Genomic DNA, 72,089 nt, shown 5'->3' on the forward strand with positions numbered 1-72,089 from the left:
GGCAGAATAACACGATTCGATCTCCGTACACCTCCTGCATCTGCTATCTGTTCTGGATCTGTCACAGTAGATGGTTGGTTATATAGAGGATTCAGATGTCTCTCTGTCAATACTGTACGTTCCACATCATCATCTAACTCACTATCTTCATCTGTATCAACTACCCCGTCCTCATTAGACTCAAGATTACCTTGAACACTTTGTGGACTTGGTTGCACGCTAGAAACCGGATTCTGAACCTGCGTAGGAATAGTGATAACATTTTCTGAAGAATTCCGAGAATCAAACAATATCTGAGTCAGAAGTTCTTCCTCTGTAGCACCTGGTGGAAGATTGAATGAATAAAAAAGCTTATCATACTCAAACTGCCATGCATAACCTTTACTGACACGAGGCGGTGCATTGCGCTGAATATCAACTTCAAACTGTTCTTCCAGACGTTTTGTCTCATTGTTGTACACCCGCTTGTTCGGATTCCCGTAACCCAAGAAGATACCAGAAACAACCTTTGAATTAAATTTTCCTCCAGCATCACGTACCAAAATAGTACAAGGTGCGCCAAAGGGTTCGAAATGTTTAATATTAGGTTTTCTCTTATGCAGCAGCTCGTAACAAGTTTTACCATGACGCTTCACCACAAGAACTCTGTTCATAACATAACACGCTGTACTCACTGCTTCACCCCAGAAGGCAATCGGAAGACATGAATCAGCTAACATTGTTCTTGCGGTCTCAATCAAAGTCCTGTTCTTTCTCTCAGCAACACCATTTGACTGTGGTGTATAAGCAGGACTGAACTGCTGTTGTATCCCCTTTTCGTTACAAAACTGCAGCATCTGATTGTTCTTAAACTCCGTACCATTATCAGTACGAATCTTTCTCACTTTCAATTTATATAAACTTTCGAGCTTTAGAATCAGCACCTTAATATGCTCAAAAGTATCCGACTTATTCTTCAACATCACCACCCAAGAAAAACGTGAATATTCATCAGTAACTACCAAGCAATAGGATTCTCCTGTGAGAGTTTTACAGTTGACTGGACCAAAGAGATCCATATGCAACAGCTCCAAAGGAATGTTAACAGAATGATGCTTTTTGGTAGCATGTGACTTTTTCGTTTGTTTCCCCTGTTTACATGGAAGACACACATCAGGAATATGAAAACTTTTAAGATTAACACCATCAACTAATCCATTGTGGACTAGATTGTTCATCTTCCTCAGACTCAAATGACCCATACGCTTGTGCCATATGATAGACTCTTGTTCAGTAGCTTTAGAAACGAAAGCCTGATGGCCAGTAGCTTCCTTTACATGAGCCTTACGCATGTCAAGGATATAGAGATCCTTGCATCTGGGGGCAGTCATCAGAATCATGTCTTCCGGAATAACAAATTCTTTCTTCAAAATATAGCATTGTTTATCATCAAATGCTACTGTATACTTCTTGTCAGCAACCTGAGAGACTGAAAGCAGATTGTTTGACATCTGCTCCACAAAATTAACCTTATCAAAGCTGACATTTTCATTCGCGATTACACCTTGAGCAGTAATAAACCCTCCTTCACTACCAGCAAAAGAAACCGGTCCACCATCCACTGTTTTCACATTAGAAAGTAAGGACAAGTTCCCTGTCATGTGCCTGGACGCCCCACTATCAACAATCCATGTACTGCAGCATGGATTGTAGGCGACCTGCACATTAAAGTAAGAGGATTAGTTAGAAAGGGCAACCCATGCCCTAATGGCAGTGGGTTTCCCGTCAATGCCAACAACTGGCAATTCCACCCATTGTCCCTTGGATCCCGAAGGACCTACAGGACGTTGAACACCCTTCACCTCATATTTTGGTCTCCAAACTGTATTTTTAGGCAATGGTTTTCTATAATAATCGTTAGTTTGAAAAACCTTTGAATCAATTACTTTCACATTTGAATTGTGCACAGGAGAAGATGATCTTCTATAAAAAGAACGATTTGGACTGAGACCAATCTTCCTGCGGGGTGTCTGTCTAATGGGTCCACAATCCACAGCCCTGTGTCCCAGCCTCCCACATTTGAAACAGTTAACATTATCAAAATCATTAACGTTAAACAACCTGCGTCTAATCGGTGAAAACTGTCTCCTAGGCTGTTCAGTACGTTGTCTAATCGTAGGGGGTGTCAAAACCTGTTTTTCAACAGTCTGACGCCGACTAGGCGGAACATACTTGGACACTATCTCAGAATTAGAACTCCCACCTTTAGGTGGTTGTTCTACCTTAGGAACACTAACCTGCTGTTTTCCTGAATTATTTTCTTTAACAAACTTAATAGGAGTAGACAAAGTGGTCTTTTTCTTACTCTGTTTGGGCCTTTCTACACTCTTTGTCGGCTTCTTAAGACTCTCACTCCTATTCTCACTGTGTTTTGGATTCTTAAGAATCGTAACTGGCTTAGTCACTGGTACAAATGGTTTGCTATCTTTCTCAGTGTCTATGTCAGTATCAGACTCAGTCTCATAAACAACCTCTGTAGGGTTCTTAGAATCAACAACCTTACTAGCACTAACCACTGGGGTCTCCTTAGGTTTACCATATGGTGGTTCCACCACTGGTTCCTTAAACTTCTCTACGGGCTTATTAACATACTCACCCATAAGAGGTGGTGCAACCTCAGAATATCCCAGACCCTCCAGATTAGAATGATTAAAAGTCTGAGTCACATACGACATCCTCTGCCAGTTATCTATTCTAGCTTTCTCAGACTCATATTTTAACTTAAAAGAATCCTTTTCAGCCTTAAGAGTCTCTATTTGCCCCCAAATACATTGTGATCACCTTTTCATCATCTCTAATCGTTGATTTCATGTGACCTATTTGGTTTTCTAGAGACTTAATCACCTCAACATATTCTTTCTGTTTGTTAAGGTAGAAAAGGGCATCTTCATAGTTCTTCTTGTTGGTCTGATTTTCTAAGCTTAGGTTCTTAAGGTCAGTCCTAAGTTTAGGGCAGGTCTCACAAGTAACAGGTATTTCACTTAGCTTAGAAATAACGCATTCAAGTCTTTCAATTTCCTGTTCATAACCAAAACAATAAGCACATTTAGAAATTGAATCAGTACATACCTTATCGTTACTGGAAGTATTAGCCATAAAAGCATAGTTATTCCTTCCATCCTGTGATTCTGCATCTGACTCTGATTCGTACTCCGAACTTGTGCTGTCCGAATAATCAGCTTCATAACCTTCCTTACCCTCACTATTATCTGAACTAACTTGACTTTGAACCGTCACAACTTTCTTATCACCACTCACAAAATCACGGTTGAGCAAATGACCCAACTCTTCTCTGAACCAAGTACCCTCATGACAACTTTTACCTTCTTCTTCATCGGATGGATCAGTAGTAAACTCAATGTCTGACAAATCCTTGGCTTTCCGGAACTTATCATACAGCTGTTCCTTAACCCTCTTTCTGAAACACCATTTCATAAGCTCCTCAGCTCTCTTTAACCTTGCATCACACTTGCACACGTAGCATGTGCAGTTTGGATTATCTTTACCCTTACAACCTGCTCTTCTTCGAACTACTCTTTCTTCCTCAATTTCAGCCGGACTCTTTCCCACAAATACAACATTAGCTTTCTGAGCATCAACTGGAATAGACCAGTCACAAACTTCATCAGGATATATTGTGAAACCAGTTAAGGCTTTAGGTTGAGCAGAACCAGATGATTCCTTCTCAACAATGACGTGTTGGGGAGTCACTGAGATGGTTGTACTAAGAAAAGGATCATGATAACCAGCCTTTGGTGGTCTAGTACAAGTCTTCTTGAAGTGACCAAGTTCATCACAGTTATAACATCTAACCTTCGCCATGTCAAAACCAAACTTAGAATCCCTGTTTAAACTCAAAGATCGTTGACCAGTTCTCTTTAAATACTTCCTTGCATGCCTAAAAATGCTACCCATACAGTACAGAATGTCCATCCTCTCTAGCTCATCTTCATCGATCTGATCATAATCTTCATTCTCGAGATGATTGTTAAGAACCTGTCCACTAATCATATCGTTGTAAGAGTTAACAACGATAGCAGCTAAAGCCATGTCCTCCTGAATGGACTCAATAGATCTTTTCCTGATATTGTCAGTTTGAAACATAGGACTCTGAGTCTGAGTCTGAGGTGGAATCTGAGTCTGCTGAGTTGGAACGTCCTCAATCATCTTAATTGTAGAGTTCTGTATTTTGGCATTAAAGTAACCAGATTGTGACTTTGGTGCAGATATCTGATTTGCATTTGCTGTGATGTACGCTGTCTGCAATGGAGCATGACCAGAAGAAGAAGCACTAGATGTGACATTGGCTGCTACAGTACCAAGCCTTTTCCTTTTGGCCTCAACCTGAATATCCTTCTCCATTAACTTTGAAGTAAATGCAGTCAATGTTAAAGGACGTGCAGAAGCAACATATAGGTTTTGGATCTTCTCTACTTCATAATCCCACTTCTCAGGAAGACCAAGTGCCAACACTTTTATTGCCTTATCATCTTTTACCTCAATCCCATAATCCGTCATCTCGGCAACCAATAACCTGTACCTTTCTAAGGTCTGGCTCAAAGTTTCTGTTGGAAGGGCTGCAAACACCTTCCACTCATCCTTCAACACTTTACCTTTAGTTGCTTTATAAGTAGCAGTACCCTCAGTTGCGGACACAATAGCCTGCCAAAGAGTATAGCACGTCTTATAACGGTTCTTAAACTGACCGAAGATTTCCTTAGACAAGGCTTGCGTTAACTGAGCATAACACTGACACTCAAGATTATACCCTTCGCGTTCTGCGGGATCAAAATCATGAGTTTCTTTAGGTTCACCGTCAGCCCCTGATGGCCAAACAAAAGGAGTCTCAATACACTCCCAAAGTCGAGAATCTTGTCCATTAAGGTAAATCACAAACCTAACTTTCCATTCTAAAAAGTCTTTTAAGTTTTCAAGCCTTGGAACTTTATTGTTAGATCCTGATTCACTTTCGCTTAATAATAGTCGTTGAATTCCGGGTGCAATAACAAGTGCACTGTATTCGTTTGTTAATTTCTCGTTTGTATCAGACATCATTAACTGATTAAGTGATTAATTATGGATTAATTAAATTATTCTGGATTAAAAGAGGATCGGCCGATGGACTGAGACGATCGGTCGGAGGACTGAGACAATCGGTCGATGGTCTAAGGACGAACGGTCGATGGTCTAGACAAACGGTTCAAGGTTATCACAAACTGTCCTCCGGTTCAACTTAAGACGGTCGGTCGAGTGTGAGTGACTATCGGTCGAAGGTCAAGACACTCGGTCGATGGTCAATGACGACCGGCCGAGGGTAGTTCTTACGTATCTGGGCAGAAAAAAACTAGGGTTTTTGGCCAAAACTCAAATTTTGATTGATTCTAACGTTCTGGACTCAAACAAAACCGATGAAAACTTCACAAAAACACCTTTGAACACAAAAACACTCGAAAACACTGGATTTAAACGTAAAAGTTCCAACCTTTTAATTGAAACCCGTTTTGACACAAACCCTAATCACAAAAATCAAAAATTCGACTCAAATAACGTATGGATCAGCAACACAACGCTCTGATACCACTTTGAAGATGTAATTCGGACCTTAGATCATACGTTGTATCTAGATTAATGGCGGAAACACTAATTAGAATGAGTCGAATACGTATTAGACTAACGGGATCAAATTAACCAATGAATAATTGATAGAATTGATGCCTAAGACTGTGTATTCGGTTGGTAAGGGTTTTGGGACGATTAGCAGCAAGTAATACGACGGCCTAAGGGTTTATGGTGTGTAACCTAACACAAAACCACGAAACCCGTATTTATACTAAATACAGTGACCATCGGCCGGTGGTCGGGGACCTTCGGCCGATGGTGACAGTCCCTCGACCGATGGTCCCTACCATCGGTCGATGGTCTTGAGCAGCCAACCGACTGCTTGACCTATTCACGACATTATACTAAGCATCATAAACACAAAGTATAAATGTCCACGTACATATATGACTGAAATATCAAGTACATAACAAATAGAACAATAAACGTAATAGAACTCGGGATTTATGCACCAACAGTTCTTCAGCTCAGGCCTGCTAGCCAATGGCACAGAGGGAATTTGCGCGTGTTAGACGCATGGAAGCTTTTCACTAGTTCCCTATCCCAAGATACCCTTTTTAAAAAAAAAAATACAACGGATAGTTTGGTTGGCAACGGATATTAATCATTAATTTTTTTACTTGTTAACATCGGTGGGATCATTGCCTTCGTGTTTAGAAGATCAGGACAGTAAAATAAGCCCAGTTCGAGAGTGTAAGATAACCTACTCTGATGAGCAAATTTATATAAAATTTGATTTAATTCACATGAACACTTCATATAAAGATATATATAACCCTATGATTTTTTAGTAACGTTATACATAGTTATCCCCGTGAAATTCACATGGCTTTCATCCTCTTTGTTTGTTATGAACAGAAAAACACCAGCTCACTTTCTCATATGGGAAATTGGTCAAAATGCCCATTTCCGTAAGTATTTAACAATATGTTTTCAGACCACGCACCACACACGGTGCGTGATGGCCTGCACTTGGTGCGTGTTATCGAGATAATCATCGAGACAATCTATTATTCTCGAAACACACATCAAGCACCACACACCGTGCATGGTGCTTGTGTTGTGCCGGAAATGAGAACTTTGAATGGTCTTATCTTTGATTTTTTACTCTGATTTTGTCACCATTTTTTCGAAATCGTGTATTTTCTCGAGATCAATCCGTTGAAAAGATGCTAAAGTACTACAAATAATTTTGAAATTGACCTCATATTGTGGTTTACGTCAACGTAGGAAATGTCCGCTTTGTGAAATGTGTTGTTTATTCAAATTGATTGAGGTCTTTCGTCTACTTTTAGTCAACATTGGTGATAAGTTTAACGAATTATAAATTAGAATATTTTATAGAAAATTATGAGCGGTCAAAATATGTTTAAAAATCAAAATCAACAAAAATGTCAAAATTTAAAAATATAATTAAATGTGGGCTGAAAAGAAGTTGGGTCATTTCATGAGAAGCCTACCTAGAGATATTTTCAAGGCATGTGGGTTGAGGTTATAAGATGGACATTTGAATTTTACACTTCGTAATCTTGGGCTCTAATTAATTACATTCTTAAACCTAATCTTTGGCCACAAGTAAATTTGGTTATATAAATATAATTGACAAGCAACAAAGGAAAGTTGGTACGGCCGTCAGGGCAATTTGCGGCAGAGAGGGAACCTCTTTTGGGGTTGGCGACGTCAGACACAAGTAACAAAGAGGAATTGTGGTTTTTTCTGTCAATTGTTACAATTGGTGCAGATCAATTTATCTTTCTCAATAAGTATTAGCATATTATCTGGATTAAATCGTGTTTTATTTCACGTGGAAGTTATTAGTATATTATCTGGTCTAATTCGTGTTTACGTGAGTTGAGGTTAAGGTTAAACACAAAAAAACAAACAAGTAAGTTGACTTAAATTATATTCATATATCATGTTAAATTTGAAAAATTATGATTAGTCGTGCATTGTTGTTTTCGTTCATGACATGTAATTAACCATTATAGTTTAGCAATCTTTTTTACTTAATTAATCTTTAAACGTTAGAATTACAACACTTTGTATTAAGCAATGTTGTCTAGAAGATCAAGACGGTAAAATAAGCCGAGCAAGATATCCTACTCTTATGAGCAAATTTTATATAAAGTTTGATTCAATTTACGTGAACATTTAGTATAAAGATATATAAGTATCGAACTATTAATGATTTTTTTTTTAAGTTAAGTCGTAAAAAGTTATCTCGATAATTTCTTTTTTATAATTACTGCGTAAAAAATATGAATACAATGAAAAGCAAAAACACCAAGAAAAACATCGAAAATCCATAGCCTACAAAACACCAAGAAACACATAGATAGATAATCCTATGATATGATCTTACATTCTATCTTATTAAAATTACCTTTTCATAATGACCCGCACAGTGTTATAATTTGTATAGTAGCCTAGTAGGATGGTAGGATCGTACGATTTTATGATCTTAGTAGGTACACAATAGCGGAGCCAGGGAGGGGACAGGGGGAGGCTCAGCCTCCCCCAATAGGCCTAATTGCAGTGATAAATTAATAGGTTATGATTAGTTATTCTTCTTAAGCCTCCCTCAATTGAAGCCCAAATAATATTTAATCAAAATACATGGACAACTTAATTATCTATTATTTGTATGTGCCAATCAGTTTACCCAACAAAGTGTATACATCTCTAGAATTATTAAATACTGTACTAACCGACTAAATACTATAACCGACTAAATACTATGTGACGAAGTCTAAAGCAAATATTTGAAATTTCTCAAATTACAAGATGCTTAAATTTTTGAAATTTAACATCTTGCCGATATTGGAGAGCTTCAGAGTGATAAAGGAGCTAATCAACTTCAAAGTTTGCAAAGACCTGGAGATACAAGATGGAGCTCACATACCAATCAATCTGTAGCTTGTTGAGATTGTATGGTCCTGCCATAATAGTATTATGAGACATTGCTATTAATGGCTCTACTTCTTCTCAAAAAGGTGATGCTTCTTTTGCTCTCACACACTTAATATCATTTGATTTTGTTATTGTTATGCACTTGATGAAGAAAATAATGATGAAAACCGATAAGCTTTGTCAAGCTTTTCAACGTAAATCTCAAGATATCGTTAATGCTTGGTCTTTGGTTGCCACTACAAAGACATTAATTCATAATCTAAGAGATCAAGGATGGGAATCACTTCTAAATAAAGTTGTTTCTTTTTGTGAGTGTAATAATATTAGAGTCCCTAAAATGTCTTGAAGTTACAAAGACGTAATTCGTTCTCGTTCTAAAGAAGACAATGTGACTGTTGAGCATCATTATCGAGTTGAGGAATTCTTTGCTGCTATTGATAGTCAATTGCAAGAGTTGAACTCTAGATTCAATGAGTCTGTGACTGAAATTCTTCGACTCAGTGTTGCTCTAGACCCTAAAAAGCCCTTCAATAAATATGATATTTGCAATCTAGCAAAAAAAAAAAATTATCCTTTGGACTTTACAGAGCAAGAAAATATTCAGATGAAACATGAGTTGCAACATTATGAGCTAGATGTTCCTAATCATCCACAGTTAAAAAATGCTCGTACGATTGCAGAGTTGTGTAAAGGCCTACAAGAAACTGGGAAGAACGAAATCTATCCGCTGCTTGACAGGTTGATCCGTCTTATATTTACTCTTCCAGTTTCAACTTCAACAAGTGAAAGTGGTTTCTCGGTAATGAAAATTGTGAAAACTAGTCTTCGTTGTAGCATGGGTGATGACTTTCTGAAAAGTTGTTTGCTACTATATATTGAAAAAGACATTGTAGATATCTTTACTACAGATGAGATAATTGATGCTTTTGCTTCTCAAAAACGTCGACGTGTCCAACTTATACCACATAAGGTACAATTCCTTTAATATACTACTCCCTCCGTCCCTAATCTATTGTCATGTTTTGAATTTATAGGTCTTTTATTCTCAACTTTGACCTTAAATTATTTTCTAAGTGTTACTACCTCCGTCTCATTCCAATAGTCCAGTATTCCATTTTGAGCTGTCCCAAATTAATAGTCCACTTCCATAAATAGAAAGGAAAGAAGATATTTCATTGGTGGATCTGTAGAGAGAAGATATTTCATTGGTGGAGAAATGAAGTTAGTGGAATTTTCTAAAACTGCGTGTTTTTTGTCTGTGGACTATTGGAATGAGACGGAGGGAGTATATAATACTTGATCAGTGTTATACCGTTAAAAAGTATATTCAATAATCAATACATTGATATAAACTTCATCGAATAATATATAATACAAACGAAAATATTTAAAGTCAAAGTTAGAAGAATAAGACCTCTTAAGTCAAAACACGGCAATAGATTTGGGACGGAGGGAGTATATTTTACCATATATTTATTAATATTTAACTAATTTCGACTTTGTAACTATTATTATTGACAGATTATTTCGTGAAAAATATGGCTTGGCGTGAGCAATATTTGTTTAGTTTTTGCATATTGTTTTTGACATCACTTATGTATTTGGTTTAACTTGTACGTTTTTTTATATGTATAAAATGGTTATCGTTGTTTACTTATCTCAATATGACAATATGATACTTTATTATTGTGATTATAATTTAATTTTCGAGTAAGCCACCCTTGTTGTCAAATCCTGGCTCCGCCCCTGTAGGTACATCCGGTAAAAGTGTTAAGTTGATCGTGTCTATTCTTTCCGTTCCCCTCATCTATGATCAAAACATGCGGCCTTAAATACATTTCCAAAATATTTCTTCCTACTTTATTAAAAAATCAGGTCCAAAATAAATTTAAGTAACTCATCTTCAGCTTAAATTATTCTTCTTTTCTTCCGGACATACATTTAAAAGTATAGAGTTTTTTCATAGTGGTTAAAGTGCATTTTAACACATTGACGTCAAGGTTACGAGGACCACAAGGTTACTGGATATCTCTAACAACCTTTAGCAATCAATCTTATGAGGAAGACAGGGTTATTGTGATGTTCAATTCTAAGAATCACAATATTGATATAAATGGAGTATTTCTCCAATGAGTTAAATTATACTTTAACCACAATGAAAAAACTGTGCTAGATGTAACTGGAAGAAAAGAAGTGGAAAAAATTAACACTTTTGGATAAACTGTTGTGGGCCTGCAGCCCTGCACCCACTTTTGGATCTTAGAGAGAGAAGGGGGGATTGCGATGGTGATGATCTAGAGAGAGAAATGACCAAAATTTGAAGGAAATCAAGTGCATAAAAATCTCTTAGTGTTATTTTACAAAAAGAAAGAAGATACTCTGTTTCTTTTCATCTTAATCATCTACGAAACCTCAATTTTGGTAAGAACCCTAATTGCAATTTTATGCAAAAGTTAGGGTTTAGTGTCATTATTATGATGGGGTGTTTGTATAATTAATAAAGAGCATTTTATCATATATTTAGTGTCAAATGCTGGAATTATAATGAGTTATGTAAATTGAGGTTTAAAGGATTAAATGGGTAATTGCATGACTTATCTTAATGATTATAATCATTGTTAAAGTCTAAAAGCCGAAATTCTGGGGTGTTTTACTTATATAAGCTTATCTAGCTAGTATATTAAAGTGTATGTTAACAAGCTTATCTTAGCGATTGTAATTTGGAGTGATGATGAGTTTTGGTGTCTCAATGGGTCAGAGCTTCAAAAAGAAGGGGGTCCTTCGGGCAAGAGTATATTGGGTTGGAATGAATTATGAAAGTGTGTTTGTGTAAGACTCGTTTATTTGTTGTGTACATAAGTGTAATTAACATACTTGAAGTGGGGTTTTTGTTGTACATCTTAAAAAGGGGACAAATTCTGATCTGGGGGATCTGTGCGCCGCGCAAGTATATGGCACGCCGCGCCAGTAGCCTGTGACAGATTCCCTTCTCTTTTTAAATTAGATATTTTGAGGGCTTTTTGGTAATTATACATGGGGGCCCGAATTAAAGGCTCTAGATCAGTTTTGGAGCCCCATTTACTCCATTTCCATCTACCTTATCACTTTCCATTAAATCCTAGAGAGAGAGGAAGTTCTAGAGTGAGAGAGCTCCATTAAAGGAAGAAGGAGGTTGAATCGGGTCTTAGTGCGAGTTCTAAAGTTGTTCATCTAGTCGCTGGCTACGTGGTGATTGTGTTGGTAAGTTATAAAACCCAATTTCTTACTTTAATTGTATTAAGGGTTAGGGTTTGGATTAGTGTTGCACATAAAACCCATTTTACTAGTGATTTGGGGGTTTAGGGTAAATTTGGGTCATGTAGACTCAAAGATGACTAACTAGGATTTCCAAAGTATCAATTTATGTTTATGAGCCTAAATTGGTTAGTGAAATTATTAGCACACTTATACATATGTAAATGGGTGTTAAGTGGGTTAGTGGATGACCCGAAATGGGTGTGTTGACCTTAATTTGGTCAAATGGGTCAAAATGGACCTAAGTTAGTTAATGTTGTTGTGTAATGCATAAACCTTGTGTTGAAATGCGTTTTAAACCTAACTTGGCTAATGATTAGGGTTTTGGGGATGTTAACCCAAATATTAGGGTTAAGGGTGTAAATGGGTCGAAATTGCACCATGGGTCAAGATAACACTAGAATGGAGTTTTAGTTGGTTGACCAACTTGAGTTTGTGATTGATATTATGTATAATGTAATAGGTACGTTACATTGAAGATTTCCGAGCTTGATTATCTTTCACAAGAGATTTTGAGGTGAGTGGAGTAATTATACGTATGTGTATATGACGCGTTTATTTGTGGGTGTTATGGTATGAACCATCGAGCCGGTAGTGCCATAACATGTGTGCGATAAGATGTGAACCACGAGCCGGTAGCATCGAGTGTGAACCACGAGCCGGTAGCACTATAAACTAGATGTGAACCACGAGCCGGTAGCATCGAGTGTGAACCACGAGCCGGTAGCACTATAAACTAGATGTGAACCACGAGCCGGTAGCATCGAGTGTGAACCACGAGCCGGTAGCACTATAAAATAAGATGTGAACCACGAGCCGGTAGCATCGAGTGTGAACCACGAGCCGGTAGAACTATAAAAGAGTATGACTCAATTGCGTATGGTGTGAACCACGATCCGGTAGCACCATAGCATTTATGGTTAACCATATTGAGATTGTCGATTATTTAGCATATTGTTTATATATATATACATTGCGTTGAGTATAAGCTAATGCAGTTTTGTGTTAATGTACGACTTGTTAAGTGTTTTGGGTACGATGACATGCTAATTGAGTTACAAGTTCGTATGAGGTATTTGGTGAATGTGATTACAAATAGATGAGTTATATATATGTATGTGTAATTATTGCATTCACTAAGCTTTGCTTACCCTCTCGTTGTTTACCTTTTTATAGGTTCGGTTGTGGACAAGGGTAAGGGCATCATCTTGGATTAAAGATCCCGTCGTTGTTAGAGAATGCTTTTGGGATATTAGCTTTTGGAGTTTGACCGAGACTTGGGTAGTTTAATCCCAAACACCATGCTCGTAGTGTAGTTTGGTACTTAAACTTTTTGGTGGTCGAAACTCATATTTAGTATTAAACTCGTAAAACGGCCGATGTGGGCCCCGCTTTGTAAAACTTATTTTATGTTTGAATAGTGTTAGTTTTACATATTTGAATATGTTGTTAAAAGCGTTTTGTCTAATTATGTCGGGAAGTGGCCAATCTTTTTCGCATTTCAAGGCTTTTTGGACAGACCAAATCGGCGCGCCGCGCCATTAGTTGAACAAACAAAAAAAAATTTTTGATATTTTCCGCGGGTTCGATGGTGGTCTGGTTTGGGTTGTTACAAGTGGTATCAGAGCATGGTCTAAGGGATTTATGTGACTTGAGATAGGCGCCTAGACTTAGACTTTTTGTGTGCGCATTATGCGGGACTTGTAGGACTTTGGGTCGAATCGGGTTTTGGTTAGTACATAGGTTTATGTGAACTAATCATGCGCTATTGTTTTGTGTGGTATTTGAAATCGTCAAGCGAGATAGATGTGGTACTAGTGAGTTAATGCGATGTGCTCGCGTAACAATGATTAGCTACCATTGTTACGGGTTCAAATCGTGTCAAACAAGCGATGTACGACGATTGTTGAGCAAGATGGGGTAGTGTGGTGTATATGTATATACATATGTGTTAGGTCCTTTCGTTTTGTTGCTTAATTTACTTCGTTTTATAGAATGAAGATGAGAAATGGGCACGACACCAATGACGGAAGTACGAGTGAGGACGTTGAACTCACGGTCAAGGTTGAGGCCATCTTTAAAAGGCTAAAGAAGGATTTTCTTGACGATGTCCGAAAGGTCTTCCAAGAGTCGGTCGATGGAAAAGTGACCGAAATGATCAATGATCGAATGAAAGCCACAATAGAGGAGGCTTTAGAGGCTAGAAAAATTTATCCTCGAGGCGAAGGGGGTGAAGGTAATGGTGGGGGTGGAAGGCGGGACTTCCACTACAAAAATTTCATGGATACTCAACCTCCGATGTTTAATGGGGTGAGGGATCCATTGAAAAGCACTTGTTGGATTTCCGATATCGAGGGAGCGTTCCGTACCACGGAGTGTCCTCCCGAGAAGAAGACGAGGTATGGGTCTAGCATGTTGCGCGAAGAGGGCAAGTTGTGGTGGGACTATAAAATCAAATTATATGGTGAAGAGCAATGCATGTGCTTGACATGGGAGGAGTTTAAGAAGGAATTTTTCCAAGAATACCGAACTTCTTCCGATCTTGATAAAATCCGGGACGAGTTGCACCATTTGTGTCAAGGTTCAATGGACTTGGTTACTCTCAAGTCTACCTTCTTGGCAAAGACTCGTTTTTGTCCGGAGTACGTTGGTGATGATCACAAGTTGATGCTAGATTTCTACCGTACTTTAAGTGATGAGTTGAAGGGTAAGATTAGTCGGGGAATGGCTAAGTCATTTAAAGATTTATACGAATTGGCTAGGGGTTTTGAGCCGGAGGTTCTAAGGAAAAGCGATTTCACTTTTTCGAAGAGAAAGTTTGAAGGTTCGAGCTATTCGAACTTTTCAAATAAAAAGAACAAGAAAGGCTCTGAAAGCGTTAATAGTGTGAAGAAGGGTGCTTCCGGATGTTTCGGACCACGTGTTATAATTGTAATCAAAGAGGGCACATCGCCCGTGATTGTACCAAGGCGACGACCAAGCTTACTTGTTTTAATTGTGGTAAAGAGGGACACAAGAGGCCGGAATGTCCCGATTTGAATAATGATCATGTGAAGTAGTTGGAGAGAGCGGCGGGTACGGCTAGGGGTCGCAATTACTTGATGACCAATGATGAGGCCAAGCAATCCAACGAAGTTGTTTCAGGTACTTTTATGGTTAACTCTAATCCGGCAAGGATCCTATTTGATAGTGGTGCAAATTTGTCGTTTGTATCTCCAAGATTTGTGCCTAGACATAATAGACCGTTAGCTAAGTTAAGTCGTCCGGTAGAAGTCGAAATAGCGGACGGCAAGACGGTGCTAGTGGTTGATGTGTGTAAAAATTGTGATGTCGTTTTTGGTGCCGAAAACTTTAAGATTGATCTTATCCCGATGACTTAGGGCGATTTCAATATCGTTGTTGGTATGGATTGGCTCGATCGTAATAGAGCCGATATTGTATGTCATGAAAAATTTATTTGTGTAAAGGCCCCAAGTGGGGGAGAGTTAATTATTCACGGTGATAAGCGTAGAAGACTTGTGTCGATATGCACTTTTGCACGGGCACGTCGTCTCCTCGATAGTGGTGGCATGGCTTTTCTTGCCCATGTTGTTGATACTCGTGATGAGCCACCACCCATTCGTGAAATTCCGGTGGTTAGTGAATTCGAAGACGTTTTTTCGGACGAGTTACCGGGTGTTCCGGCGGAAAGACAAGTTGAATTTCTCATTGAGTTGGTTCCGGGGGCTACCCCTATTGCTAAAACTCCTTATCGTTTAGCGCCGACGGAAATGCAAGAGTTGTTAAATCAAACCCAAGAGTTGCTCGAGAAGGATTTTATTCGACCGAGTGCTTCTCCATGGGGCGCTCCGGTTTTATTCGTAAAGAAGAAGGATGGTAGTATGCGGATATGCATCGATTATCGGGAGTTAAATAAAGTGACGATCAAGAATCGTTATCCATTACCTCGGATTGACGATTTGTTTGACCAACTCCAAGGTGCAACGTATTTCTCTAAAATCGACCTACGATCTGGCTATCACCAAATGCGGGTCCGTGAGGAAGATATTGAGAAAAGGGCTTTTCGAACGTGTTATGGGCATTTTGAGTTTGTGGTAATGCCTTTTGGTCTTACGAATGCACCGGCGGCATTCATGGATCTTATGAACCGAGTGTGCCAACCTATGTTGGACAAGTCGGTGATTGTGTTTATTGACGATATACTAGTCTACTCGAAAAGTATGAACGAACATGAGCGTCATTTGCGCGAAGTATTGAAGACGTTACGAAAAGAGAAGTTGTATGTTAAGTTCTCCAAATGTGAATTTTGGCTAAGGGAGGTTCAATTCCTTGGACACATTGTGAACAAAGACGGTATTCAAGTAGATCCGGGGAAGATAGAGACGGTGAAGAGTTGGGAACGACCGACTACGCCTACGGAAATCCGAAGTTTTCTCGGATTGGCCGGTTATTATCGTCGGTTTATCCAAGACTTTTCTAAGATCGCTTCTTCGTTGACGAAATTGACGAGGAAGAACGCGAGATTTACTTGGGAGAACGAGCAAGAAATTGCTTTTCAATTGCTAAAAGAGAAATTGTGTCAAGCTCCGGTGTTAGTGTTGCCGGAAGGAGTGGAAGACATGACGGTTTATTGTGATGCTTCGTTAAATAGGCTCGGGTGTGTTCTAATGCAAAGAGGTAAAGTCATCGCTTATGCCTCTCGACAACTAAAGGAACATGAAACGAGATATCCGACTCATGATCTTGAGTTGGCGGCGGTTGTGCATGCGTTGAAAATTTGGCGCCACTACTTGTATGGTGTCAAGAGTACGATTTATTCGGATCATAAGAGTTTGAAACATCTCTTTAATCAACGAGATTTGAATTATCGTCAACGTAGGTGGATGGATATGGTGAAAGATTATGATTGTGAGATACTTTATCATCCGGGCAAGGCGAATATGGTCGCGGATGCGTTAAGTCGAAAGAGTCATCACCCGGCATTACGATTGGGATTGTTACGTATGATTATTACTAACGATTTTCTTGAAAAACTTGGTGTAATTCAAATAGAGGCTTACGTTAATCATGGGGCAATCGGAGTTCATTACTATGGGCTCGCATGGTTTGTTGCCTTTTCAAAGAAGAGTGTGGGTGCCTAAGATGGGTGATTATCGATAAGTGCTACTTGATGAAGCACATAAGTCAAAGTATTCCATTCATCCGGGCGCGACGAAAATGAATCTAGATTTAATAAAAGATTATTGGTGGCCGGGCATGAAACGTGATGTTGTGAAGTGTGTTGAGCAATGCGTCACGTGTTTGCAAGTTAAGGCCGAGCACCAAAAGCCGTATGGTAAGTTACAACCGTTGGAAATCCCGAAATGGAAATGGGAGCACATTACCATGGATTTCATCACAAAGTTACCTAAAACGGCGAGAACCCAATTTGATTCGATTTGGGTTATAGTTGATCGATTGACGAAAAGTGCTTTGTTTCTTCCCATTCGGGAAGCGATATCGTCGGAGACCTTGGCTAAGTTGTTTATCAAGGAAGTCATCTCTCGACATGGAGTTCCTATATCGATTATTTCGGATCGAGATACTCGTTTTACATCTCGGTTTTGGGAAAAGTTTCATGAAGATATGGGTACACAATTGAAATTGAGCACGGCGTATCATCCTCAAACGGACGGTCAAACCGAACGTACGAATCAAACTTTGGAGGATATGTTACGGGCGTGTATTATTGATTTTGGTGGTTGTTGGGACGAGCACTTACCTTTGGTGGAATTCTCGTACAATAATAGTTATCATACTAGTATCGGGATGCCACCTTACGAGATGCTTTATGGGCGGAGGTGCCGAACTTCGATTTTTTGGGGTGAAATTGGTCAAAGAGAGATCGGGAGTACCGATTTGGTTTTGGAGACGAATAACAAGACTGATATTATTAGGGATCACTTGAAGAAGGCTCAAGATAGACAAAAGTCGTATGCCGATAAACGTAGACGAACGATCGAATTTCAAGAAGGTGACATGGTGATGCTTAAGGTTTCTCCATGGAAAGGTATTATTCGATTTCGAAAATGGGGAAAGTTAGCTCCTCGGTTTATTGGTCCATTTAAGGTTTTAGCTCGTGTTGGTGAAATCGCGTATCGTTTGGAATTACCCGAAGAGCTTGCGAGGATTCATAATACTTTCCATGTCTCCCATCTCCGTAAGTGTCTTGCGGATGATTCATCTTGGGTACCATTAAACGAGATTGAGCTAAACAATAAGTTAGAGTATATTGAGGAGCCGATTGCCATACTCGATGAGAAGGTCAAAAGGTTGAGACATAAAGAGGTTAGGACTTTTAAAGTCCAATGGCGTCGTAGTTAAGGTTCCGAGTTTACTTGGGAGCCCGAAGAGTTCGTGTTGGTTTATCTTCCTTCTTGTCATGCGGCTTGGATCGCGAGGACTCGCTCCGATTCAAGTGGGGGAGAGTTGTAAGAGTCGTTTATTTGTTGTGCACATAAGTGTAATTAAGATACTTGAAGTGGGGTTTTTGTTGTACATCTTAAAAGGGGGACAGATTCTGATCTGGGGGATCTGCGCGCCGCGCAAGTATATGGCGTGTCGCGCCAGTAGCCTGTGACAGATTCCCTTCTCTTTTTAAATTAGATATTTTGAGGGCTTTTTGGTAATTATACATGGGAGCCCGAATTAAAGGCTCTAGATCAGTTTTGGAGCCTCATTTACTCCATTTCCATCTACCATATCACTTTCCATTAAATCCTAGAGAGAGAGGAAGTTCTAGAGTGAGAGAGCTCCATTAAAAGAAGAAGGAGGGTGAATCGGGTCTTAGTGCGAGTTCTAAAGTAGTTCATCTAGTCGCTAGCTACGTGGTGATTGTGTTGGTAAGTTATAAAACCCAATTTCTTACTTTAATTGTATTAAGGGTTAGGGTTTGGGTTAGTGTTGTAGTGACCCGAACTTTTCCATGTTTATATATATTAAATGAAATTTTTATTTACATGATTAAGTGTTTCCAACATGTTAAGCAATCAAATGTTAAGACTTGAGTAATTGAAATAGGTTTCATATAGACAATTGACCACCCAAGTTGACCGGTGATTCACGAACGTTAAAACTTGTAAAAACTATATGATGACATATATATGGTTATATATATAGTTAACATGATATTATGATAAGTAAACATATCATTAAGTATATTAACAATGAACTACATATGTAAAAACAAGACTACTAACTTAATGATTTTGAAACGAGACATATATGTAACGATTATCGTTGTAACGACATTTAATGTATATATATCATATTAAGAGATATTCGTACATCATAATATCATGATAATATAATAATTTAAAATCTCTTTTGATATTATAAACATTGGGTTAACAAAATTTAACAAGATCGTTAACCTAAAGGTTTCAAAACAACACTTACATGTAACGACTAACGATGACTTAACGACTCAGTTAAAATGTATATACATGTAGTGTTTTAATATGTATTCATACACTTTTGAAAGACTTCAAGACACTTATCAAAATACTTCTACTTAAAAAAATGCTTACAATTACATCCTCGTTCAGTTTCATCAACAATTCTACTCGTATGCACCCGTATTTGTACTCGTACAATACACAGCTTTTAGATGTATGTAATATTGGTATATACACTCCAATGATTAGCTCTTAGCAGCCCATGTGAGTCACCTAACACATGTGAGAACCATCATTTGGCAACTAGCATGAAATATCTCATAAAATTACAAAAATATGAGTAATCATTCATGACTTATTTACATGAAAACAAAATTACATATCCTTTATATCTAATCCATACACCAACGACCAAAAACACCTACAAACACTTTCATTCTTCAATTTTCTTCATCTAATTGATCTCTCTCAAGTTCTATCTTCAAGTTCTAAGTGTTCTTCATAAATTCCAAAAGTTCTAGTTTCATAAAATCAAGAATACTTCCAAGATTGCAAGTTTACTTCCAAGTTTTCTAAATCCATTCCAAGTAATCATCCAAGATCAAGAAACCTTTGTTACTTACAGTAGGTTATCTTTATAATACAAGGTAATAATCATATTCAAACTTTAATTCAATTTCTATAACTATAACAATCTTATTTCGAGTGGAAATCTTACTTGAAATTGTTTTCGTGTCATGATTCTGCTTCAAGAACTTTCAAGCCATCCAAGGATCCTTTGAAGCTAGATCCATTTTTCTCATTTCCAGTAGGTTTATCCAAGGAACTTGAGGTAGTAATGATGTTCATAACATCATTCGATTCATACATAAAAAGCTGTCTTATTCAACGTTATAAACTTGTCATCACTAGAACATAGTTTAGTTAATTCTAAACTTGTTCGCAAATAAAGTTAATCCTTCTAACTAGACTTTTAAAATCAACTAAACACATGTTCTATATCTATATGATATTCTAACTTAATGATTTAAAACCCGGAAACACGATAAACACCATAAAACTGGATATACGCCGTCGTAGTAAAACCAGGGGATGTTTTGGTTAGGATAATTAAAAGCTAAGAAGAACTTTGATTTAAAATCTATACTTCTGGAAAAATGATTTTTCTTATGAACATGAAACTATATCCAAAAATCATGGTTAAACTCAAAGTGAAAGTATGTTTTTCAAAATGGTCATCAAGATGTCGTTCTTTCGACGGAAATGACTACCTCTTTCAAAAATGACTTGTAACTTGTATTTCCGACTATTAACTTATACTTTTTCTGTTTATATTCATAAAGTTAAGTTCAATACTAAACCGTGGCCACTGGAATCACTCAAAACGGATTAGAAACGAAGAAATAGCGAGTAAAACAAGATTGATAAAAACTACTCATTTTACCTACGTGAAAGTTAGTAATAAATCTATTCCAACAATAACCTAATCAACTTATATTGTATATTATGTAATCTTGAGATACCATAGACACATATACAATGTTTTGACCTATCATGTCGACCCATCTATATATATATATATTGCGGAACAACCATAGACACTCTATATGTGAATGTTGGAGTTAGCTATACAGGGTTGAGGTTGATTCCAAAATATATATATAGTTTGAGTTGTGATCAATACTGAGATACGTATACACTGGGTCGTGGATTGATTCAAGATAATATTTATCGATTTATTTCTCTACATCTAACTGTGGACAACTAGTTGTAGGTTACTAACGAGGACAGCTGACTTAATAAACTTAAAACATCAAAATGTATTAAAAGTTTTGTAAATATATTTTGAACATACTTTGATATATATGTATATATTGTTATAGGTTTGTGAATCAACCAGTGGCCAAGTCTTACTTCCTGACGAAGTAAAAATCTGTGAAAGTGAGTTATAGTCCCACTTTTAAAATCTAATATTTTTGGGATGAGAATACATGCAGGTTTTATAAATGATTTACAAAATAGACACAAGTACGTGAAACTACATTCTATGGTTGAATTATCGAAATCGAATATGCCCCTTTTTATTAAGTCTGGTAATCTAAGAATTAGGGAACAGACACCCTAATTGACGCGAATCCTAAAGATAGATCTATTAGACCTAACAAACCCCATCCAAAGTACCGGATGCTTTAGTACTTTGAAATTTATATCATATCCGAAGGGTGTCTCGGAATGATGGGGATATTCTTATATATGCATCTTGTTAATGTCGGTTACCAGGTGTTCACCATATGAATGATTTTTATCTCTATGTATGGGATGTATATTGAAATATGAAATCTTGTGGTCTATTGTTACGATTTGATATATATAGGTTAAACCTATAACTCACCAACATTTTTGTTGACGTTTAAAGCATGTTTATTCTCAGGTGAATATTAACAGCTTCCGCTATTGCATACTAAAATAAGGACAAGATTTGGAGTCCATGTTTGTATGATATTATGTAAAAACTGCATTCAAGAAACATATGTCGATGTAATATATTTCTATTGTAAACCATTATGTAATGGTCGTGTGTAAACAGTATATTTTAGATTATCATTATTTGATAATCTACGTAATGCTTTTGAAACCTTTATTGATAAAATAAAGGTTATGATTGTTTTAAAAATGAATGCAGTCTTTGAAAAACGTCTCATATAGAGGTCAAAACCTCGCAACGAAATCAATTAATATGGAACGTTTATAATCAATATGAACGGGACATTTCAGTTGGTATTCGAGCGTTGGTCTTAGAGAACCAGAAAATTTGCATTAGTGTGTCTTATCGAGTTTGTTAGGATGCATTAGTGAGTCTGGACTTCGACCGTGTTTTCTTTAAAAATGATTGCTTAACATTTTTGTTGGAAACTATATATTTTTAACATGTGAATATTATGTGATATATTAATCTCTTAACGTGTTTGATATTATGTGATAGATGTCTACCTCTAGAACAAGTCCCATTGACTCACCTAATAATAATGAAGAGTCAAATGTAAATTGGAATGATTCGTGGACTGATTCACAAGTTCCCGAAGAGGAACCGGAAGAAGAGTCGGAACCGGAAGAAGAATCGGAACCGGAAGAAGAATCGGAACTGGAAGAAGAACCAGTGGGGGAAATAATAAAATGGTTAAGTAGAAGAAAATCCTCAACCAACCGACCAAAGTTAATTATGGTCAACGGTGTTTCCGCCAAGGAAGCAAAATATTGGGAGGATTACCAATTCTCCGATGAATCGAATCCCGACGAGGATTCGGATGATGTTATAGAAATTACCCCAACTGAATTTAAAAAGGCAAAAGAGAACAATAAGGGAAAGGACATAAAAATAGAGAAATCTGATTCTAACCCCGATGAACTTTATATGTATCGTCAACACCCGTATTTCTTAAGTTGTAACAATAACCCGGGAACCTCTAAACCACCAGGTTTTTCTAGACCAATGTGGAAAACGACGGCTCGTATTAGGGGAACATCATATATCCCTAAAAACTTAGCAAAAAGAACCAAGTTCGAAAAAGAAGAAACGAGTGAGTCGGAATAAGATAGTTGTATTTGTGCGGTGTAATATATGTAATATATTGTGCTTATGCTTTACGATATATGTAAAAATTGCTTGTATTTATAAGTATCTTTTATGAATCTAACTCTTGTCTATTTTACAGTATAAAAACACAAAATGGATAGACAACCCAATATTTTAGAAGACTTACCCGGAGACATGATTGATGAAATCTTGTCTAGAGTCGGTCAGAATTCCTCGGCACAACTATTTATGGCAAAATCAGTTTGTAAGACATTCGAAGAACGTTCCAAGAATGCCTTGGTTTATAAAAGGCTTTCGTTTAAAAGATGGGGGATATCACATTGGGAAACCCATAAGTTACGATGTGTTTACTTTGACGCATATATTGCGGGGAACCCAAATGCTATTTTACGCAACGGGTTAAGAAATTATTTTGACTCAATGTATCCGAATATAGGACTTCATGATTTAGAAAAAGCGGCTAACATGCAACATAAAGAAGCATGTTATGCTTATGGGTTAGTAATGTTCGCTTCTCACCAAAGTGAGAAAAAGAACATCGGGCTACAACTATTAAACAAAACGTTCCCACAAGTGACGGAGTCGGTAATTGGGGTAAGAAATGATGTTTTTAGGATATTACGAGACTGTTGGTCATTACGTAACCTCCGTCCTTTTGACGACGTTACAACACGTTGTCATACTATCGGTCACAACGGTTACGTTCCGCAAGACAAAGGATGGGAAGTGGTATTAGTAAAATCAGAATGCATGACTTGTTTCTGGACGTATGAATTACGTGTCTTTGTTACCTTTGCTGAATGCCTTATTTATTAACTAGAATTATCTTCGCAACTACTTTGTATCAAAGTTTTATGTGCTATATTTCATGCTATATGTAAAATAGCGGTATTGTAAGTTTGCAAGTTATTGTATAAAGGTTTGAATATGATATATATATATATATATATATATATATATATATATATATATATATATATATATATATATATATATATATATATATATATATATATTTTTTTGTTGAGATTAGTTTTTCATATAGAATTGTAGTAGTTGAAATGGTATGTTAGCTACTAAGTATGAACTTAACGGGTAGGTACTACCCGAATTAAAGAGTATAAAATGCTAATATGAAGAAAGAGCTTTTATAAATAAGTTCATATTACGCTACGAAATACTATTAACTACACTTGATATTCTATATGATTAACTCCTTTCATTTGACTATTTTGAAGGAAATGGCACCGACTACTCGACACACCTTGAATATGAGTGAAGAGGAATTTCGTGCCTTTCTTGCTTCAAACATAGCCGCAGTACAGGCTGCGCTACATACCAACAATAACCTTGGATCTAGCAGTACAGAAAATCGTGTAGGATGCACCTACAAAGAATTCACTACCTGCAAACCTTTGAAATTTGATGGAACCAAAGGACCGATCGGATTGAAACGGTGGACCGAGAAGGTCGAATCGGTGTTTACCATAAGTAAGTGTACTGAAGAGGACAAAGTGAAGTACGCTACGCATACCTTCACAGGTTCTGCGTTAACATGGTGGAATACCTATCTAGAGCAAGTGGGACAAGATGATGCTTACGCACTACCGTGGTCAGCATTCAAGCACTTGATGAACGAGAAGTACCGTCCCAGAACCGAGGTCAATAAGCTCAAGAAAGAACTTAGAGGGTTACGAACCCAAGGATTTGATATCACCACGTACGAAAGACGATTCACAGAATTGTGCCTATTGTGTCCGGGAGCGTTCGAAGATGAGGAAGAGAAGATCGACGCGTTTGTGAAAGGATTACCGGAAAGAATCCAAGAAGATATAAGTTCACACGAGCCCGCCTCCATACAACAGGCATGTAGAATGGCTCACAAACTAGTGAACCAGATTGAAGAAAGAATTAAAGAACAGACTGCTGAAGAGGCCAATGTGAAGCAAGTCAAAAGAAAGTGGGAGGAAAACGGTGATAAGAATCACCAATACAACAACAACAGCAATTACAACAATAATCGCAACAACTATCCCAACAATCGCAACATCAATCGCAACTACAACAAACGGCCCAACAACAACAACAACAACAACAACAACAATAACAACAGCAACTACAACAATCATCCCAACAACAATAATAACCGCAACAACAACAACAATCAGAAGCAGCTATGCCAAAGGTGTGAAAAGTATCACTCGGGGTTCTGCACCAAATTTTGCAACAAGTGTAAAAGAAATGGTCATAGCGCGGCAAAGTGTGAGGTCTACGAACCAGGGGTTAACAGAACGAAAGGAACAAATGGTGTCGAAACGAGTAATGGCGGAGCAAGTAGTGTCGGAGCAAGTTATGCCAATGTAGTTTGTTATAAATGTGGAAAACCGGGCCACATTATTAGAAATTGCCCAAACCAGGAGAACACGAATGGACGAGGCCGTGGAAGAGTTTTCAATATTAATGCGGCAGAGGCACAGGAAGACCCGGAGCTTGTTACGGGTACATTTCTTATTGACAATAAATCTGCTTACGTTTTATTTGATTCGGGTGCGGATAGAAGCTATACGAGTAGAGATTTTTGTGCTAAATTAAGTTGCCCATTGACGCCTTTGGATAGTAAATTTTTACTCGAATTATCAAATGGTAAATTAATTTCAGCAGATAATATATGTCGGAATCGAGAAATTAAACTGGTTAGCGAAACATTTAAGATTGACTTGATACCAGTAGAGTTAGGGAGTTTTGATGTGATAATTGGTATGGACTGGTTGAAAGAAGTGAAAGCAGAGATCGTTTGTTACAAAAATGCAATTCGCATTATACGAGAAAAAGGAAAACCCTTAATGGTGTACGGAGAAAAGAGCAACGCAAAGTTAAATCTTATTAGTAACCTGAAGGCACAAAAAATAATAAGAAAAGGTTGCTATGCTGTTCTAGCACACGTCGAGAAAGTACAAACTGAAGAAAAGAGCATCAATGATGTTCCCGTCGCAAAAGAATTTCCCGATGTATTTCCGAAAGAATTACCGGGATTACCCCCACATCGATCCGTTGAATTTCAAATAGATCTTATACCAGGAGCTGCACCAATAGCTCGTGCTCCTTACAGACTTGCACCCAGCGAGATGAAAGAACTGCAAAGCCAATTACGAGAACTTTTAGAGCGTGGTTTCATTCGACCAAGCACATCACCGTGGGGAGCTCCTGTTTTGTTTGTCAAGAAGAAAGATGGTACATTCAGGTTGTGTATCGACTACCGAGAGTTGAACAAACTTACCATCAAGAACCGCTACCCACTACCGAAAATCGACGACTTATTTGATCAACTACAAGGCTCGTCTGTTTATTCAAAGATTGACTTACGTTCCGGGTATCATCAAATGCGGGTGAAAGAAGATGATATTCCAAAGACTGCTTTCAGAACACGTTACGGTCATTACGAGTTTATGGTCATGCCGTTTGGTTTAACTAATGCACCAGCTGTGTTCATGGACCTTATGAACCGAGTGTGTGGACCATACCTTGACAAGTTTGTCATTGTTTTCATTGATGACATACTTATTTACTCAAAGAATGACCAAGAACACGGTGAACATTTGAGAAAGGTGTTAGAAGTATTGAGGAAGGAAGAATTGTACGCTAAGTTTTCAAAGTGTGAATTTTGGTTGGAAGAAGTTCAATTCCTCGGTCACATAGTGAACAAAGAAGGTATTAAGGTGGATCCGGCAAAGATAGAAACTGTTGAAAAGTGGGAAATCCCGAAAACTCCGAAACACATACGCCAGTTTTTAGGACTAGCTGGTTACTACAGAAGGTTCATCCAAGACTTTTCCAAAATAGCAAAACCCTTGACTGCATTAACGCATAAAGGGAAGAAATTTGAATGGAAAGATGAACAAGAGAAAGAGTTTCAATTGTTAAATAAAAAGTTAACTACGGCACCTATATTGTCATTACCTGAAGGGAATGATGATTTTGTGATATATTGTGATGCCTCAAAGCAAGGTCTCGGTTGTGTATTAATGCAACGAACGAAAGTAATTGCTTATGCGTCTAGACAATTGAAGATTCACGAACAGAATTATACGACGCATGATTTGGAATTAGGCGCGGTTGTTTTTGCATTAAAGACTTGGAGGCACTACTTATATGGGGTCAAAAGTATTATATATACCGACCACAAAAGTCTTCAACACATATTTAATCAGAAACAACTAAATACGAGGCAGCGTAGGTGGATTGAATTGTTGAATGATTACGACTTTGAGATTCTTTACCACCCGGGGAAGGCAAATGTGGTAGCCGACGCCTTGAGCAGGAAAGACAGAGAACCCATTCGAGTAAAATCTATGAATATAATGATTCACAATAACCTTACTACTCAAATAAAGGAGGCGCAACAAGTAGTTTTAAAAGAGGGAAATTTAAAGGATGAAATACCCAAAGGATCGGAGAAGCATCTTAATATTCGGGAAGACGGAACCCGGTATAGGGCTGAAAGGATTTGGGTACCAAAATTTGGCTGAAAGGATTTGGTACTTAGAGAAGCTCATAAAACCAGATACTCAATACATCCTGGAACGGGGAAGATGTACAAGGATCTCAAGAAACATTTTTGGTGGCCGGGTATGAAAACCGATGTTGCTAAATACCTAGGAGAATGTTTGACGTGTTCTAAGGTCAAAGCTGAGCATCAGAAACCATCAGGTCTACTTCAAAAACCTAAAATCCCGGAATGGAAATGGGAAAACATTACCATGGATTTCATCACTAAATTGCCAAGGACTGCAAGTGGTTTTGATACTATTTGGGTAATAGTTGATCGTCTCACCAAATCAGCACACTTCCTGCCAATAAGAGAAGATGACAAGATGGAGAAGTTAGCATGACTGTATTTGAAGGAAGTCATCTCCAGACATGGAATACCAATCTCTATTATCTCTGATAGGGATGGCAGATTTATTTCCAGATTCGGGCAGACATTACAGCAAGCATTAGGAACTCGTCTAGACATGAGTACTGCCTATCATCCACAAACTGATGGGCAGAGTGAAAGGACGATACAAACGCTTGAAGACATGCTACGAGCATGTGTTATTGATTCCGGAAACAGTTGGGATCGACATCTACCGTTAGCAGAATTTTTCTACAACAACAGCTATCATTCAAGCATTGAGATGGCGCCGTTTGAAGCACTTTATGGTAGAAAGTGCAGGTCTCCGATTTGTTGGAGTGAAGTGGGGGATAGACAGATTACGGGTCCGAAAATAATACAAGAAACTACCGAGAAGATCATCCAAATTCAACAACGATTGAAAACCGCCCAAAGTCGACAAAAGAGCTACGCCGACATTAAAAGAAAAGATATAGAATTTGAAATTGGAGAGATGGTCATGCTTAAGGTTGCACCTTGGAAAGGTGTTGTTCGATTTGGTAAACGAGGGAAATTAAATCCATGGTATGTTGGACCATTCAAGATTATTGATCGTGTCGGACCAGTAGCTTACCGACTTGAGTTACCTCAACAACTCGCGGCTGTACATAACACTTTTCACGTCTCGAATTTGAAGAAATGTTTTGCTAAAGAAGATCTCACTATTCCGTTAGATGAAATCCAAATAAACGAAAAACTTCAATTCATCGAAGAACCCGTCGAAATAATGGATCGTGAGGTTAAAAGACTTAAGCAAAACAAGATACCAATTGTTAAGGTTCGATGGAATGCTCGTAGAAGACCCGAGTTCACCTGGGAACGAGAAGATCAGATAAAGAAGAAATACCCACACTTATTTCCAGAAGATACGTCAACACCTCCAACTGCTTAAAATTTCGGGACGAAATTTATTTAACGGGTAGGTACTGTAGTGACCCGAACTTTTCCATGTTTATATATATTAAATGAAATTGTTATTTACAAGATTAAGTGTTTCCAACATGTTAAGCAATCAAACTTGTTAAGACTTGATTAATTGAAATAGGTTTCATATAGACAATTGACCACCCAAGTTGACCGGTGATTCACGAACGTTAAAACTTGTAAAAACTATATGATGACATATATATGGTTATATATATAGTTAAAATGATATTATGATAAGTAAACATATCATTAAGTATATTAACAATGAACTACATATGTAAAAACAAGACTACTAACTTAATGATTTTGAAACGAGACATATATGTAACGATTATCGTTGTAACGACATTTAATGTATATATATCATATTAAGAGATATTCGTACATCATAATATCATGATAATATAATAATTTAAAATCTCTTTTGATATTATAAACATTGGGTTAACAACATTTAACAAGATCGTTAACCTAAAGGTTTCAAAACAACACTTACATGTAACGACTAACGATGACTTAACGACTCAGTTAAAATGTATATACATGTAGTGTTTTAATATGTATTCATACACTTTTGAAAGACTTCAAGACACTTATCAAAATACTTCTACTTAAAAAAAATGCTTACAATTACATCCTCGTTCAGTTTCATCAACAATTCTACTCGTATGCACCTGTATTTGTACTCGTACAATACACAGCTTTTAGATGTATGTACTATTGGTATATACACTCCAATGATCAGCTCTTAGCAGCCCATGTGAGTCACCTAACACATGTGGGAACCATAATTTGGCAACTAGCATGAAATATCTCATAAAATTACAAAAATATGAGTAATCATTCATGACTTATTTACATGAAAACAAAATTACATATCCTTTATATCTAATCCATACACCAACGACCAAAAACACCTACAAACACTTTCATTCTTCAATTTTCTTCATCTAATTGATCTCTCTCAAGTTCTATCTTCAAGTTCTAAGTGTTCTTCATAAATTCCAAAAGTTCTAGTTTCATAAAATCAAGAATACTTCCAAGATTGCAAGTTTACTTCCAAGTTTTCTAAATTCATTCCAAGTAATCATCCAAGATCAATAAACCTTTGTTACTTACAGTAGGTTATCTTTATAATACAAGGTAATAATCATATTCAAACTTTAATTCAATTTCTATAACTATAACAATCTTATTTCGAGTGGAAATCTTACTTGAAATTGTTTTCGTGTCATGATTCTGCTTCAAGAACTTTCAAGCCATCCAAGGATCCTTTGAAGCTAGATTCATTTTTCTCATTTACAGTAGGTTTATTCAAGGAACTTGAGGTAGTAATGATGTTCATAACATCATTCGATTCATACATAAAAAGCTGTCTTATTCAACGTTATAAACTTGTAATCACTAGAACATAGTTTAGTTAATTCTAAACTTGTTCGCAAATAAAGTTAATCCTTCTAACTAGACTTTTAAAATCAACTAAACACATGTTCTATATCTATATGATATGCTAACTTAATGATTTAAAACCCGGAAACACGATAAACACCATAAAACTGGATATACGCCGTCGTAGTAAAACCGGGGGCTGTTTTGGTTGGGATTATTAAAAGCTAAGAAGAACTTTGATTTAAAAGCTATACTTCTGGAAAAATGATTTTTCTTATGAACATGAAACTATATCCAAAAATCATGGTTAAACTCAAAGTGAAAGTATGTTTTTCAAAATGGTCATGAAGATGTCGTTCTTTCGACGGAAATGACTACCTCTTTCAAAAACAACTTGTAACTTGTATTTCCGACTATAAACTTATACTTTTTCTGTTTAGATTCATAAAGTTAAGTTCAATACGAAACCGTGGCCACTGGAATCACTCAAAACGGATTAGAAACGAAGAAATGGCGAGTAAAACAAGATTGATAAAAACTACTCATTTTACCTACGTGAAAGTTAGTAATAAATCTATTCCAAGAATAACCTAATCAACTTATATTGTATATTATGTAATCTTGAGATACCATAGACACGTATACAATGTTTCGACCTATCATGTCGACCCATCTATATATATATTGCGGAACAACCATAGACACTCTATATGTGAATGTTGGAGTTAGCTATACAGGGTTGAGGTTGATTCCAAAATATATATATAGTTTGAGTTGTGATCAATACTGAGATACGTATACACTGGGTCGTGAATTGATTCAAGATAATATTTATCGATTTATTTCTGTACATCTAACTGTGGACAACTAGTTGTAGGTTACTAACGAGGACAGCTGACTTAATAAACTTAAAACATCAAAATGTATTAAAAGTTTTGTAAATATATTTTGAACATACTTTGATATATATGTATATATTGTTATAGGTTTGTGAATCAACCAGTGGTCAAGTCTTACTTCCCGACGAAGTAAAAATCCGTGAAAGTGAGTTATAGTCCTACTTTTAAAATCTAATATTTTTGGGATGAGAATACATGCAGGTTTTATAAATGATTTACAAAATAGACACAAGTACGTGAAACTATATTCTATGGTTGAATTATCGAAATCGAATATGCCCCTTTTTATTAAGTCTGGTAATCTAAGAATTAGGGAACAGACACCCTAATTGACGCGAATCCTAAAGATAGATCTATTGGGCCTAACAAACCCCATCCAAAGTACCGGATGCTTTAGTACTTCGAAATTTATATCATATCCGAAGGGTGTCCCGGAATGATGGGGATATTCTTATATATGCATCTTGTTAATGTCGGTTACTAGGTGTTCACCATATGAATGATTTTTATCTCTATGTATGGGATGTATATTAAAATATGAAATCTTGTAGTCTATTGTTACGATTTGATATATATAGGTTAAACCTATAACTCACCAACATTTGTGTTGACGTTTAAAGCATGTTTATTCTCAGGTGAATATTAAGAGCTTCCGCTGTTGCATACTAAAATAAGGACAAGATTTGGAGTCCATGTTTGTATGATATTATGTAAAAACTGCATTCAAGAAACATATGTCGATGTAATATATTTCTATTGTAAACCATTATGTAATGGTAGTGTGTAAACAGTATATTTTAGATTATCATTATTTGATAATCTACGTAATGCTTTTGAAACCTTTATTGATAAAATAAAGGTTATGGTTGTTTTAAAAATGAATGCAGTCTTTGAAAAACGTCTCATATAGAGGTCAAAACCTCGCAACGAAATCAATTAATATGGAACGTTTATAATCAATATAAAAGGGACATTTCAAGTGTTGCACATAAAACCCATTTTGCTAGTGATTTGGGAGTTTAGGGTAAATTTGGGTCATGTAGACTCAAAGATGACTAACTGGGGTTTCCAAAGTATCAATTTAAGTTTATGAGCCTAAATTGGTTAGTGAAATTACTAGCACACTTATACATATGTAAATGGGTGTTAAGTGGGTTAGTGGATGACCCGAAATGGGTGTGTTGACCTTAATTTGGTCAAATAGGTCAAAATGGACCTAAGTTAGTTAATGTTGTTGTGTAATGCATAAACCTTGTGTTGAAATGCGTTTTAAACCTAACTTGGCTAATGATTAGGGTTTTGGGGTTGTTAACCCAAATATTAGGGTTAAGGGTGTAAATGGGTCGAAATTGCACCATGGGTCAAGATAACACTAGAATGGAGTTTTAGTTGGTTGACCAACTTGAGTTTGTGATTGATATTATGTATAATGTAATAGGTACGTTACATTGAAGATTTCCGAGCTTGATTATCTTTCACAAGAGATTTTGAGGTGAGTGGAGTAATTATACGTATGTGTATATGACGCGTTTATTTGTGGGTGTTATGGTATGAACCATCGAGCCGGTAGTGCCATAACATGTGTGCGATAAGATGTGAACCATGAGCCGGTAGCATCGAGTGTGAACCACGAGCCGGTAGCACTATAAACTAGATGTGAACCATGAGCCGGTAGCATCGAGTGTGAACCACGAGCCGGTAGCACTATAAACTAGATGTGAACCACGAGCCGGTAGCATCGAGTGTGAACCACGAGCCGGTAGCACTATAAAATAAGATGTGAACCACGAGCCGGTAGCATCGAGTGTGAACCACGAGCTGGTAGCACTATAAAAGAGTATGACTCAATTGCGTATGGTGTGAACCACGAGCCGGTAGCACCATAGCGTTTATGGTTAACCATATTGAGATTGTCGATTATTTAGCATATTGTTTATATATATATACATTGTGTTGAGTATAAGCTAATGCGGTTTTGTGTTAATGTACGACTTGTTAAGTGTTTTGGGTACGATGACATGCTAATTGAGTTACAAGTTCGTATGAGGTATTTGGTGAATGTGATTGCAAATAGATGAGTTATATATATGTATGTGTAATTATTGCATTCACTAAGCTTTGCTTACCCTCTCGTTGTTTACCTTTTTATAGGTTCGGTTGTGGACAAGGGTAAGGGCATCATCTTGGATTAAAGATCCCGTCGTTGTTAGAGAACGCTTTTGGGATATTAGCTTTTGGAGTTTGACCGAGACTTGGGTAGTTTAATCCCAAACACCATGCTCGTAGTGTAGTTTGGTACTTAAACTTTTTGGTGGTCGAAACTCATATTTAGTATTAAACTCGTAAAACGGCCGATGTGGGCCCCGCTTTGTAAAACTTATTTTATGTTTGAATAGTGTTAGTTTTACATATTTGAATATGTTGTTAAAAGCGTTTTGTCTAATTATGTAGGGAAGTGGTCAATCTTTTTCGCATTTCAAGGCTTTTTGGACAGACCAGATCGGCGCGCCGCGCGGCCTTCTGGCGCGCCGCGCTATTAGCTGAACAAACAAAAAAATTTTTTTTGATATTTTCCGCGGGTTCGATGGTGGTCTGTTTTGGGTTGTTACAGTTTGTAGTTAAAGAAGTAAAATGGGTCGGACATTAAAAAGGGGTCTAAATGGGTACTAATGAGTGGGGAGATTGAAAATGTGAAATTCTTTAGTAATTGTAAGTAATGTGTACTCTGTGTAATTTTGTGATAGGTGTTAACTAGGAGCTTGCATAATTGTTGATTTCTGCGTTTCTTCGGTTGATAAGGTGAGTACATTGGGGGTAAATGGGAAAGAGTGGGTTGTATGTTTGTAAACTCTTAGTGTGATTTTTTGATTTGGGTGTTGAAAGACGTGTAAGACTGGCAAGGGACTAGCGCATAATGGGAAAGCTAGCAAGCGACTGGTTATCGTGGGTATAGACAATCTATGGTTGATTGTCGTGCAATTATTGGGTTAATTGTCTTGCGGATATTGCTACGAATCCGTATGTAAACTTCCTAAGTGTTGTACGTTTAGTGTAGATATTATATTTATGCTTTATACGTGTTCATGTGTTATATACCGTTTACACCCTATGTGCTCACTAAACGTAATTGATTACCCTTTTAGTGTTGTGTGATTTCTTGTAGGTTCAAGCTGTTCGGGGATCAAGAGGGAGGGAAAAGGGATAGCCAAAGATTGTTATCCAAGTTGTGGTAAGTGGATTCGTCTTGTCGTTATCACCGTGAAGATATTGCCGTTTGATGCAAACGCCAACTTTGAACTAGTGTATCTTGGGTAGGAGATGTTATTTTAGTATCTTAATACTTTTTCTTAATGTTTGCTAAAATTAGGTACTGAATTGCATCTGTTATTGTATTTAAACGTGTTGGGTTCAATTTTGTGTGTAAAGGAGTTCTGTAAGTTTACGCCAGTTTCATCTTTTCATTTTTAGATTAATAACTTATGATTTTTGTAAAGTAGTTTTAAATTTGCAGTTAAATAATATATGACCCTACGCGGTACTTCACTAGAATACAAAATGCAAACACCAACAACACAAAACCAACTACAAACCCAACTATAAAAGCTAAATCTAACCGGCCAAGAGTCGGTACACTGTTCGTATGACCTAAACTAACATAAACCTTAAGGTGTTGGTGTATTGGCGATGACCTACCTGAGTTCCCATAAGGGAGGTCAGTGGTTGGATGATTTTCATGAGCTGCAAAATATTTCCTTTTAGGTTACTCGTCCATTTCATGGACCTCGAAGGTTGTGGATACTGAGTCTCACTCGAGGACTGTAATATTCATTCCAGAAAATGATCGGGTGAGTGGGTTCCGACATCACATTCTAACCCCTGTCAGTGACTTCTAACCGTCGTTAAAAAAAAATTAAACCAACATATAAAAATAAATTAAATAACAAGATATAAACCAAAACCAAATACCGTACATTCAACTGAATACTTTTATCGGTATAAATCTCACCATGTTCTCAACACTAACACCGATGTCATAGTGCAAGTTCTCACCATGTTCTCACATTTCATCATGGCTTCTGCATTGGTGAGGAAATTGGTGAGAATGTGAGTTGTCACTTGTGTCATTATATGTTTTGTTAAATTTTGGATGATTGATGTTTGTATTTTGATTTAATTATTTGTGTCTAGGTTACTATTAGAAAAGTGTCATGAATGACACAAATCAGTTTCTCATTCAGTTTTGTAAGGAAATATTGAAGTGACACCCTCATTGAAAACACACTCTGATGCTCTCAATAAAAAAGATTTAAAATGCAGTTTATGAAACCTATTTAGATTAATCAAAATAAATTATCTGTTTGATGAAAGATTGTCACTCTTTCCAAAAGAACTCAGATTCAAATCTCACAATTAATTACAGTATCTGTTAAAACAACCTATATTAGAAAGTGAAATTCGTGAAGCTATCAATGATTGTGGTAGCACAAAACTACCAATTAAAGTGAAACCTTGTTTGCAATGTTGCACCTTACGGAAGTCGAACTCCTGCATTTCTTGACCACTACCACATGAGCTACAACACAAGATTTACCCAAAACAAAGGGTTATATCCTAAATTATAGATTTTTTCACAATATGACTACAAAAGTTATGGCCTTTCAAACCATAATACCACATGGCAAGGTTCCTATTAAAATTTTTCAACATATGTAACCCATTAGAAATAATACTAACCTTAATCAACCCATTCATATGCAAAAGGTTTAAAACTGCTACTAGCCCATCTCTTATATCTATTAACAAATTAATCTAATAAAGCATTGTGAAACGGATGACTTAGAGAGATACCGATCAAAGGGTTATGTAACGATCCAACTTCGTTTTACCAAAAACACGACAAACTTTTTATTTTTTTTACAAACAGCACATCTGGAAGGCGTCCAGTTATCTGGACGGCGTCCAGTAACAAAAGGCAGGACGGCGTCCAAAGAATTGGGACGACGTCCAGTTGTTCTAACTTTGACTGTGATCAAAACACATCAACCCACGTTATATTGGACGGCGTCCAATCAATTTGGACGGCGTCCAGCAGACCTGATCAGCCCCATTTCATTTCAAAATACTTTAAACACTTCGAATTAATAACGAAACGATTTGTAACAACCCAATCAAGTTTTACATCAACAAAACGTTACATAAAAGTGTTTACACCTCGAATACGGGTTAAGACTCAATAACCCAACCCAATACCAAGAGCATAAGCCTGGGGACTACCAAATCCCCCAAATCCGCGTCCAAACATCCAAAAGCTACCCCATCGAGCCCAAGCGCTTCTACGCATCTAGCCTAACAACTAGCTAGCTTCATAACACAATACCTGTAAAAAGGTAAACAACGAGAGGGGTAAGCATAAAGCTTAGTGAATGCAATAATTATACATATACATATATAATTTACTTACTTGCAATCACTTACACAATTACCACATACACGCTAGCAATTTAATTAGCATATCATCGCAAAGTATAACGCTAAAAATCTCCAATACGCAAGCTAGCACAAACAATAGCATATAGTCTGAATAATATAATATGCTACACTACAACACATAACCATGGTTAACCAATCATACAAATGGAATGATTCTCTCAAATGAACCGTTAGCCACGCAGACGCCACTAGTATGCATCACTAGTCCCTTGGGTGGTATCGCATACCCGAACTTAAAACCCACCCATCACGTGAAATGTGGTATCGCATACCCGAACTTAAAACCCACACTTCACGCCCGCACACACACATGATGATGAGGTATCGCATACCCGAACTTTAAACCCTCATTACATGCCAACACGATGTGGTATCACATACCCGAACTTAAAACCCACATCGCATTTTGCACAAGTAAATACATTACATACACACATGTATAATTATTCCACTTACCTTGGAATGCCCGCACAAGTCATATATGTAAATCGTCTCCAAACGCAACCGAGTAAGCTTTTACCTATAATACGCATATAGGTATACACATAATCAACATACATTCTCTACAAGAGAATTCGACGCCAACACCCTTAACCAAGGGTTTCTATCTAATCCCAACGGCCCGCCCATTTAGACACTTAAAATGGACTTCACCAATTACCACTACGGGTGGTAATTCCGACCCATTTGAACAAGTACAAACTAACACTTAATGCACTTGATCTTACAAAACCAACCCATAAGTGCAACTTGACCCAAATTGCACTTAACCATCAAAACAAGTCAAGTTCGACCCACAAGCACCATTACTAGTGATTTTGTCATAAAATCAACAATTTAACACTTAACACAAAAGTTTGACTTCCCTTTGACCAAATTAGGTTTAACTCACTTCTACTTGTCAAATTACACCCAAAGTGCCCACAATCACTAACAACTAGTGATTATATCTCAAAAGCATCATTTGACACCAAACTTCAATAACACTTGACCCATTTCAACTAAACCCATTTTGACCTAAATTAAGGTTTACACCCAAAAATCAAGTCAACACAACACCAAAGTCACTAGTAAACAAGTGTTCTACGGTTTAACCAACACACGCAAGACCCAAACTCATAATTTCATCAATCAAAACCCTAAGTCGCCAATTCGGGTTTACTTACATGAATCTTACCCAAAAACCCCCGAATTTCACAATAAGTGGGTTATAACTCTAACTAGCACAAACTCTAACTCAAACAATAATCTTAACCAAGAAATTCGGATTTAGAACTTACCAACACTACCACAACGTAGCCGTGAACAAGGTGAACAACATTAACTCTCGCGACTTGAACCGATTCACCCTTCTACTTCCCCAAACCAAGCTCTCTCTCTAAAATGGTTCCTCTCTCTCTAGGAATGGATGAGAGTGTTTGAGAAGGTGAAATGGGGATAAGAATGAGATTGGATCAGTTTTAATGGCTCAAAACCGACCCCCAAGTGAAAAGACTCAAATACCCTCATTTTAAAACTTTAAAATTTCGCAGCTGGCCTATCAGGCCATTTGGACGGCGTCCAAAAAGGCTGGACGGTGTCCAAATGCACTAGGACTGAAACATCATTTTGTTTTGGTGGTAACTTTCAAACCGTAACTCCGTTTTTGATGAATCAAATATCGTTGAAAACGTAATAAGATTTACTATCCAATGGTAAGGTTTTAGAACATTAACTCAAACTTTATTTGGGGTCCAAATATAAGCTTACATGCCTCGTAATTCGAATGACCTCCAAAATAACGCGTAACTGAAAAACGGGGTGTTACAACTCTCCCCCACTTAGCCTGGATCACGTCCCCGTAATCTTCGTCACTTAATAAACCGGAACCACACTCAATGGTCCTCCGACATACCTCAAAACTCTATGTCCACAACGTTTCCCATTAATTCGAATATTTCACCTCATGCTAATAATCACTAGCGCGCATTACCGCAACAAACGGTATCACATACACTCAACGTCTGAATGCCCACTTAGGAAAATACGAAAAACACCATTATCCCTTCAAGTTATCTCGGCTACAACACGCAACAAGCTACATCCATAATTATATCACCCAACGCGATCTACTAAAATTCACTACGTCGTGAACCATGTCTTGCATTAATCCAAATCGAGAAGGATTCATGCTTCCTTAAAACTCCGTACTCCATCGGTTCATAAACGTACTACCCAACCGGTCATTCCTTCAACGAAGAAATTTCGGTACCCCAAAATAATCACTTTATGAGCACCACTTTCCCATCAGTTGATCCGCACACGACCATCCGTCACTGGATTAATCTAGGACGACAATAATACACCACGTGCTAAACAATATATCAACACTCGACACAGGGTTCCTCCTCTAAACCCTACCACACAACCACTCAAGACGGCTTCCTAGTACCAGCATGGAGACTATTCGTATACTAGAATCCCGTCAATGGCGAATTATCATCACAAAATTTCTGCAATTCGCCATACGACTCACAAAATATTCACCAACGTCGGGTGAACCTTCCTACCTAGACCGTCCGTTAAGGATGGCCTCGACCTTTCAATGCAACCTACGGGTCACATCATTAGGGTACACACTCTCACAAAAAAACAACATCCGCGTGTCTCTACGTGAGACAATCAGGACCGACACTCTCCGCCTCACAATCGTCCATAAAGTGGAATAATCCACTGCCAATTTCCACAATCACGTTTCTCGAAAAGGGAAAATACAGTATCCATACCGAAATCGAGCCCGTACCTACTCAACAGTACTATCCGGGTTTCGCACCAACCCAATTTTTCATCACGAGAGCACCCGAACGACAGTTTCATTTTCTCACTCCGAGATCTCAAGCTTCACATTTGGTCTCATACCGCAATGTGGTACTACATGACCACCTAGCATAAGAATACTTACACTTCATTCGATCCCATCATCACAACTCTACACATAACATTCTGAAATTGTAACTCACAATCGTAACGCACGATCTTAAGTCGACATTAACAACCCATCACTCTTCCTCGTTAGGAACTCCGAATACCTATTGAGGCTTAGCACGGTACACTCTGACATTTCACTATACATAACACCACTGGAGTTCCCTCGGGCGGTAGTAAAAACTCACCCACTTAGGATTTATCTCCCCATTCTCACCGCCAAGATGATAACATCCCGCGGAATTGTATTTCACGTCACACCTGACCATTCTCACCGTTGGTCATAAACACCAAATCACCGCAAATTCACTTTAGGCTCTCTGAGCCTACATGAAAAATTACTTGAGACGTCGTATACGCGACGACATCTCACCTTCATACCACAAATCACAATTAACAGCCCTTCGTTGTTCGCAAGGCGAATTCTACCAAGGTCATACACACGCCTCTAAGCCTAGGCATAGGCCACTCCGTTTAATTAGTCGTGATTCTCAGTCGAGATCACCCGACCTTCCACTCCACGGACCTTTATCAACAATTGCTCACTCTCATGGAGAAGAGTGACCAATCCGACACAATAATTGCATCAACCGCAATATCAACACTTCATCATAACCTTTGGCCTAACCGACCATTAAGTCCATCACCGGTTCACCGGTCATCTTTACCCGTCTAACAATTAAGAGCAACAAACTTCACTCATCCGACACTTCATAAGAAATTTTCATCGCAATGCTCTTAAACTTCGACTTTCGCAACCGTCAAATTACCATCACCCGCCAATCACTATTGTAATCTCCGCTGCTTCCAAGGATATCTCAAGGACACCCTAAGCACAAAGTGACCACACCATCACCGGAGTTGAACATTACACCAGTAGGTATAAGAAGGCACCTGACGCAGTGTCATGCAAACTCCCACCACAACCTATCGAGATTTAGAAACTCGATCTTTGGGTTCCTTACACCTGAAATCGCCCATCCCTCCACAATAATGACCCGAAGTCATACCCATCCGACAACCTTACAGTTTATTGTCTTATGAAAATTTACTGGCGATCACACACTGCCCGCAACTCCACAAGGCCAAACGATATAGCCTAATGAAGCCCTTCATCTAACACTAAGGAGATGCTCGGGAACACTAAGTCTTACACCCTTCCACATATCGACATAACCACAACAACAGGGGTATTCCGTTAGGAATGTTACCCTATAATCTACAACACATTAACGCAACTAATGTCATATGGGTCCCACTCCCATGAGTTTAACGACCCGAAGACTCCTCGGTTCACAAATTGCAAGGTGACTCACAATTAGAATTCTAACACGATTCTATAACCACACACTCTACCGAGTGTAACCCAGTTCTACAATCATTAGACTTGCTATGTCCCATTACGGGATTCAAGTCCTTGTCGCACACACATACATACTAATCGGTCATCCTAGTTACGATGGGTAACTACAACCAATAACGATCTCAAAAATGCACCCACTACGTAGGGTGACTAAATACGCGCCGAACTCGTGAGTTGGCTCACTCACTTAACTAACCGAATCCACCGTAACAATTTCTGACTTACAACGAATCCGATGTGACAACAAGCACATCACCCTAGACCACTATAACCTAGGAACCAATAAAAGATTCCTAACTCGTCCCGATTCTACCCCAACCATGCCACGTTTCCTCCGCTCGGTACTCGTCATGTCATGCTTGGTGTCAAGATACACGGTTGTAATAATGGTGATCAGTCACTATTACAATTGTGTACCTTACCATTTTCGCATGGTCACGCAAAGTACTTTACCCAAACTGACGCGACATTCACACAAAATAACACGCGATAACTCCTAGTACCCGAATGACCAAAGTTCTTACCGTGAACTTGATCACTCAAACCGCCAAACATGCGAATCTCTCCAATAGATTCGTCTCTAGGACACCGCACCAATAGATACCTCTATATACACATATATACAATATAATAATAGATATTCACAAGTACACTGCAACTACAAGTCAACCTACAACCTAGGCGACTATCACTAAAACAACATCCAAGTTCGCCTACTTACATTAGGCACTAGAAATCTAAGGTACAAATTTACTCACGAAATAAGGCCCCACGTAATCCCGCATTGGACAAACACAAGTCCTAGTTAGTCATCTACTCTAAGGCACTAACAAATCTCAATCCGACCCGTAATCCTACAAGTCCCGCAAATAATGCATAATCGCCAATAAATCTAAGACTAGGCACCTATTCCAAGGTCACCTAATTCCCTTAGACTATGCTCTGATACCACTTGTAACGATCCAACTTTGTTTTACCAAAAACACGACAAATTTTTTTTTTTTTACAAACAACACATCTGGACGGCGTCCAGTTATCTGGACGGCGTCCAGTAACAAAAGGCAGGACGGCGTCCAAAGAATTGGGACGGCGTCTAGTTGTTCTAACTTTGACTGTGATCAAAACACATCAACCCACGTTATATTGGACGGCGTCCAATCAATTTGGACGGCGTCCAGTAGACCTAATCAGCCCCATTTCATTTCAAAATACTTTAAACACTTCGAATCAATAACGAAATGATTTGTAACAACCCAATCAAGTTTTACATCAACAAAACGTTACATAAAAGTGTTTACACCTCGAATACAGGTTAAGACTCAATAACCCAACCCAATACCAAGAGCATAAGCCCGGGGACTACCAAATCCCCCAAATCCGCGTCCAAACATCCAAAAGCTACCCCATTGAGCCCAAACGCTTCGACGCATCTAGCCTAACAACTAGCTAGCTTCATAATACAATACCTGTAAAAAGGTAAACAACGAGAGGGGTAAGCATAAAGCTTAGTGAATGAAATAATTATACATATACATATATAATCTACTTACTTGCAATCACTTACACAATTACCGCATACACGCTAGCAATTTAATTAGCATACCATCGCAAAGTATAACGCTAAAAATCTCCAATAGGCAAGCTAGCATAAACAATAGCATATAGTTCAAATAATATAATATGCTACACTACAACAAATAACCATGGTTAACCAATCGTATAAAGGGAACGATTCTCGCGAATGAACCGTTAGCCACGCAGACGCCACTAGTATGCATCACTAGTCCCTTGGGTGGTATCGCATACCCGAACTTAAAACTCACCCGTCACGTGAAATGTGGTATCGCATACCCGAACTTAAAACCCACACTTCACCCCCGCACATACACATGATGATGAGGTATCGCATACCTGAACTTTAAACCCTCATCCCATGCCAACACGATGTGGTATCGCATACCCGAACTTAAAACCCACATCGCATTTTGCACAAGTAAATACATTACATACACACATGTATAATTATTCCACTCACGGTGGAATGCCCGCACAAGTCATATATGTAAATCGTCCCCAAACGCAATCGAGCAAGCTTTTACCTATAATACGCATATAGGTATACACATAATCAACATACATTCTCTACAAGAGAATTCGACGCCAACACCCTTAACCAAGGGTTTCTATATAATCCCAACGGCCCGTCCATTTAGACACTTAAAATGGACTTCACCAATTACCACTACGGGTGGTAATTCCGACCCATTCGAACAAGTACAAACTAACACTTAATGCACTTGATCTTACAAAACCAACTCATAAGTGCAACTTGACCCAAATTGCACTTAACCATCAAAACAAGTCAAGTTCGACCCATAAGCACCATTACTAGTGATTTTGTCATAAAATCACCAATTTAACACTTAACACAAAAGTTTGACTTCCCTTTGACCAAGTTAGGTTTAACTCACTTCGACTTGTCAAATTACACCCAAAGTACCCACAATCACTAACAACTAGTGATTGTATCTCAAAATCATCATTTGACACAAAACTTCAATAACACTTGACCCATTTCAACTAAAACCCATTTTGACCTAAATTAGGGTTTACACCCAAAAATCAAGTCAATACAACACCAAAGTCACTAGTACATAAGTGTTCTACGGTTTAACCAACACACGTAAGACCTAAACTCATAGTTTCATCAATCAAAACCCTAAGTCACCAATTCGGGTTTACTTACATGAATCTTACCTAAAAACCCCCAAATTTAACAATAAGTGAGTTATAACTCTATCTAGCACAAACTCTAACTCAAACAATAATCTTAACCAAGAAATTCGGATTTAGAACTTACCAACACTACCACAACGTAGCCGTGAACGAGGTGAACAACATTAACTCTCGCGACTTGACCCGATTCACCTTTCTTATTCCCCAAACCAAGCTCTCTCTCTCTCTCTCTCTCTCTAAAATGGTTCCTCTCTCTCTAGGAATGGATGAGAGTGTTTGAGAAGGTGAAATGGGGATAAGAATGAGATTGGATCAGTTTTAATGGCTCAAAACTGACCCTCAACTAAAAAGACTCAAATACCCTCATTTTAAAACTTTAAAATTTTGCAGCTGGCCTGTCAGGCCATTTGGACAGCGTCCAAATGCACTTGGACTGAAACAGCATTTTGTTTTGGTCGTAACTTTCAAACCGTAACTCCATTTTTGATTAATATTGGAAACGTAATAAGATTTACTATCCAATGGTAAGGTTTTAGAACATTAACTCAAACTATATTTGGGGTCCAAATATACGCTTACATGACTCGTAATTCGAATAACGTCCAAAATAACGCGTAACTGAAAAACGGGGTGTTACAGGTTAACTCAACTATCGTATTTCAGGGTCATGAACACACCTTTCTGCTTAACAAATCACATGATGTGTTAATGAAAGGCAAATGAAAAGATTATAATGCTTATATCGATCATGTACGAGTCCAATTCGGAGAAGTTGGACTAAGCATAGGTTACAGCTAATGGAATGGACCATTTCGCCCCCAAGCACTCTTTGATTTATAGGACATCAGTTTGGGATCACTCAGATGGGACTTAACCACCCACGCGTTCATCTTCCGTAGTTGTATAGCCAGCCCAAAACTACTGCCCTGGAGGAAACCCGGACCAATCTGAGGGCTTAAACACCCCTCCCCCCCCCCCCCCCGCGCTTGCATAGGTCAGTAATTCCTCTATAAACATAGATATTTGAAGGTGTAAAATAGTTTCTTTATTATAGTTAGTTAATTATGCCAATCAAACAATTCCTCATGTCAAAAGTTCTAAACAATTTTAGTTAGTTATGCTAATCATCCTATTGTCGAACAAAGTAGCTGATGGTGAGTGTACTTAAATGGATATTTGCAGGTGTGAAATGGTTTCTTTGTTACTGTAATATAAATCATGTAGATGTCATAACGTTTTAGTACTCTATACCATTGCTCATTGTGCAGGCGTAAAATGGTTTCTTTTGTTACTATAATATTAATCATGTTAACTATTAACAAAGGTGTTGGTTAGTAATCCAATGATAATATTCAAATATAAATCACTTTGTTTTGATGATGACACCAAGCCTTAAGTGCTTAAATGTGTATACAACAACACAAGTTCACAAGCCTACATAATCTCTAGCAAACGACCAATACATATAATAAACAAGTAAAAAGAGTCATTTGAAAAAAATCAAGAAGTACACGGCTAGGTCCACGGTTGACCGCAGGTCAGACCGTGGGTGTACTGTACCTTGGTTTATGAGAAACCGGGTACACGGTCGACTCCACGGTCAACCGTGAATTGACCGCAGTTCTCTCTGTCTAAATTTCTTGATCAAATAAAGTTTGACCACTTCGGGGTATCTATAATTCACGAAACTTGTTTCAACGTGGTTATAAGAGTTGTCCTCTTCATATTCAAAAGATTTTTGGTTTCTAGGGTGTTAATCTCGCTTAATCTCACCTAATGACGTCTTAATGAAACTTTAGCTTGTGATTAAGGTTAAACACATAAGTGTTGTTAAATGTTCTTATGCAAGTCATCCTTTTATATCTAAATATATGTAGACATGATTAGGATGGTCATTAAGTCCCAACTAAAGAGATGCTCTCCACTTGATTAATCATTAAGCATTACTTACATGCTTGAGTATCATTATCTCTTTTTGCTTAGTGTAATTCCCTAGAAGTCTTCATGTAAAACAAATTGATCTTCTTTGGAGTGTTGCAAGTAACCAGTGAATGCATACACTTGCAATCAAATGTTGACAAAAGCCTTGAAGACTTGTGATATGAACTTTCGAAGCTTGTGGTTTGTCAAGGGATAAAAAATCTGCATTTTTCATTAAGGGAAATCAATGACACACTAGAAGTACAATGGGGATTTCCGCTGTTAAGCGTATGTCAACCTCCAAGAAATGTATCCAAGATAAAAGGGGTTATGAAGGTTATTCCAGATGTGTTTGGCTTCTAATTGCAGCCATCCAATAAGGAAAAGTGACAAAATTAAAGGTCTCAAGCGGCTACAAATTCAGAGGTCTGCACGGTCGACCCACGATCGACCGTGAAGTGGGCCACACAGGGCCTGGACTGATTTTCTCTTACCTATAAAAGCCAAGCCTTGAAGCAATTGAAGACTCACCTCTTGCACTTACATTTTCATATATTTACTGATATCATTCAAATACTATTGTAAATTATTTAGAGTGATTCTAGCAAGAGTGATTGTAAACTTAGTTGTGAGTTTACTTGTAAAGTATCTTCTTAAAGGGATCTAGAAGATAGTTAAGGTTTCACTAAGTTGGAGCATTAGGATCTTTTGGTAAGAGAATTTGGTGATTGTGAATTATTCAAAGGGACGTAAGGGTTCATAAGTTGCGGCTTATCAAGGAGCTAGTGTTATATTCGGACACTACACCGAGTTTGGAGTATCGTAGTGAAACAAACTCTAAATTCGTTAAAATTGAGGAGTGGGTTAAGGAAGATTAGTTAATATCTTTTTGAACCACTATAAATCTCTGTGTTTATTCTCTTATTCCTTATCTTTACGTTTACTTTACTTATGAACAAACAATTCAAATCTCACTTAGTCAGCTCAAGTTCGAAATCGAAAAACTTTGCAAAAATCAACTAAGTAACTATTCACCCGCTAGTTACTTAGAAAATTTATGTAAAACTACCTTTATCGTATAGTGTCCTTTATGCAACACAGATATTTTATACCTTTATGTAACATAGATATTTGTAGGTGTAAAATGCTTTACATATTTTGTGTAACATGACTAATATTATGTCTCGAAACCACATCTAGCAGATGCTTTCACTCATTAGAATGAAGCATATTTTATAAACAATGGTATGTAAAGCTACCTGCGTAACTATGGCCACTATTAGACAAATGTGTTAATATTCCTTCAAATGATTCATGTTTCAAATTGGGTTGTTTTACATAGCACCGTTGGTTTGTTGCTTCAATTTTTTAACATCGAATCTCATTCTTTTGTGTTGGTTCAAATGCACACCAAAGAAAACGTACATAAGCTACGTTGAAGGACGTAACCATTTTGTGTATACGAATACATATTCAGAAGCTCAACTAACAGCACCGCCACAATGCGCGGTTCGAACTTCAACTAGTTAGTGCTAAAGTACAAAGGAGGGTGGCCCTAGTGTAAGGATGGCAATGATCATCCGATGCAATGGATATCCACCCGATCCGATCCGCTTAAAGCGAATTTGAATGATCTTAACTGGATATGGATACGGATATGGATGAACCTAAATGGATATAGATATGGATATGAATGAAATATTTCATCTATGAATATATCCATTCAAACCTGAAATGCATAGACAAATACAAAAATATAGATATATGCATATACAATAACTATTAGAAATGTATTTAACATTACACATACATTTTGTTTGCAACCATATAATGAATTGATTATAAGGAACTACAATAAAACATGTAAATCTAACTTGATAAACATAAATATTAGACATATAGTTTGTCATAATCCATGTTTGATAGTAAATTTAACAAATTGTATTGAATCTTCGACAAAAATTACACATTCTGGTGTAAAATTTTAATTTATGCTATATTAAATTTATTTTGTTATATCACGTGTCTGTTTTCATTACATATTATAAAATATTATAACATTTCTTGAATATTCAATACATATCCATTGCCCGCTTAATTTACTGGATATGGATATGGATGGATAAACTGAATGTAAATGGATATGGATAAACAAAAACTAAATAGATATGGATATGGCGTCACCTGATCTATATCTGATCCATTGTCATGCCTACCATAATGTCTTATGGTCAACAAGGGTCAACCCTAATAGCATTTCTGGGTTAAAACAATTATATCTTTTATATGAAGGAGATGAATAAATGAAAAGGAAAAGCGGTGGTGTTGGATAAATAAAGGGAAAAGGTTTTGAAAAAGAAGGCTATGAATGGACCAAAGTTTCCTCACATGTTTGACACATGACAAGACTTAACAGAGTAATTTCACGTCCGTCAAATGACTGAACTATTTGCGAATGAAAATGCAAACTTTTGGACTATAACTAGCAAATGGTGATCGCCCGATGCGGCGAGTGATTTAATACGTGTTTCATTCGATATCCTACTCGTTAAATTGAATGATATCGCTCGATAAAGTAAACTATCATTTCAATATTAGATTTGACCCTCGTATATATGCAACGTAAATTGTTTGCTTCAACACATTTTTCTTGTTGGTAATTTATTAACACAATACACATATCGAAATTTATACAACTTATTAAATAAAAAGTAATATAAATTCATCAAAATAGTATTATGTAATTAACTAGTAAATGAGCCCCGCGCTTCACAGCGGAAGGCTAGAACGGACACTAATGGAAAACATAATATTAAAAAAAAACAATGTGTATGAATAATAGCCCGAGATATTTAGCGTTTTTTGAAAGCGTCCATTTTACGTATAGGTAGTTGCTTTGTGTTCGTAAAATTATTTCGAGTTGTACCGTGGTTTCGAAAAAATTTAACGCGTAGCGAGCGAGAAGATGTGGTCCGCTGAAGGTTTGGGTGTGACGACCCGGAAATTTCCGACCAAATTTAAACTTAATCTTTATATGATTTCGATACGTTAAGCAAAGTCTGTAATGTTAAGCCTCAAAATTTTGGAACTGTATTCATGTAATGAATTATCCTATGACAGTGCTTGACGATTCGCGAACAATTATTTATAAATAAATATATATATACATATGTATATGAACTCCATACATAAATAATATTATATATAGTAATTAATAAAGATTAAAGATTAAAGATTCAATATATTGTAATTAGTAAATATGATAAAATTTATAAGTTGTATTATATTAAATTAATTACAAGTTTGAATATAATTGTTATATTAATATTGTTATCATTACTTGTATTATTATTAAGTAATATTATTATTAATATTATTAGTAAGAGTGTTATCATTATCCTTGATATATATATTGTAATGTATAAATAATAAATATATGTTATTATATATGTATATATTATATAACTATTAAATATTACACAATTAATAAATTATAATATTAAATGCAATTACAAGTTAAAGTATAAATATTATACTAATAATGTTATTATTATTTTCATCAAAATAAATCATTATTATTATTATTAGAGAATAATACAATTATTATCATTAATAATATTATTATTATCATTGTTATTATTTTTAAATATCATTATCATTAGTATCATTCTCAAGTATTATTTTGGCATTATTATTACTATAAATATTATTATTTTATTTATTATCTATATTAACAAGAAATCATTTTCTTTATATAATTATATTATTATTAGTATTATTAATTATTATTATTAAAAGTATTATTATTATTTTTATATATTAATTATTATTATTAATTTGATAAAAGCAGGAATGAATGGAATCCGTTTTACGTTTCCATCAATGCTGTACCAATTTTTTTGTTCTTGTCTACAAATTGTTCCTATCAATATCTTTAGTACGATTCAGTTTGATATTTAATATCAATCTTAATTTTTTTTTCTTCATCTTTTTATTTCCCTGTCTGATAACGATTAGATGTCCACTTCAATATCTGCTATAAAACAAATCTAAACGAATCTTAATACTGTTGTACTCATTCAATATCATATTATATAAGCACACTACTGCAAATGGGAATTAAAAACACAAAAATCAAGAACTCACAGCTCGACTGCCCTGTTCCTATGTCATTTAACCAATTCATCGAATTCGAATGTTATTTCAAAAAGTAACAATGTGGTTTTGTTAGGAATCTTCTAACGAAACTACCTACAAAGTTTTAAATCACAATTTCTTATATTGAGTTCTAATTTTGGAGTCAAAGTTTTTAAATAAAAAGTCAAACGTTTGTTCTTCACAAAAATTCGAAATTGTTTTGATGTTTTAAGTTGAATTGATGAATTAGGAAGTTTCCATGAATGATTTACAACGTATTTCATGTTAATATCTTAAGCTAAAAACGTCCAGAAGATTCAATTTGATAATCGAGCTCATATTGTTCATAAGTCGAACTTCTGCTTCAGTATATTTTTTTTTATTTCTCTTTTCTGTTGAATAATCTAAACCACTTTCCAGTCATTTATGTATCAATTTTAAACCCAAAAAGTAGTTATGAAAATCGTTGCTACTTGGTCTTGATTTTCTGGTCGACTTGTGTGATTAGAGAAGACAGTACTTACCAATAAAAGGGTTTAAATAAATATTGTATGGTATGAAATCAGAAAAACAGACACGGTGGTATGGTATAGGATTTATTGGGTTAACCGTGAGGTCGCGGGTTCGAGCCCGGGCGTGAGCATTTTTTTGGAACATTTTCTTTGTGAGGTAGTTTTCTCAATTCTATTTATTATTATTATTATTATTATTATTATTATTATTATTATTATTATTATTATTATTATTATTATTATTATTATTATTATTATTATTATTATTATTATTAATACTATGATTATTGTTATTATTGTTATGATTGTTATTATAATTATTATTATTAGTATCATAATAAGTATTATTATTACTATAAGTATTATTACTGTTATTACCATTATTAATTTATCATTTTATTACTATTATTATTATTATTATTATTATTATTATTATTATTATTATTATTATTATTATTATTATTATTATTATTATTATTATTATTATTATTATTATTATTATTATTATTATTAGGATTATTATTATTGTTATTATTATTATTATTGTTAAAATTAACTACTATTAATATCAAAACAAGCATTATTATTACTATAATTTAGGTTATTGATATTAGGAATATTATTATCATTCTAAAATTTGTAAGATCATTGTTATTATTAAAAAGTAATATAGGTATTATTATTATTATTAAAATTATTATCACTAGTATTAAAATAATTGATAAAAGTATAGATATTAACTGTTGTAAAGACATATATATAAAATAAATATATATAACATATAAATTAAGATATGATTTACATAAATAAAGAATATGTTTTTAATGAAATTTAGAATAAATCCTAAATAACTACAAAGATATATAAAAAGGTTATAACTAATAAATTTATATATATGTGTTCGATTACAATTATGTATATTAATAAATATACAAATGATATCGGTTCGTGAATCCGAGGCCAACCCTACATTTGTTCAATGACGTCATATGTATTTTTTACTATAAAATACAGTACCGTGAGTTTCATTTTCTCCCTTTTTAATTGCTTTTGCAATATATATTTTTGGGCTGAGAATACATGCGCTGCTTTTATAAATGCTTTACGAAATAAAGACAAGTGATTTAAAATGATATTCTGCGGATTGATGTGCTAGGTAATTTAGTTACATGTTATAAGAGCATGTAAGCGCGAATCCTAAAGATAGATCTATCGGGTTTAACACTGAAATGCCCCGTTCTTATTGATTAAAAACGTTCCATATTAATTGATTTCGTTGCGAGGTTTTGACCTCTATATGAGACATTTTTCAAAGACTGCATTCATTTTTAAAACAAACCATAACCTTTATTTCATAAATAAAGGTTTAAAAAGCTTTACGTAGATTATCAAATAATGATAATCTAAAATATCCTGTTTACACACGACCATTACATAATGGTTTACAATACAAATATGTTACATAGAAATTAGTTTCTTGAATGCAGTTTTTACACAATATCATACAAACATGGACTCCAAATCTTGTCCTTATTTTAGTATGCAACAGCGGAAGCTCTTAGTATTCACCTGAGAATAAACATGCTTTAAAACGTCAACAAAAATGTTGGTGAGTTATAGGTTTAACCTATATATATCAAATCATAATAATAGACCACAAGATTTCATATTTCAATACACATCCCATACATAGAGATAAAAATCATTCATATGGTGAACACCTGGTAACCGACATTAACAAGATGCATATATAAGAATATCCCCATCATTCTGGGACACCCTTCGGATATGATATAAATTTCGAAGTACTAAAGCATCCGTTACTTTGGATGGGGTTTGTTAGGCCCAATAGATCTATCTTTAGGATTCGCGTCAATTAGGGTGTCTGTTCCCTAATTCTTAGATTACCAGACTTAATAAAAAGGGGCATATTTGATTTCGATAATTCAACCATAGAATGTAGTTTCACGTACTTGTGTCTATTTTGTAAATCATTTATAAAACCTGCATGTATTCTCATCCCAAAAATATTAGATTTTAAAAGTGGGACTATAACTCACTTTCACAGATTTTTACTTCGTCGGGAAGTAAGACTTGGCCACTGGTTGATTCACGAACCTATAACAATATATACATATATATCAAAGTATGTTCAAAATATATTTACAACACTTTTAATATATTTTGATGTTTTAAGTTTATTAAGTCAGCTGTCCTCGTTAGTAACCTACAACTAGTTGTCCACAGTTAGATGTACAGAAATAAATCGATAAATATTATCTTGAATCAATCCACGACCCAGTGTATACGTATCTCAGTATTGATCACAACTCAAACTATATATATTTTGGAATCAACCTCAACCCTGTATAGCTAACTCCAACATTCACATATAGAGTGTCTATGGTTGTTCCGAAATATATATAGATGTGTCGACATGATAGGTCGAAACATTGTATACGTGTCTATGGTATCTCAAGATTACATAATATACAATACAAGTTGATTAAGTTATGGTTGGAATAGATTTGTTACCAATTTTCACGTAGCTAAAATGAGAAAAATTATCCAATCTTGTTTTATCCATAACTTCTTCATTTTAAATCCGTTTTGAGTGAATCAAATTGCTAAGGTTTCATATTGAACTCTATTTTATGAATCTAAACAGAAAAAGTATAGGTTTATAGTCGGAAAAATAAGTTACAAGTCGTTTTTGTAAAGGTAGTCATTTCAGTCGAAAGAACGACGTCTAGATGACCATTTTAGAAAACATACTTCCACTTTGAGTTTAACCATAATTTTTGGATATAGTTTCATATTCATAATAAAAATCATTTTCTCATAATAACAACTTTTAAATCAAAGTTTATCATAGTTTTTAATTAACTAACCCAAGACATCCCGCGGTGTTACTACGACGGCGTAAATCCGGTTTTACGGTATTTTTCGTGTTTCCAGGTTTTAAATCATTAAGTTAGCATATCATATAGATATAGAACATGTGTTTAGTTGATTTTAAAAGTCAAGTTAGAAGGATTAACTTTTATTTGCGAACAAGTTTAGAATTAACTAAACTATGTTCTAGTGATTTCAAGTTTAAACCTTCGAATAAGATAGCTTTATATGTATGAATCGAATGATGTTATGAACATCATTACTACCTCAAGTTTCTTGGATAAACCTACTGGAAATAAGAAAAATGAATCTAGCTTCAAAGGATCCTTGAATGGCTTGAAAGTTCTTGAAGCAGAATCATGACACGAAAACAATTTCAAGTAAGATCATCACTTGAAATAAGATCGTTATAGTTATAGAAATTGAACCAAAGTTTGAATATGATTATTACCTTGTATTAGAATGATAACCTACTGTAAGAAACAAAGATTTCTTGAGGTTGGATGATCACCTTACAAGATTGGAAGTGAGCTAGCAAACTTGAAAGAATTCTTGATTTTATGTAACTAGAACTTGTAGAATATATGAAGAACACTTAGAACTTGAAGATAGAACTTGAGAGAGATCAATTAGATGAAGAAAATTGAAGAATGAAAGTGTTTGTAGGTGTTTTTGGTCGTTGGTGTATGGATTAGATATAAAGGATATGTAATTTTGTTTTCATGTAAATAAGTCATGAATGATTACTCATATTTTTGTAATTTTATGAGATATTTCATGCTAGTTGCCAAATGATGGTTATCACATGTGTTAGGTGACTCACATGGGCTGCTAAGATCTGATCATTGGAGTGTATATACCAATAGTACATACATCTAAAAGCTGTGTATTGTACGAGTACGAATACGGGTGCATACGAGTAGAATTGTTGATGAAACTGAACGAGGATGTAATTGTAAGCATTTTTGTTAAGTAGAAGTATTTTGATAAGTGTATTGAAGTCTTTCAAAAGTGTATAAATACATATTAAAACACTACATGTATATACATTTTAACTGAGTCGTTAAGTCATCGTTAGTCGTTACATGTAAGTGTTGTTTTGAAACCTTAAGGTTAACGATCTTGTCAAATGTTGTTAACCCAATGTTTTTAATATCAAATGAGATTTTAAATTATTATATTATCATGATATTATCATGTATGAATATCTCTTAATATGATATATATACATTAAATGTCTTTACAACGATAATCGTTACATATATGTCTCGTTTAAAAATCATTAAGTTAGTAGTCTTGTTTTTACATATGTAGTTCATTGTGAATATACTTAATGATATGTTTACTTATCATAGTATCATGTTAACTATATATATATCCATATATATGTCATCATATAGTTTTTACAAGTTTTAACGTTCGTGAATCACCGGTCAACTTGGGTGGTCAATTAACTATATGAAACATATTTCAATTAATTAAGTCTTAACAAGTTTGATTGCTTAACATGTTGGAAACATTTAATAATGTAAATATCAATCTCAATTAATATATATAAACATGGAAAAGTTCGGGTCACTACAGTACCTACCCGTTAAATAAATTTCGTCCCGAAATTTTAAGCTGTTGAAGGTGTTGACTAATCTTCTGGAAATAGATGCGGGTATTTCTTCTTCATCTGATCTTCACGCTCCCAGGTGAACTCGGGTCCTCTACGATCATTCCATCGAACCTTAACAATTGGTATCTTGTTTTGCTTAAGTCTTTTAACCTCACGATCCATTATTTCGACGGGTTTTTCGATGAATTGAAGTTTTTCGTTGATTTGATTTTCATCTAACGGAATAGTGAGATCTTCTTTAGCAAAACATTTCTTCAAATTCGAGACGTGGAAAGTGTTATGTACAGCCGCGAGTTATTGAGGTAACTCAAGTCGGTAAGCTACTGGTCCGACACGATCAATAATCTTGAATGGTCCAATATACCTTGGATTTAATTTCCCTCGTTTACCAAATCGAACAACGCCTTTCCAAGGTGCAACTTTAAGCATGACCATCTCTCCAATTTCAAATTCTATATCTTTTCTTTTAATGTCAGCGTAGCTCTTTTGTCGACTTTGGGCGGTTTTCAACCGTTGTTGAATTTGGATGATCTTCTCGGTAGTTTCTTGTATAATCTCCGGACCCGTAATCTGTCTATCCCCCACTTCACTCCAACAAATCGGAGACCTGCACTTTCTACCATAAAGTGCTTCAAACGGCGCCATCTCAATGCTTGAATGGTAGCTGTTGTTGTAGGAAAATTCTGCTAACGGTAGATGTCGATCCCAACTATTTCCGAAATCAATAACACATGCTCTTAGCATGTCTTCAAGCGTTTGTATCGTCCTTTCGCTCTGCCCATCAGTTTGTGGATGATAGGCAGTACTCATGTCTAGACGAGTTCCTAATGCTTGCTGTAATGTCTGCCAGAATCTTGAAATAAATCTGCCATCCCTATCAGAGATAATAGAGATTGGTATTCCATGTCTGGAGACGACTTCCTTCAAATACAGTCGTGCTAACTTCTCCATCTTGTCATCTTCTCTTATTGGCAGGAAGTGTGCTGATTTGGTGAGACGATCAACTATTACCCAAATAGTATCAAAACCACTTGCAGTCCTTGGCAATTTAGTGATGAAATCCATGGTAATGTTTTCCCATTTCCATTCCGGGATTTCGGGTTGTTGAAGTAGACCTGATAGTTTCTGATGCTCAGCTTTGACCTTAGAACACGTCAAACATTCTCCTACATATTTAGCAACATCGGCTTTCATACCCGGCCACCAAAAATGTTTCTTGAGATCCTTGTACATCTTCCCCGTTCCAGGATGTATTGAGTATCTGGTTTTATGAGCTTCTCTAAGTACCATTTCTCTCATATCTCCAAATTTTGGTACCCAAATCCTTTCAGCCCTATACCGGGTTCCGTCCTCCCGAATATTAAGATGCTTCTCTGATCCTTTGGGTATTTCATCCTTTAAATTTCCCTCTTTTAAAGCTCCTTGTTGCGCCTCCTTTATTTGAGTAGTAAGGTTATTATGAATCATTATATTCATAGATTTTACTCGAATGGGTTCTCTGTCCTTCCTGCTCAAGGCATCGGCTACCACATTTGCCTTCCCCGGGTGGTAACGAATCTCAAAGTCGTAATCATTCAACAATTCAATCCACCTACGCTGCCTCATATTCAGTTGTTTCTGATTAAATATGTGTTGAAGACTTTTGTGGTCGGTATATATAATACTTTTGACCCCATATAAGTAGTGCCTCCTAGTCTTTAATGCAAAAACAACCGCGCCTAATTCCAAATCATGCGTCGTATAATTTTAGTCGTGAATCTTCAATTGTCTAGACGCATAAGCAATCACCTTCGTTCGTTGCATTAATACACAACCGAGACCTTGCTTTGATGCATCACAATAAATCACAAAATCATCATTCCCTTCAGGCAATGACAATATAGGTGCCGTAGTTAGCTTTTTCTTCAATAACTGAAACACTTTCTCTTGTTCATCCTTCCATTCAAATTTCTTCCCTTTATTCGTTAATGCAGTCAAGGGTTTTGCTATTCTGGAAAAGTCTTGGATGAACCTTCTGTAGTAACCAGCTAGTCCTAAAAACTGGCGTATGTGTTTCGGAGTTTTTGGGGTTTCCCACTTTTCAACAGTTTCTATCTTTGCCGGATCCACCTTAATACCTTCTTTGTTCACTATGTGACCGAGGAATTGAACTTCTTCCAACCAAAATGCATACTTTGAAAACTTAGCGTACAATTCTTCCTTCCTCAATACTTCTAACACCTTTCTCAAATGTTCACCGTGTTCTTGGTCATTCTTTGAGTAAATAAGTATGTCATCAATGAAAATAATGACAAACTTGTCAAGGTATGGTCCACACACTCGGTTCATAAGGTCCATGAACACAGCTGGTGCATTAGTTAAACCAAATGGCATGACCATAAACTCGTAATGACCGTAATGTGTTCTAAAAGCAGTCTTTGGAATATCATCTTCTTTCACCCGCATTTGATGATACCCGGAACGTAAGTCAATCTTTGAATAAACAGACGAGCCTTGTAGTTGATCAAATAAGTCGTCGATTCTCGGTAGTGGGTAGCGGTTCTTGATGGTAAGTTTGTTCAACTCTCGGTAGTCGATACACAACCTGAATGTACCATCTTTCTTCTTGACAAACAAAACAGGAGCTCCCCACGGTGATGTGCTTGGTCGAATGAAACCACGCTCTAAAAGTTCTTGTAATTGGCTTTGCAGTTCTTTCATCTCACTGGGTGCGAGTCTGTAAGGAGCACGAGCTATTGGTGCAGCTCCTGGTACAAGATCTATTTGAAATTCAACGGATCGATGTGGGGGTAATCCTGGTAATTCTTTCGAAAATACATCGGGAAATTCTTTTGCAATGGGAACATCATTGATGCTCTTTTCTTCAGTTTGTACTTTCTCGACGTGTGCTAGAACAGCATAGCAGCCTTTTCTTATTAGTTTTTGTGCCTTCAAATTACTAATAAGATGTAGCTTCGTGTTGCCCTTTTCTCCGTACACCATTAAGGGTTTTCCTTTTTCTCGTATAATGCAAATTGCATTTTTGTAACAAACGATCTCTGCTTTCACTTCTTTCAACCAGTCCATACCGATTATCACATCAAAACTCCCTAACTCTACTGGTATCAAATCAATCTTAAATATTTCGCTAACCAGTTTAATTTCTCGATTCCGACATATATTATCTGCTGAAATTAATTTACCATTTGCTAATTCGAGTAAAAATTTACTATCCAAAGGCGTCAATGGACAACTTAATTTAGCACAAAAATCTCTACTCATATAGCTTCTATCCGCACCCGAATCAAATAAAACGTAAGAAGATTTATTGTCAATAAGAAACGTACCCGTAACAAGCTCCGGGTCTTCCTGTGCCTCTGCCGCATTAATATTGAAAACTCTTCCGCGGCCTTGTCCATTCGTATTCTCCTGGTTCGGGCAATTTCTAATAATGTGGCCCGGTTTTCCACATTTATAACAAACTACATTGGCATAACTTGCTCCGACACTACTTGCTCTACCATTACTCGTTCCGACACCATTTGTTCCTTTTGTTCTATTAACCCCTGGTCCGTAGACCTCACACTTCGCCGCGCTATGACCATTTCTTTTACACTTGTTGCAAAATTTGGTGCAGAACCCCGAGTGATACTTTGCACACCTTTGGCATAGCTGCTTCTGATTGTTGTTGTTATTGCGGTTATTATTGTTGTTGGGATGAGTGTTGTAGTTGCTGTTGTTGTTGTTGTTATTGTTGTTGTTGTTGGGCCGTTTGTTGTAGTTGCGATTGATGTTGCGATTGTTGGGATAATTGTTGCGATTATTGTTGTAATTGCTGTTGTTGTTGTATTGGTGATTCTTATCACCGTTTTCCTCCCACTTTCTTTTTACTTGCTTCACATTGGCCTCTTCAGCAGTCTGTTCTTTAATTCTTTCTTCAATCTGGTTCACTAGTTTGTGAGCCATTCTACATGCCTGTTGTATGGAGGCGGGCTGATGTGAACTTATATCTTCTTGGATTCTTTCCGGTAATCCTTTCACAAACGCGTCGATCTTCTCTTCCTCATCTTCGAATGCTCCCGGACACAATAGGCACAATTCTGTGAATCGTCTTTCGTACATGGTAATATCAAATCCTTGGGTTCGTAACCCTCTAAGTTCTGTCTTGAGCTTATTGACCTCGGTTCTGGGACGGTACTTCTCGTTCATCAAGTGCTTGAATGCTGACCACGGTAGTGCGTACGCATCGTCTTGTCCCACTTGCTCTAGATAGGTATTCCACCATGTTAACGCAGAACCTGTGAAGGTATGCGTAGCGTACTTCACTTTGTCCTCTTCAGTACACTTACTTATGGCAAACACCGATTCGACCTTCTCGGTCCACCGTTTCAATCCGATCGGTCCTTCGGTTCCATCAAATTCCAAAGGTTTGCAGGCAGTGAATTCTTTGTAGGTGCATCCTACACGATTTCCTGTACTGCTAGATCCAAGGTTATTGTTGGTATGTAGCACAGCCTGTACTGCGGCTATGTTTGAAGCTAGAAAAGTACGGAATTCCTCTTCATTCATATTCACGGTGTGTCGAGTAGTCGGTGCCATTTCCTTCAAAATAGTTAAATGGAACAAGTTAATCATACAGAATATTAAGAGTAGTTAATAGTATTTCGTAGCATAATATGAACTCATTTATAAAAGCTTTTTCTTCATATTAGCGTTTTATAAGTTTAAATTCGGGTAGTACCTACCCGTTAAGTTCATACTTAGTAGCTAATATACAATTCAACTACTACAATTCTATATGAAAAACTGATTATAATAATATTTCGCGTTCAAACTTTTACACAATATTTTACAAACTTACAATACCGCTTATTTTACATATAGCATAAAATATAGCACACAATAAATTTGATACAAGATGATTGTGAAGATAATTCTAGCTAGTACACAAGTCGTTCAGCAAAGGCAATAAAGACACGTAATTCATACGTCCAGAAACAAGTCATGCATTCAGGTTTTACTAGGATTACTTCCCATCCTTGGTCATGTGGAACATAACCGTTATGGCCGTTGATAAGACAGCGTGTTGTAACGTCGTCAAAGGGACGAGGGTTACGTAATGTCCAACAGTCCCGTAATAATCTAAAAACCTCATTTCTTACCCCAATTACCGACTCCGTCACTTGTGGGAACGTTTTGTTTAATAGTTGTAGCCCGATGTTCTTGTTCTCACTTTGGTGAGAAGCAAACATTACTAATCCGTAAGCATAACATGCTTCTTTATGTTGCATGTTAGCCGCTTTTTCTAAATCACGAAGTCCAATATTCGGATATATTGAGTCAAAATAATTTCTTAACCCATTGCGTAAAATAGCATTTGGGTTCCCCGCAATATATGCGTCAAAGTAAACACATCGTAACTTATGGATTTCCCAATGTGATATCCCCCATCTTTCGAACGAAAGCCTTTTATAAACCAAGGCATTCTTGGAACGTTCTTCGAATGTCTTACAAACTGATCTCGCCTTAAATAGTTGTGCCGAAGAATTCTGACCGACTCTAGAAAAGATTTCATCAATCATGTCTCCGGGTAGGTCTCTTAAAATATTGGGTTGTCTATCCATTTTATGTTTTTATACTGTAAAATAGACAAGAGTTAGATTCTTAAAAAAAAAATACTTATTAATACAAGCAATTTTTACATATATCATAAAGCATAAGCACACTATATTACATATATTACACCACACGAATACAACTATCTTATTCCGACTCGCTTGTTTCTTCTTCTTCGGTTTTGGTTCGTTTTGCCAAGTTTCTAGGGATATATGATGTTCCCCTAATACGACCCGTCATTTTCCACATTGGTTTAGAGAAACCTGGTGGTTTAGAGGTTCCCGGGTCATTGTTACAACTTAAGGAATTCGGGGGTTGACGATATATATAAAGTTCATCGGGGTTGGAATTAGATTTCTCTATTTTTATGCCCTTTCCCTTATTATTTTCTTTTGCCTTTTTAAATTCAGTTGGGGTAATTTCTATAACATCATCGGAATTCTCGTCGGAATCCAATTCATCAGAGAATTGGTAATCCTCCCAATATTTTGCTTCCTTGGCGAAAACACCATTGACCATAATTAACCTTGGTCGGTTGGTTGAGGATTTTCTTTTACTTAACCGTTTTATTATTTCCCCCACCGGTTCTATTTCCTCCTCCGGTTCCTCCTCTTCCGGTTCTGATTCTTCTTCCTGTTCCTCTTCGGGAACTTGTGAATTAGTCCAATATATATTCGACTCTTCGTTATTATTAGGTGAGTCAATGGGATTTGTGCTAGAGGTAGACATCTATCACACAATATCAAACATGTTAAGAGATTAATATATCACATAATATATACATGTTAATAATATATAGTTTCCAACAAAAATGTTAAGCAATCATTTTTAAAGTAAACACGGTCGAAGTCCAGACTCACTAATGCATCCTAACAAACTCGATAAGACACACTAATGCAAATTTTCTGGTTCTCTAAGACCAACGCTCGGATACCAACTGAAATGTCCCGTTCTTATTGATTAAAAACGTTCCATATTAATTGATTTCGTTGCGAGGTTTTAACCTCTATATGAGACGTTTTTCAAAGACTGCATTCATTTTGAAACAAACCATAACCTTTATTTCATCAATAAAGGTTTAAAAAGCTTTACGTAGATTATCAAATAATGATAATCTAAAATATCATGTTTACACACGACCATTACATAATGGTTTACAATACAAATATGTTACAACAAAATAAGTTTCTTGAATGCAGTTTTTACACAATATCATACAAGCATGGACTCCAAATCTCGTCCTTATTTAAGTATGCGACAGCGGAAGCTCTTAATAATCACCTGAGAATAAACATGCTTAAAACGTCAACAAAAATGTTGGTGAGTTATAGGTTTAACCTATATATATCAAATCATAATAATAGACCACAAGATTTCATATTTCAATACACATCCCATACATAGAGATAAAAATCATTCATATGGTGAACACCTGGTAACCGACATTAACAAGATGCATATATAAGAATATCCCCATCATTCCGGGACACCCTTCGGATATGATATAAATTTTGAAGTACTAAAGCATCCGGTACTTTGGATGGGTTTGTTAGGCCCAATAGATCTATCTTTAGGATTCGCGTCAATTAGGGTGTCTGTTCCCTAATTCTTAGATTACCAGACTTAATAAAAAGGGGCATATTCGATTTCGATAATTCAACCATAGAATGTAGTTTCACGTACTTGTGTCTATTTTGTAAATCATTTATAAAACCTGCATGTATTCTCATCCCAAAAATATTAGATTTTAAAAGTGGGACTATAACTCACTTTCACAGATTTTTACTTCGTCGGGAAGTAAGACTTGGCCACTGGTTGATTCACGAACCTATAACAATATATACATATATATCAAAGTATGTTCAAAATATATTTACAACACTTTTAATATATTTTGATGTTTTAAGTTTATTAAGTCAGCTGTCCTCGTTAGTAACCTACAACTAGTTATCCACAGTTAGATGTACAGAAATAAATCGATAAATATTATCTTGAATCAATCTACGACCCAGTGTATACGTATCTCAGTATTGATCACAACTCAAACTATATATATTTTGGAATCAACCTCAACCCTGTATAGCTAACTCCAACATTCACATATAGAGTGTCTATGGTTGTTCCGAAATATATATAGATGTGTCGACATGATAGGTCGAAACATTGTATACGTGTCTATGGTATCTCAAGATTACATAATATACAATACAAGTTGATTAAGTTATGGTTGGAATAGATTTGTTACCAATTTTCACGTAGCTAAAATGAGAAAAATTATCCAATCTTGTTTTATCCATAACTTCTTCATTTTAAATCCGTTTTGAGTGAATCAAATTGCTATGGTTTCATATTGAACTCTATTTTATGAATCTAAACAGAAAAAGTATAGGTTTATAGTCGGAAAAATAAGTTACAAGTCGTTTTTGTAAAGGTAGTCATTTCAGTCGAAAGAACGACGTCTAGATGACCATTTTAGAAAACATACTTCCACTTTGAGTTTAACCATAATTTTTGGATATAGTTTCATATTCATAATAAAAATAATTTTCTCAGAATAACAACTTTTAAATCAAAGTTTATCATAGTTTTTAATTAACTAACCCAAAACATCCCGCGGTGTTACTACGACGGCGTAAATCCGGTTTTACGGTGTTTTTCGTGTTTCCAGGTTTTAAATCATTAAGTTAGCATATCATATAGATATAGAACATGTGTTTAGTTGATTTTAAAAGTTAAGTTAGAAGGATTAACTTTTATTTGCGAACAAGTTTAGAATTAACTAAACTATGTTCTAGTGATTTCAAGTTTAAACCTTCGAATAAGATAGCTTTATATGTATGAATCGAATGATGTTATGAACATCATTACTACCTCAAGTTTCTTGGATAAACCTACTGGAAATAAGAAAAATGAATCTAGCTTCAAAGGATCCTTGAATGGCTTGAAAGTTCTTGAAGCAGAATCATGACACGAAAACAATTTCAAGTAAGATCATCACTTGAAATAAGATCGTTATAGTTATAGAAATTGAACCAAAGTTTGAATATGATTATTACCTTGTATTAGAATGATAACCTACTCTAAGAAACAAAGATTTCTTGAGGTTGGATGATCACCTTACAAGATTGGAAGTGAGCTAGCAAACTTGAAAGAATTCTTGATTTTATGTAACTAGAACTTGTAGAATATATGAAGAACACTTAGAACTTGAAGATAGAACTTGAGAGAGATCAATTAGATGAATAAAATTGAAGAATGAAAGTGTTTGTAGGTGTTTTTGGTCGTTGGTGTATGGATTAGATATAAAGGATATGTAATTTTGTTTTCATGTAAATAAGTCATGAATGATTACTCATATTTTTGTAATTTTATGAGATATTTCATGCTAGTTGCCAAATGATGGTTCCCACATGTGTTAAGTGACTCACATGGGCTTCTAAGAGCTGATCATTGGAGTGTATATACCAATAGTACATACATCTAAAAGCTGTGTATTGTACGAGTACGAATACGGGTGCATACGAGTAGAATTGTTGATGAAACTGAACGAGGATGTAATTGTAAGCATTTTTGTTAAGTAGAAGTATTTTGATAAGTGTATTTAAGTCTTTCAAAAGTGTATAAATACATATTAAAACACTACATGTATATACATTTTAACTGAGTCGTTAAGTCATCGTTAGTCGTTACATGTAAGTGTTGTTTTGAAACCTTTAGGTTAACGATCTTGTCAAATGTTGTTAACCCAATGTTTATAATATCAAATGAGATTTTAAATTATTATATTATCATGATATTATCATGTATGAATATCTCTTAATATGATATATATACATTAAATGTCTTTACAACGATAATCGTTACATATATGTCTCGTTTAAAAATCATTAAGTTAGTAGTCTTGTTTTTACATATGTAGTTCATTGTTAATATACTTAATGATATGTTTACTTATCATAGTATCATGTTAACTATATATATATCCATATATATGTCATCATATAGTTTTTACAAGTTTTAACGTTCGTGAATCACCGGTCAACTTGGGTGGTCAATTATCTATATGAAACATATTTCAATTAATCAAGTCTTAACAAGTTTGATTGTTTAACATGTTGGAAACATTTAATCATGTAAATATCAATCTCAATTAATATATATAAACATGGAAAAGTTCGGGTCACTACAAACACCCCTATCATGTAGGCTGCACTAGACATAAGAGCTAGTGGGCGGATGTTTAGTACTTCGAGGATTATTTATACACTTGCGAGTGTACATATCCATATTTGCGAAGATGACTTATTATATTATTGTTAAGGTTGGTTACTGAGGCCTCAACATAAGCAGAACGGTTTTATACACTTGCGAGTGTACATATATTTATAAACGGAAATCTTGTGGTCTATTAATATATTGAAATGAGTGTTATGATAAACCTATGAACTCACCAACCTTTTGGTTGACACTTTTAAGCATGTTTATTCTCAGGTATGAATTAAGTCTTCTGTTGTGTATTTGCTCATTTTAAAGATATTACATGGAGTCGTTCAAGACATATAGAGGTCTGTACCTCGCAATGGAACCAGTTGTTGAAGACTTCGTCCAAGTGGATTAGGACGGGTCATCACAGTTGGTATCAGAGCGGTAGTCTTAGCGAACCAGGTCTTGCATTAGTGTGTCTAACTGATATTTGTTTAGATACATTAGTGGGTCTGGATTTCGACCGTGTCTGCATGTCAAAAATTTTGCTTATCATTTAGTGTCGAAAATTATTTACTTATCATCCTTAAAGTCTAGACACGTCTTACTGCCTCTATTGCATAGACAGTGTATAGATAAATTCATATCTTAGCGTATCTGTTATTGTTACCTTTGTCTGACATTTTTCGTAGATTCCTCCGTAACTTATGGGATTTTAGTATTATATATGCATATGTAAATTATGTATTGCAGGGTACTAATCTACATCCTATAATCTATTTCTTATCGAAAATCCTTCATCTGATCGTACGAGATGAATCCCTCGACCAGTTCGAATTCCTCGGATTCCGACAGCTATTTCGATATGGATATCCACCTGTGAAATGTCCCGTTCATATTGATTATAAACGTTCCATATTAATTGATTTCGTTGCGAGGTTTTGACCTCTATATGAGACTTTTTTCAAAGACTGCATTCATTTTTAAAACAACCATAACCTTTATTTTATCAATAAAGGTTTTAAAAGCATTACGTAGATTATCAAATAATGATAATCTAAAATATACTGTTTACACACGACCATTACATAATGGTTTACAAAAGAAATATATTACATCGACATATGTTTCTTGAATGCAGTTTTTACACAATATCATACAAACATGGACTCCAAATCTTGTCCTTATTTTAGTATGCAACAGCGGAAGCTCTTAGTATTCACCTGAGAATAAACATGCTTTAAACGTTAAAAAAAATGTTGGTGAGTTATAGGTTTAACCTATATATATATCAAATCGTAACAATAGACCACAAGATTTCATATTTCAATACGCATCCCATACATAGAGATAAAAATCATTCATATGGTGAACACCTGGTAACCGACATTAACAAGATGCATATATAAGAATATCCCCATCATTCCGGGACACCCTTCGGATATGATATAAATTTCGAAGTACTAAAGCATCCGGTACTTTGGATGGGGTTTGTTAGGCCCAATAGATATATCTTTAGGATTCGCGTCAATTAGGGTGTCTGTTCCCTAATTCTTAGATTACCAAACTTAATAAAAAGGGGCATTTTCAATTTCGATAATTCAACCATAGAATGTAGTTTCATGTACTTGTGTCTATTTTGTAAATCATTTATAAAACCTGCATGTATTCTCATCCCAAAAATATTAGATTATAAAAGTGGGACTATAACTCACTTTCACATATTTTTACTTCGTCGGGAAGTAAGACTTGGCCACTGGTCGATTCACAAACCTATAACAAATATGTACATATATATCAAAGTATATTCAAAATATATTTACAACACTTTTAATACATTTTGATGTTTTAAGTTTATTAAGTCAGTTGTCCTCGTTAGTAACCTACAACTAGTTGTCCAACGTTAGATGTACAGAAAAAAATTGATATATATTATCTTGAATCAATCCACAACCCAGTGTATACACGTCTCAGGCTAGATCACAACTCAAAGTATATATATTTTTGGAATCAACCTCAACCCTGTATAGCTAACTCCCTCATTACTGCATATAGAGTGTCTATGGTTGTTCCAAATAATATATACACATGGGTCGATATGATATGTCAAAACATTTGCATACGTGTCTATGGTATCCCAAGATTACATAATATATTAGAATACATGTATAATACAATATAAGTTAGCTAGGATATGATTAATATAGATTTGTTACCAATTTTCACGTTGCTACAACAAGAAAAATTATACAATCTTGTTTTACCCATAACTTCTTCATTTTAAATCCGTTTTGAGTGAATCAAATTGCTATGGTTTTATATTGAACTCTATTTTATGAATCTAAACAGAAAAAGTATAGGTTTATAGTCGGAAATATAAGTTACAAGTCGTTTTTGTAAAGGTAGTCATTTCAGTCGAAAGAACGGCGTCTAGATGACCATTTTAGAAAACATACTTCCACTTTGAGTTTAACCATGATTTTTTGATATAGTTTCATGTTCATAAGAAAAATCATTTTCCCATAAGAACAACTTTTAAATCAAAGTTTATAATAGTTTTTAATTAACTAACCCAAAACAGCCCGCGGTGTTACTACGACGGCTTATGTCCGGTTTTACAGTGTTCTTCGTGTTTCCAGGTTTTAAATCATTAAGTTAGCATATCATATAGATATAGAACATGTGTTTAGTTGATTTTAAAAGTCAAGTTAGAAGGATTAACTTTTGTTTGCGAACAAGTTTAGAATTAACTAAACTATGTTCTAGTGATTACAAGTTTAAACCTTCGAATAAGATAGCTTTATATGTATGAATCGAATGATGTTATGAATATCATTACTACCTCAAGTTTTCTGGATAAAGCTACTTTAAATGAGAAAAATTGATCTAGCTTTAAAGGATCCTTGGATGGCTTGAAAGTTCTTGAAGCAGAATCATGACACGAAAAAACAAGTTTAAGTAAGATTTTCACTCGAAATAAGATTGTTATAGTTATAGAAATTGAATCAAAGTTTGAATATGAGTATTACCTTGTATTAGAAAGATATCTTACTGTAAATAAGAAAGATTTCTTGAGGTTGGATGATCACTCTACAAGATTGGAAGTAAGCAAGTATTCTTGAAAGTATTCTTGATTTTATGAAACTAGAACTTGTAGAATTTATGAAGATAGAACTTGAGAGAGATCAATTAGATGAATAAAATTGAAGAATGAAAGTGTTTGAAGGTGTTTTTGGTCGTTGGTGTATGGATTAGATATAAAGGATATGTAATTTTGTTTTCATGTAAATAAGTCATGAATGATTACTCATATTTTTGTAATTTTATGAGATATTTCATGCTAGTTTCCAAATGATGGTTCCCACATGTGTTAGGTGACTCACATGGGCTGCTAAGAGCTGATCATTGGAGTGTATATACCAATAGTACATACATCTAAAAGCTGTGTATTGTACGAGTACGAATACGGGTGCATACGAGTAGAATTGTTGAGGAAACTGAACGAGGATGTAATTGTAAGTATTTTTGTTAAGTAGAAGTATTTTGATAAGTGTCTTGAAGTCTTTCAAAAGTGTATGAATACATATTAAAACACTACATGTATATACATTTTAACTGAGTCGTTAAGTCATCGTTAGTCGTTACATGTAAGTGTTGTTTTGAAACCTTTAGGTTAACGATCTTGTTAAATGTTGTTAACCCAATGTTTATAATATCAAATGAGATTTTAAATTATTATATTATCATGATAATATGATGTATGAATATCTCTTATGAAATATCCCGTTCTTATTGATTAAAAACGTTCCATATTAATTGATTTCGTTGCGAGGTTTTGACCTCTATATGAGACGTTTTTCAAAGATTGCATTCATTTTAAAACAAACCATAACCTTTATTTCATCAATAAAGGTTTAAAAAGCTTTACGTAGATTATCAAATAATGATAATCTAAAATATCCTGTTTACACACGACCATTACATTGTAACATACTAAAACCCGGGCTAGTTGTAAGTTGCCTATTTTGCCCTTAGGGTTTGTGCTTAGTCTTAAGTGCTTTTATTTTAATTATTTTATTAGTGTTTTATTATAATTGTGTTGTGACCAGTTTGTGACAAGGGTCCAGAACATGTTGGTTTATTTAATTTGGACTCCGTTAGGACCGTCTAAGGAGATACGAAAGGTTATCAGATAAGATAACTAGTAAATACCTGTGTGATATGGGGTATGAGTTTATAACTCATTTAAGTGTATGTATCTGGATAGTTCTATCCATTTCTCATTTCATCAAACACATACACGAACACATACACAAACACACACATAAACCCTAATTTGATTTTGTGAGCCTTTGGATTAATTGAAGCTAGAGATATATTCCTTGTGATTTCGTGATCAATATAAGGTATGCATATCATAGATTCATGTATTAATTCTTGCTCAAAATGGGTTTTGTGTTCTTGAATAAAAAGTGTGATTTTAAGCTTGAATCTTCATTTTTGGTGTTTGTTATGCTTAATTGATGTTAGAAATAGGTTGTATATATGTTTAGTAGCTTCCATGTGCTTAAAAACGGATAAAAAACACTCAAAAATCGAGTTTTGGGCGAAAAAATCGCAAAAACAGCGAACTGCTTCGAAACCCAGTTGCTACAGTATTTTGCTACAGTATTTTGCTACAGCATCTTGCTACAGTATCTTGCTACAGTACCCGAACTGCTACAGTGTCACTATTTGCTACAGTGTCACTATTTGCTACAGTACCCGAGTTGCTACAGTACCCACCCCCCCCCCCCCCCCCCCGAGTTGCTACAGTGCCACTATTTGCTACAGTACCGAGTTGCTACAGTACTTTTATGAAATTGAAACGGACGCAACTTTCAAAACGTAACTCCGTTTTTGATGAATAAACTATCGTTAGAATCGTAATAAAGAATACTTTTCAATGGTGAACTTTTAAGAAACTAGATCAAACTATTTTTGGGCCGGAAAAGGAGTTTTAGTGTGTATGTCGTGTTTTGCAAGCACCTGTATGCCATTATTGAGTGGAGTCATGATGTAGACTCATAAAATTTTGAATATATGGTGTTATGACCTAGTTAATCGTATGAAATGATTATATTATTTATTGGATATGTATATTAACTTTGTTTGTGTTGTTCTCAGGTTATAAGGACAAGGAGGAAGCTCAGAAATAATAACTGAGCAGTTGCTGGTAATTGGTGAGTGGGTCTATCTCCGGATAGAGTTTAAGTAGCATATCATGCTACTGTGGTTGACTCTTTTACCATGCATAGTGTAGAAATTGCCATGTTAGAATAATATAGTATGCCTGATGTTGTATGTGAATTATGTGTACACTGTGTGAATGGCACCAGTCGGGCCTAGGGAGACTGGGGAATCGAGACCGTGCCTAGGAGAGGTTAGAGTCCGTATGAGGTCAACCGTGCCTAGGGGAGGTTGGGTCCATAGGCTACTGATTGTAGAGTATAGTGTGAATGATGCATCCCCTGCATCTGGATAACTATACTGTGAATTGAGTAGCAGGGACTATCGGTAGACTCAAGTCCGATCAGCTAGGAGTCGTGTGCTCGTACAAGCCGCCGATCCTCGTATTGTCTTATTGTATGCTAGTTGGTAGTTAGCAAGTACTGTTGATGTATATAGCTTGTGTGTGGCTTAAGCTATATCTGTTAGATAGAGTCCATTCACTTAGCGGTGCGCTAATCCCCCACATATTTTCCCCCTTGCAGGTTTAGGTACTGCCAATTGGGATGGGTGCTATTGCAGAAGACATGTTTGACAATCCAACTCTGATGTTGACTTTTGTATAAATAATGTTTTGTAATAACGTAACACCGTTGTGTAAACTTAAACTTAATGACGTGACTTATATTGTGTTTGTTAATAAAGTCTTCCGCTGTGTATTTTAAAAAAAAAAAAAAAATGGCCGGTGTTACAAGTTGGTATCAGAGCATGGTTTGGCAGCAGATACGTGCGCGTATTTTGTTCCCAAACCCTGAGGCAAGTCAAACATGTCTGTGGGAGTGGGGGCTAAGTGAAAATAGGATATACGTGTGTTAGTTGTGATTGAACTAACTGTTATCCAGTAAGCTTTTGTGTGAGCTGTTTTGTAGCACAGGTATGGCTGATAGAAACGCAACTGGCCCATCCAACCCCGGAACATTCAGAGCACCAGAAGAGGGTGTTGAGTCTGATGATGATCAGAATAGTTACATTCTTCAGTTAGAGAGCAAACTAAAGGAGGCTGAAGACAAAATTAATGAGCTTGAATTGGCGAGGCATTCTGGAAACGATGATACACCACCTGGATTCCCAACCGCGCAATCCCAAACGATACCTAATGTGCCCCAGAACCAGTTTCAGAATCAAATACCTAACCAAAATTATATGCCACCACAAAACACCTTTACTTACCAAAATCCCATGATGATGAATCCATACCAAATGCAAATGTTCCATCAACCTTACATGCAACCACCCAAAAGATGTACGTATAAGAACTTCCGTGATTGCAAACCCTCCGAGTTCTCTGGAAGTACTGATCCGACTGTAACTCTCAATTGGTTGCGAGAAGTTGAAAGGGTATTTGAAGCATGTCAGTGTGAACCCGAGCTGAAGGTAACATATGCTAGTAGACTGTTGAAAGGTAGGGCTATGATTTGGTGGGATTCTTTGATTTCTAGTATACCAAAAGAGCAAGTGAGTATGATCACATGGGAGCAGTTTCATGGAAAGGTGTGTGAATAATATTGTAATCCATTTGATATGAACCGAATCAAGACTGAGTTTCTTGAAATGAAGATGACACCTCAAATGACGATCGATGAGGTAGTAGAGAAGTTTATGGATAAACTGAGGTTTGTACAACAATGGGTGCCAGACGAAGCGTCTCGTATCCAGCATTTTGTTAATATCATTCTGCCTGAGTACAGAACTTTTGTTAGAACAGCTACATCATTGTCTCAAGCTGTTGTGATGGCTAAGATGGTAGAAAGTGATGTTCAGGCTGCCAGAAATAGAATGTTTGGTAATGTGCTACAATAAGGTGGACAAGTATCTGGTCAATCAGGATCTAAATTTAAGAAGTCTAGTGGGTTTAAATCGAAGGGTAAAAGTGGTCAGAGTAGTACTGGATCTGGATCAGGTAAAGGGAATTGGTGTCACACGTGTCGATCTTCTCACAGTGGTCAGTGTTCTGAGGCTACAAGAAGATGCTTAAAGTGTGGTGTTGTTGGGCATGAGTCTTTAGCATGCCCGTATCCGAATAGTGTGTGTTGGAGTTGTCACAAACCAGGGCATCATGCAATTAGTTGTCCGTCGAAGAGTGGTAGTTCCGGGGCAGGGTCAGGGGCGCGTTCAGCATCAGCTGGAGGGTCAACTGCCTCGAGTGGGCAGAAGAGGAAGAACCCTCCAACAGCAGAGGCTAGAGCTTTTCAGATGTCGGTGGAAAATGCTGTGGCAACCGACGAAGTAATCACCGGTATGTTTCTAATCAACTCAATACCTGCTCGCGTATTGTTTGATTGTGGTGCCAATAGGTGTTTTATGTCCCTAGATTTCTATGCTAAGTTGAATTTACCAGCTACTG

The 72,089-nt window shown here is 36.1% G+C and overlaps 1 protein-coding gene across 1 annotated transcript; it reads left to right on the forward strand.

Moving 5' to 3' along the window:
* Nucleotides 1–7,075: 7,075 nt before the first annotated feature.
* LOC139842771 (uncharacterized) lies at nt 7,076–9,553 on the forward strand. Its single transcript, XM_071832878.1, has 3 exons — nt 7,076–7,149; nt 7,266–7,367; nt 8,917–9,553. Exons 1-3 carry the CDS (start codon nt 7,076–7,078, stop codon nt 9,551–9,553), a joined length of 813 nt encoding a protein of 270 aa, XP_071688979.1.
* Nucleotides 9,554–72,089: the final 62,536 nt, after the last annotated feature.

The sequence above is a fragment of the Rutidosis leptorrhynchoides genome, chromosome 4 (assembly GCF_046630445.1).
Source record: "Rutidosis leptorrhynchoides isolate AG116_Rl617_1_P2 chromosome 4, CSIRO_AGI_Rlap_v1, whole genome shotgun sequence".
Taxonomy (NCBI): Eukaryota; Viridiplantae; Streptophyta; class Magnoliopsida; order Asterales; family Asteraceae; genus Rutidosis; species Rutidosis leptorrhynchoides.

Bases quoted from the DNA above. Each gene is read 5' to 3' on its own strand.
- LOC139842771 (XM_071832878.1), top strand. From the start codon at position 7,076: ATGTGGGCTGAAAAGAAGTTGGGTCATTTCATGAGAAGCCTACCTAGA. The intron at 7,150-7,265 runs GTTATAAGATGG...ATAATTGACAAG, and splicing joins TTCAAGGCATGTGGGTTGAG to CAACAAAGGAAAGTTGGTAC. The intron at 7,368-8,916 runs GTTTTTTCTGTC...AATGTCTTGAAG, and splicing joins AGTAACAAAGAGGAATTGTG to TTACAAAGACGTAATTCGTT.